The sequence below is a fragment of the Pan troglodytes genome, chromosome 12 (assembly GCF_028858775.2).
Source record: "Pan troglodytes isolate AG18354 chromosome 12, NHGRI_mPanTro3-v2.0_pri, whole genome shotgun sequence".
Classification (NCBI taxonomy): domain Eukaryota; kingdom Metazoa; phylum Chordata; class Mammalia; order Primates; family Hominidae; genus Pan; species Pan troglodytes.
In genome coordinates, this window is record NC_072410.2 from 80,748,935 (window position 1) to 80,820,447 (window position 71,513).

General features: G+C 45.1%; 1 protein-coding gene and 1 long non-coding RNA gene across 2 annotated transcripts in view; both read left to right on the plus strand.

Annotated features, from left to right (window-relative positions):
- The first annotated feature begins 12,792 nt into the window (after positions 1-12,792).
- LOC134807926 (putative uncharacterized protein LINC02898) lies at positions 12,793-32,554 on the plus strand. Its single transcript, XM_063789942.1, has 4 exons — positions 12,793-13,067; positions 14,571-14,891; positions 20,311-20,387; positions 29,292-32,554. Exons 1-4 carry the CDS (start codon positions 12,856-12,858, stop codon positions 29,300-29,302), a joined length of 621 nt encoding a protein of 206 aa, XP_063646012.1. The 5' UTR covers positions 12,793-12,855; the 3' UTR covers positions 29,303-32,554.
- A 4,470-nt stretch (positions 32,555-37,024) lies between these two features.
- The window catches only part of LOC107973442 (uncharacterized), a 1,262,479-nt gene continuing 1,227,990 nt past the window's right edge, over positions 37,025-71,513 (plus strand). Inside the window, exon 1 of the long non-coding RNA XR_010149143.1 lies at positions 37,025-37,961. This is a non-coding gene — a long non-coding RNA (uncharacterized LOC107973442). The remainder of the gene's footprint in view (positions 37,962-71,513) is intronic.

Genomic DNA, 71,513 nt, shown 5'->3' on the forward strand with positions numbered 1-71,513 from the left:
TAATGTCCTCTGCACTTGGGTTTGGAAAAATGTGGTCAGTGAATTTAATATAATTTTTGGCAAAGGGAAGATCACAGTTAACTTCTCTCCCCAGTCTCGCTAATGTGGGTTTTCTCCCTGAAAAGCAGAGGACGGAGAGTGGTTTCTCCCAGGGTGCCAGCAGGCCTGCTGCCCAGATTCTGTCATGGCCCCTCCGCTCTGCCACCTTGACACTGGCAGAGGGCTTTGGGGGCCACAGAGCATCCCACGGAGGGGGAATTGGAGAAGTAGCTAGACTTGTTCAGGATCCAGCAGGGCCTGGGTGGGGCTGAAATCCTAGTTCCTGCTGGCTCGGGCTCCTCCCTCCAGAATATTCTCTCCCCATTTCGTGCCTGCTTCTTGGATTGCCCCTTCCTGCTGTTCATTAGCAGAGCTCATGGGGAGAATGTTGGTGTCACTGGGCTGTCTGTCACAGGGCCGCTGAGATTGGACAAATGAATCAAGGTCTCCACAGCCCTCATGTCAGACCCTAAGCGCTTTGCCTCCCTCAATCCCACTGCATTTTTTAACCCTGGGGAGGCTCTGACTTGACTGCTGTGAACACTTTCCCCTCCATTCCTCCTGCACCAGCCATCGCCACAGACTGTGGCCTCTTCCTCTTCTCCAACATCCCAGGCCCTGAAGTTTCTCTCGCCAAATGCCGCAAGTCTCAATTGGCTTCTTGAGAAGCTCATAAATGCTTGGTGACATCAGGGTCCCCAAGTTGGGGAGCAAGAGTGCATCAGAGGCCAACATTTCTGAGGAGGAGAAGTCACAGGCTCTGGGATTGCCTAACAAAGGCTCCCTGTGTGAGCGTGGTCACAGTACCACTGTTGCCGCCACCACAGAACTGGAACCGAGATGGCCAGGGCTTCCCCAAAGTCTGTCTCTGGTTTTATGCAACCCAATAATGTTCCCCACTAAAGGCCTGAGCAGATCATCCTGCAGTGAGGGCCAGGAGGCCCTGCTGGTGCTCTTGCTGTGGCCCACTCTGGGGGGTCCCCCAGGCTGCTGGGAGAAAACACTTACCCCAGGGCCCCTCAGGGGTAAGGAGTGGACAGGAGGCAACAGAGAAGCAGCCGAGCCCAGGGTGGGTGGAAGCTGCACTCACCCAGCTCTGGGGCTCCAGCTGTGCCCCAGGCTCCAGCTCTCCTACCCGCCCCCCTTGGCGTCCGGCCCTTGGGGAAGCTGAGAGAAAGTCTCGCCTGTTCTGGATGCCGCAGGCAGGATCGGCCACAGTGATCTCCTTCATGTGTCACCGCTGGCTGTAAGCGCTGTGTTTGGTTTGGCAAAACAGCTATTTAAATAGCAGTGAAATGTGTCACTGGAAAAAAAATTAGCTCATGTTTCCTTTGCCATTTCTTCATGATTTCCATTAAAAGTGTAACCAAGGGTAATAAATTAACAAGATCTGTAAAAGCGACCATAGGAAACCATGGATCCAGAATTCCTATAAACTTCTAACCCATGGAGCTAAAAAGCAAGGCTACTTGGGGGAAGGGGAATTGGATCACCCATACTTCAGTTTTCTTTGTGTCTGATTCCTACTCCTTGCCCCTCCCAGCCCCCCGAAATATGAAAGGAAAGCCTCCACTTCTTTCAGGGGTTACTGTGGTTATCAGGGGTAAAATTCTTCACTTGGAAACCCCAAAACCTGGGGGCATTGCTTGGCACTTCCTGTTTCATAAGAAAGCAAGAAAAACCAAACAAAAATGCTACCTCCCTACCAAAATATAATCCTCTTTCTCCATGTTGTGTCTGACCCGGTCCTAACCAGAGTCCAGTTCTTGAATTCTCAACTCTCTGTGGCAATCAGCCCTTTTCCCAGGGTGCTTGATGCCAGATTGCAGCTCAGCGTTGCAGACAGGAACACTGAGGTCAAAGGAAAATATTTGCCTTTGACACAAAATCCAGTATCAATGGATGGATGAGGAGCTGCAATCCTCACCACTGCTGCCATCCCCACTCTCTCTCCTCTGTCTCCCATTTCTCTCTCTCTCCCCTTGTCTCCACAATACTTGTTGTGCTGGGCTGGCACACAGGATCACAGTAGGGACCTGAGAGTCTTTCTGCAGATAGTAGGGTAAAACAGCTGCCACCAAGGAAGGTGGCCCTGAGGAATGTGTTTGTTGTGACAGACAGTGGAGGAGCCAAGGGAGTGTAACTGTTCCTTGGCTCCCCATTGAGTGTGGGAGCAGTGCCTTACCCAAGGGTTGGGAGCATGGGGGATAGGACTGGAGGGCATGTTAGTGTTGCCCCCAAGACTGAGAAAGGGCAGACGGCCAGAAGAGCATGCCCAGTGTTACACGTGGGGCTAGAGGAGTGGGGGAGAGGACTGGAGGACTGTGTTTAACACAATGCCCAGAGGCTGGGGGAGTAAGGAACAGGACTAGGAGTGTGTTTAGCATTATACCTAGAGGCTGGGGAGGTAGGGGTCATGACTGAGTGTATTCAGTGTCACACACAGAGACTAGGGGATGGGCGAGAAGACTGGGGGAGTGTGTTCAGTGTCACACAGGACTGGGGGAGGGGGACAGGACTGGGAGTGTGTTGAGTGTTACACCCAGGGGCTAGGGAAGTGGGGGACAGGATTGGAGAGTGTGTCAGTGCACCTGGGGTTTGAGGAGTAGAGGAGAGACCTGGGGGAGTGTGAGTGTCACACACACAGGGCTTGGGGAGCAGAGGAGAGGATCAGGGTAAGTGTTCAGGGACTGCACTGGGGGAGTATGTTAGTGGACCACACAGAGTCAGGATAGAGGGTCTGGCAGGAGTGAAGGGAAGGCAAATGGAAACCAATTCATCTGTTTTTGCCTCTGGTTCTCTGTGGCTGTTATCACTCTGTTCTTCATGGTCCGTTGTCCCGCTGTCCTTCCTCAATTATCCCTTTCATGAACCTCTCAACCCACCTTTATTAGTTCAGTGTGATGCATCCATTTGTCTCCTGTTAGGTGGAAGATGGCCTGAGAAAGGGGAGGTTTGTGCTGTTTTTGAAACCCCCCGTCATCCAAGCCCCAGGACATCCTCTCTTTCTGGATCCCAACTCCTCTTGCACAGGAGACCCTGGGCTAAGATGGAGGTTTGTGCAGGCCATGTCTTGCTTTTTTTCCTAGAAGGCAGTGGTGTGGAATGTGGAGGCTCAGGAAACTCTTCATCACAATGAAATTAGAGAGGGATTTGAAATCAATGTCTTCCTCCACTGATTTCCATTGGCATCTCCTTCTTTTGCCCCCAGTTCCTGAACCTTTCATTCTGTCCTCACAAACACCATCCTCCATTGTCAGTTTTACCAGCCTCTTTTCCCTAGGAGTATCTGGCTTTCTTTGCTCATCTCTGTCTATGACACCCAAGGGACTAGCTCCTTGATAGGTCAAGGGTATGCAGCCCTCCCAAACTCCCTCTGGGAACTTGGACCCCAGAGGGAGCCCTTCCCTTTCAGCCCCAGGCTGAGGGCACTGCAAAGGCACCTGCTGTAATGAAAGAGAAACATCTGCTTGTTTTGTTTACATTTCATCCAGATGTTTGGGTGCCATATAGATGCAGCCTGTGGGTTGTCTGAATGCCGTGACTGGAAACTGAGCTTCCCTCTGCTTGGAGCAGGGAGGCAGAGAGGGAGGGACTTTGAACTGAGAAGGAAATGGGGCTGGACTCCAGACCCTGACTGGGGATGGGGTGGGGGAGGGGCAGGAAGGTGCGACAAGGAACGTGGGGAGGATTGCAGCCCAGCCGTGGCAACAAGTGGAAGGAGATTGCTCATAAACATTGGATCTGTTTACAAAGCCACCAGTGGAGGCAAGCACTTGCCAAGCCTTGATTTTGAAAAACTGCCCCTTCTAGTGTTTTCTAGCACTTCCCAGATACCAAGTGAGGGCCTACACTGTGCTCTGCAGGCCTCTCCTACACCCCTGACCCACTGCTCTCTGCACATCCTGGTTCATGGTTGGGAAGCAAAGAAAAGCAGCTCCAGGGCCTCTAGCCCAGAGCCCAATTAACAATGCCTGGCAGTGAGCATAAATCACCACACTCCCCCTTTTCCTGGGCTCAGGGCTGGAAAGTATCAGAACTGTGCAAATACTTGGGATGTTTCTCTTTATTAGTGATAAAATATTGGACGTCAGCGTGCGCCATTTCATGCCCTGCCTCCGACAGTTGGAGCAGTAATTGTGATGAATAGGGGCCTAGGGGCAGGGCTGCAGGCGTTTAAGAAGGCTCTGCGGATTGAAAATATTAGGATTGATTAAAGGTCAAATACTTTATAAATTTATCAGTGCTAGATACATTCTGCCCAGGTGGGGGCTACCCTTCCAGGCAGTTTAAAAAAGAACTCAGTATGGTTGAACGCTCTCCTGCCCCTTCCCTCCTGTCCCACCGTATTTAACCTACAAAACTGATTCAACAAGCAGACATTTTCCTGTAATTTGTGTGCCCTTTTGCATCTCCTGCCAGGAGACAAGTTCAGCACGGACATCTTTGGGAGGAGTCTGCCCATTTCTCACTGGAGAAAAAAGAAAAACTTCCCTGGGATTGAATCGGTGGAGATAGAAGCTGGTTGAGGCTTCCAGGCTGCTCTGAGATGAGCACAGAGCTTCCCAGGGACATTATCAGAAATAGCTGTTACCCACCCAGGGAGCACACAGGGCAAAATTCTGTCTTTCCCAAAAGGACTTTCTGATTTCCTGTTATTTGATAAAGAGATCTTTGTAACTCTTTGACTGCTAGCAAGCTCAGAGTAAAATTCTGTTTCATCACCACAGCAGACCTCTCCTGCCTCCTTATGATAAGGGTTGTCTACTGAACAAATGTTTATTGAAGCAGGAAGCATTCTAGTGCTGGGGATGAAGTAGGGAACAAAATAGATGAAAAGCCCTGCCCCATGGAGCTTATATTCAAGGGAGGAGAGAAAAAATAAAAACGTATAAATTGTATAGATATTACATAATAATCAATGCTAAGGAGAAAAATAAAGTAGAGGAGGATAGGAAGTAGGAGGGCAGTGAGAGGAGATTGACATTTCGGAAATGATCAAGGAGGGCCTGTCTGAGACCTGGAGGAGGTGAGGGAGTGAGCCAGACAGTTATTGGGAGGAAGAGTGTTTGTACACTTGTTTTAATTGTGCTAGCACCTAAGTATTTCAGTATTGGTTGTCCTCATCCTTTTCGGAATTTGGTGTGGTATAAATAAAAACATATGCAGAAAACGAATGAGGTAAAATAGAACCTGCTCAGTGAAAGAGATTTCCAACACCTTAGGCTAATGGTTTGCATCAGAATCACCTGGAGGGCTTGTTAAAACAAAAATTGCTGGGCTCTAACTCTAGAGTGTCTAATTCAGTGGGAGTCTGAGAATTTGCAATTCTAGCAAGTTCCTAGGTGATGCTGTTGCTTCGCTGCTGATCCAGGGACCAAAATTTGACAACCACTGCCCTAAACCAACAGCGCATGCTCACAGGTGAGGCTTCCTGGGAGAAGAAAACTTGGAGAACAGTTTGGGAAGAAGGGTAAAGAGTAATTCTTCAGTCTCATTCTTTAAAAACAAGAAACAGTGGATATTAAATCAGACTGTGGGCCAAACTACAGGTGGGTGAGCAATGGGCCAGTTGGTTGAAGTTGAAGCTGACATTTCCTCTTCCTCCCTCCAACATCCTGGGCTGGGACAGAGAAAAAAGAGCCAGCAGAGAAAGGAAGAACACCTGTACCTGGGCAGGTGTGTTGGCCAGCTTAAGACTTGGGAACTGGAAGACAGGGAGGCAGAAGTTAGAGAAGCGTTCCTCCCCCTAGACCAAGCCTCAGGAAGCTCTGCAGGTAAGGGACACACACACACACACACACACACACACACACACACACACACACACACACACATTTCTAAAGGCAGCTTTCCCCAAAGGCTCTCAATGTAACACTGCTACCAAGGGATACCCATCGCTGTCACCAAAAAATGATTCTTTTGTGAAACATGTTTAGATCACACTGAGTTAAACAAATTTCTTTAATGCAGGACTTCTCAGGCCCTCTAATATGCAAAGTGCACTGTGAATCTCCCCAGATGAGGATCTAGTATCCAGTGTTTCATAAACTTTTTGACTACACAATCATCTTTACTTTCTCATTTTACAAGACCAGTGTACAGTGGGATATGCTTTGGAAAACACTGCTCTTGGGATTAAGTGGTCTCCTTTAAATCACACTGATGGGCAAAATGATGAAACCCTCACGCAGCCAAGAACTCTGAAAGCATCTTCAGCAGACATGCAATCAGTCCTTTGTTTTCTTAAAGATTCTAGTTGCGTTAGAAGGGTTCCTAACTCTGCCCAGGGTTCAGCACCAGTCCTTAGGTCCGCATGAGTCTTGGAGGTAAAAGTGTGGACTCCTGAACCTTATGTATTCAACATGGACAGGACTAGAAGATGCCATCACTCCCGTGGATATCTGAGTCTTGTTCAAATATACTCCCGCTGCACAGAATGTGTAGAACTGTGTGTTGACTAGCTGGGCCTGCAGAATTGATTGAACAGGGCATGGGTACTTTACCGAATCTGAGCACCTGGCTCCAGTCTGTAAGCAGGGCCTGTAGCACTGAGAAGGGGAGGGGCATAGAGGCACAGCTGGGTCTGGAGAACAGCAGCCCTGATATTTACGACTATGATGGTCCTTCTCTAGAGGACCTGCTTTGGAACATAAATAAACTTAATAGGCTTCAAATAATTGTGACAACTGAGTTTAAACCCCAGACTGTGGTCTAGGGCAATGGATGTCTCTCCCCAGAAAGCATCATGCAGTCATCCTGATGCCAAAGAGACAATTTCAGTCTTGAGCATAGCGGCACCATTGACTTGTTGGTCTTTGGGCAAAGAGACTGGGGATGGGGAAGTGGCCTTGGGAGTGAACCAGAGGAAGGAGGTCCATTCTTGCAGAATGTTCCAGTGTCCCAGGCTGAGATATATTACTTACCTAGTCCAGCCTCCAACCTAATGGGATAGATTTCAGATCTGACTCCTTCTTTGTGGGGAAGGGTAAGCCCATCCCTTTCCCCCTTCCCAGCCATTTCTAGAAGCTGTTGCTGAGACATGTAGAATTATAGCTTTGGTTCAAGGCACAGGCATATTTTGAACACTTTCTGTGTGTAAGACAACATATCATCTTGTAGGAAAGAAAGACACATCTCTCGTACAGAGCAAACTGGGATAAAGGGCCATCATATAGAGTTATAAAGAAAACGAAGGAGATAACATGGATTAGTTTCTGCTGAATAGGGACGGGACTTTCCAGGGGAGGGAGAGACCTAAACAAAGGCATAGAGATGAGGGAGTACCAGGAATGTTCAGAGAACAGTGTGGTCGAGTGAGAGAGCAAGCAGAAAAAACGTGTTGGAGCCAGAACTCGAAGAGTCTTTTCTTTCTTCCTGCAGGATTCGGATTTCATCAAATAAGCACTAGGAAGCACAGTTTTATTTTATTTTTTTTAAAGTTAATACATGCATAAAGTCTTCAAACAACACAAATTGTATATTCACTGAAAAGTGTTTCTCCTTCTCATCCCTGAGCCCTAGTCACTCAGTTCCCTTTCCAGAAGCAGCTGTTATTACCAGTTTCTTGTGCGTTCTTTCAAAGGTATTCCATATCTTTGTAAACATATATGTAAATATATCTCCCTGTTACTTTTTAAACACCAATATTAGTATATTATATACACCGTCCTGTACCTTGCACATTATGCTTAACCATAAATCTTGGAGATTTTTAGGTGGAGTTCACTGCATTCTATAGTTGATGTAATAAGACTCTATTAATGGACATTTGGTGTTTCCAATCTTTTGCCCCTTCAAACAATGATGGAGTGAATACCTTTGTATGTACATCATTTTGTGCATGTATCTATAAATTCATAGAAGTGGAATTGCTTGATTAAAGGGTATTTGCATTATGATATAATAGACTTTACATGAAAAAATTTCATTCAGGGGATACTGGGACCAGGTCTGTTTTAGGAAGGTCCTTTTGGATGATGGGCAGGAGAAGAGACAAGTTTGGAGAGTGCTGTGATTAAACCAGGTGAGACCGATAAGGGGAAATAGAGTGAAGGGCAAGGATGGGAGAGACACAAGTAACTGATCAGATGTTACTAATAACATGGCAGAGGAGAAATCAAAGACAACTTGGATATGCAGAGCCCCACAATGGGGATAGACTAACCAAGAAATAGGAGGTGTAGCTTTTAACATTTTCTTGAAAAAAAAAAAAAAAAGCAACAACAACGGAAATGTGTCTGCATAGGTAGGAAAGCAGAAAGCGAAAATACCACCACCTCAGGACCTCTAGAGCAGAAAGGAGACTGGTACTCAAAAAAAGGGGACATCTCCTAATGTCCCCTGGGGATAAGTTGATCAGACCCAGTGTGGTTACAGACAAGCAAAAGGTTAAGAGCATGAACGTTAGAGTTTTTGAGTTTGGAAACAGCTTATGAGTTGCATTAATCAGTTTAGGTTTTCAGCTGGAACCAGCAATCATCACATTTCAGTGGCTAACACAATAGGTTATTGCTAGCTCATATCACCATCCAATGCAGGTTGATGAAGGGGCTCTGCTGAAAACAGTTGTTTAGAATCCTGTATTCTTCCATATTCAGGTTCTACCCTTTCTAGGCCCTCAGAATCCTCTCCATTCAGTCATTGAATAGGAAAAGAGAGAATCATGTATGGGCAGAAACTGGAAATGACGTATGTCACTTCTATCCACTTTCTATGGGTCAGAATTCAGTCAGATGGCTGCATCTAACTTCACAGGAGGGAAAGTGACATCTTGTTGTGTGCCCAGGAGGAAAAAAAGAAATGTCTGATGAACACCTAGCCAACTTCTGCTTCCAAAACTATGAGTCCTGGGCAAATTATTGAACATCTCAGAGGCTCAGTTTTCCCATCTGTAAAATGGGAATAATGATACTATTACCTCATAAGTAGGATTCTTGTGAGAATTAGTTTACGTATGTATGTCGTCCACTTAGCCTGCCATAAGTAGATGAATGACCATTGTAGCAAATATGTGTACATATTCGTAGCATGAGTTATTTGGTTGTGACCCTATGAGAGCAATTGTGGTGGTTTTCCCAGCCTTTCTCTGCCCACTCCAGGTCTATGCAGAGAGAGGAAAGTTCAGTCTGTTTATGACTGACCTACACCATTCTGGCCCCAAAGTAGATTTATTTTCCTGAAATAAATCATTTGGTTTGGCTGACTCCATGGATCAAATGCATGAGATTATTTCCAAATCTCACTATGCCTGGTCCATGTAGACAGAGCCATAACCTCTGCCAGACAGCTCTGCTCATAGCATATGCAGGCTGCAGAATGATTCTTGTTCACTCTTTCATGTTATTCCCACACTTCAGAAGTCTGGAGGGAAGCTGAATGTTTGCTGTTCTGGGATCATTTGAAGCCGGGCATGCAAAGAGTTCCGAGTCACTTTCAAGTCTGCCCGTAGGAAATCTTTCTTGGCAACCAGACAACTAGAATTAGTTATTAAAGGCATGTCAAATGAATAAAGACACCTCTGTGAGGAAAACCACAAGAGCAGTTACTTTTTCTAATATGAATAGGAGGCTAATATCAAATCACCTTTAATTTTCCACTCTTTCTTTGCTCTTTCGATAGTAGGTCAAATCTAATAATACAGATACAGTGGAAAACCATTTCTGTTTTCATCTATCACAGTACATATGCCCATTGCAGATGGGTGTCTTAAAAACCAGGGTCTGGAATTTAAATGAGTACCTGCACACTGACAAGGCTGTTTCCTCCAGGAATGTTCTGCTGGGTGCCAAGCTTGTGTTGCCCTTATGGGCTGTGAGAAGCTAATCCATGAGACAGAATAAAGCATGGTCTTGTCTCTATACCGTACACCCCACAGAACCCAGGACACAGCGTTTGCTGAAAGGCAAGGATGACCATGAAGACCTAGCCACCATGTTCCACAAGGACCAGGGGAGAAAAGCTGTGGGAAGGTATTTTGTAAACACAAGCCTGCTTTCCAGATATGAGTTCCCAAAGGCCTGGTGAACTCTCTTTTCCATGTGGCCTATATTTAGGCTCACTGTGGATAGATTTGTGGACAGGGGGAGCTGGTGACCAACAGGGAGTGCTGTTTAGCGGTTAGGAGACTCCAGAATCTGGAGCATTGCCTGGATTCAAACCCCGGTGCTGCTGTGTTTTGTTGTTATAATGGGCTAGCTGCTCTGTTTCTCTGGGCCTCAGTTGCCTCATCTATAGAATGGGGATAATAATATCTACCTCGTATGGTTGTTGTAAGGATTAAATGAAATAATTCTTATGAAGTACTTAGAACAAATGTGTGGCATCGAGTAAGCTCTCCATGAATGTTGACTATTTTCACTAGTGTTATCAGCAATAATATTAGAGTTACCAATGGGGAAAGGATCCCTGGGTGGATGGGTTGCACAAACTCAAACTATATGGACTTCATATAGAAGGGAATTTAGTTGTTTTAGGGAAACAAATTAGTTTCCCTCTCGGGTGTAGCCACCTTGAAAGCTCTTCTGTTGGGTAGACATGACTTCAGGCTTCATGGTAAGATGGGGAAACTGCCTCCACACAAAAGCCCTCCCAGGCAGGCAGTTTCATATTCTGGAAACAGAGTTTGTCATTGAAGATCAGAAATACAGAAACCATTTGTCATTATCAGTTCAGGCTGCTACAACAGAATACCATAAACTGGGTAGTTTAAACAACAAACACTTGTTTCTCACAGTTTTGGAAGCTGGGAAGTCCAAGATCAAGGCACCAGCAGATCTGGTATCTGGTGAGGGTCCTCTTCATGGAGAGAAGACAGATGGCTGTCTTTTCTCTGTGTCCTCACCTGACTCTAGTCTCTTTCTCTTCTTGTAAGGTCATTAATGCCATCATGGGAGCTCTATCCTCATGACCTCATTTAAACCAAATCACCTCCCAAATGCCCCAACTCCTAATATCATCCTATTCGGAATTAGGGTTTCAACATATGAATTTTGGGGGATAGAAACGTGCAGTCCATAATACCGTTTAACTGACCACGCTTACTCCAGTCTTCTAGAAATTAACCCCTCATCAGCTGAGCTCCTCAACAGGTGGGCTCCCTGGATAAGTCTTATGTTATGAGTTTTATGTGTCTAAGAAATTTGCATGCCTTTTTCTTTAATTTTTAAAGGCTGAGGGGTCATTTTCCAGCATTTTCCCCTGGACCTAAGTGTAGGCCAACCTTGTGGCTTACTTGGCCCTGATCCTCACCTTCAGGGTAACCCTTCCTTCTCCCTGGTAGCCTCAGGCCAGGGCGTGGCTCTCCTGCTTCCTTTCCATTGACACTGAAGGTGGATCTTCCATGGATTTTGGATCCACACCATGTGGCTGTTCTGAGGTTTCTGGGTTTGTTCTGGGAGAACAGAGATTGGTTGTGCCTCATAGTGCCTCAATTTACAGGTATAAATCAGGGGACAGGCAAGAGACTGACATACTCTCTGCAGGCAGTTAGCAAAGTAAGATAAGGTAAAGTAGCCAGGGAATTCAAGACAGAACTCTTAGCCTTTTTTGTCCTTGTGGTCTCCATCTTTGATAGTTTTAGACGCAATCACTGTTTAACTAACCAATCAGTATTGTGGCCTCAATTTTGTGCATTAGTTTCTTGATCAAAATGTGAATTAAATGAGAACAAGTTAAGACTTTTTTTTGCTTGTTGGTATTCTCTTCTTTTTTCAAAAAAGAGATCTATTTTAAGGTGGCTAATTTATCCATGTAGAACTCCAAATGAAAATGGCAATGGAAAACTTCACTTTGATACTGGGATAAGGCCATCTGTTTGAATGTTTGCCTTTGTGAATCAAAGCAAGCAGTTGATTGCATTTGATTGACTGGACTATTTTTTTTCTAACTACTTGTGCTCTAGAAACACAGCCTAAGGCCTTTGGCAGAGGATGGAGCCTGTGTGTGCATATGTGTGCACGTGTGTGCATGTGTGTGTAGAGAGTGGCATGTGAAGAAGCACTGGTGAAACAGAGAATAAAAAAGCAGAAGTGCCTGAGTACCTGCTCTGTGCCAAGTGCTTTCTTGCATTTAGCCCTTGTAACAAACCAAGGAGACAGATATTATTAGCATTGCATATGAGGAAACTGAGGTTAAGGAAGGCAAAATAGTTTGTTGAAGCTCCAGTACCAAGTAAGAGGAAGAACTGTGGCTCCAAATCAGTCTGTCTGACTCAGAAGGTTGAGCTCTTTTCATTTTGAGGAGGGAGGTTGGAGAGAGAGAGGAAGAGAGCCAGAGGAGGTAGGAATATGGAGAGAAAAAGAATACCCCAGGCACAGGGTCTAAAAAATCAATACATAATGAAGCCTGAGCCATGGTGCTAACTCTGCCCCTGACTGTACATCTGACTTGCAGACACTTTGTAAGTTGGCTCTCTCCTCCTCCCCACACCCCGTCCTTCCCATCCTCCCTTTCTCATTTTGCCTGGTGGAGGCCTGACCTGTCATGATGCTGCTGGAGTCCGGGTCTCCTCCATCTGTAACTGGGCTCTCACGGTGATGGTGGGGAGGCCAGGACCCTACTTAGGGGCCACTGCCCGGGCAGGAGGAAACTCCCTCAGCCTCTGTCCTGAGCTGGGTCACCTGTGGAAGGGTGCCCAGGGCCCAAAGGTGAAGGAGGGCTGGCGCGGCTTCTTTGCCCAGGGCTGACCACTCCCAGCATCTCAGGCCAGCAGCCACTCAGCACCATCTGCCTCATTTCCTGTGCTTCCTCCTAGTGAGTGGCAGCTTGGACTCTTGGCTGCAGGCAGTTCTCCTGAACCGGTCACCAGGGCTCAGGATGAGCTATCCAGATGCATCTGTGACAATGTGGCTTTCATCTTCATCACAGTTGACCCCGTGGGAGGAAAGCCCCCTTTCTCCCACTTCAGCCCACATCTCTCTTCCCAGAGCAGCAAACTGCCACCCAGGAGGGACTGCCGCTTCCCTGGTCGTGGGAACCTCTGCAGAACCTCCTCTCCTGAGCACTCCAGAGCGAAGAGCCAAGCCAGGGTAAGCCTGTGCATATAAGGCCTCAATTTTAGATTAGATTCCCAAATTTAATTTCCTATTCCTTAATTTAATTCTGCATTTTAGTTTTGTTTTTATTATTTACATGGGTTCCCTTTAATGATTCCAAATTGCTGCTGCCCTCTAGCAGAATTTTGTCTTATGTTAACTTCTTGAAAACTGATCAGCATTGGAGTTTATTCCACACTGGGTTTAGTTATTTTCTGAAACGAAGCACAATTAAATTAGAATAATGAACATGCTCTTTAGAGGATTAATTCATAATAAGCAGGCCATGTGCTACAGCTCACAGAAGAAAGGGCACAAGGATCGAAAGCTGTTTTTTTCTGCCTAAATATGAAAAGTACATTCTGCAGAGCAGAACAAATCAGCTAATGACATCCAGAGCGCTGGCCAGCCCCAGAGCAGCATGGAGCTGGCATCTTGAGTTAGCGCAATCCCCACCGATGCTGCTGCCTACCTTTCCTCCCCGAGAAGGCTGGCAGCGGGCAATTTGCCTGGCTCTTCTCTCCTCAGCACAGCTGATAGAAGCCACTGTGGACCTCCTAAATTCTACCCCCAGGAAGCCCCAAACTCCACAGCCTGTGGCTTCACAAGCTTCATCCTCAGAGCTTCCTGCAGCCCATTCACTCATTCATTCTTTCATCCAAGGAATGTTTTACTAGCTCCTGCTATATACCAGGCATCCATGGGATGGCCCACCCTCGGGATACATCAGTGAAGAAAACATACAAAGACCCCTACCCTTTTGGAAGTTATACTTGAGCAGGCAGAGACAGACAATAAATGGTAAAAATAATAAGTAAATTATGTATTATGTTAGAAGGTGATGAGTGCTAAAGAGGAAGGGGGGTTGAGAGTGGTGTGTGTGTGTGTGTGTGCGCGCGCGTGCCTGTGTGCTTTGCAGTTTTAAATAGGATGGGTCATGGTAGGCTTATGGGGAAGGTTTCAATTGAGCAAAGACTTGAAGGAAATGAGAAAGTGAGTCACTTTCAAGCAAGTCACCCAGGTCAAGCCTGTTCCAGAAGAAACAACTATAGCAAAAGCCCTAAGGTAGGAGTGTGGCTGGTGAGTTCGGGAAGGATGGGGCCAGTGGGGGCTGAATGGAGGGAGTGAGTGGGAGATGAGGGGGACCCCATCAAGTGGGGCCTTGGCTTTTTCTCCGAGAGAACTGAAAGTCAGGGCAGGGTTTTGAGCACAGGCAGGACGTGGTCTTTTACTAAAGGATCTCTGGCTGCTGGCTGAGAACAGACTTTACAGGGTCAGGTAGATGGAAGGATGGAAGATGGGAGACCTGTCAGAAGGCTCACAGCTTAGGCCTCTGAAACTCCAGCCCCAGGTTTTCCCATACCATGTTCTCTGGGCCTGCCAAAGTGCTGAGCTCAGGCCTCAGAACCAGGCACAGAGGCTTAGAGTCTCCTGCAGTCCCCTTTCTCCCAGAAGGACCAGTATATATATTTTTTATTTTTTTTATTTTTTAAACAGCCAGAGCTCACACATGGTGAGGATGTCCAGACCATTATTCCTCGACTGGCCCTGGAGACCCCTCTGCAGCCCCTCCCAATCTCTCCCACTGACCTACGGACCAGAAGGCTGGATTTTGCAATGGAAGGGAACTTGCAGGCAGCAGACAGCTCTGCACTGTCCCTTTGATTTTCCTCAGGCACCTCTGAGAGGGAGACACACTCTCAGCCAAGTACCCAACAAGGGACATGAGAAGGCTTCTGCTGTGCAGCTGCCAGAGAAACAGGGGACAGATCAAAGCAGGAGAGGACCAACATCTGCGGTAACCAAAGCAAGGACAAGGTACAAACACATTGAATGAATAAATAAGCAGATGAATGATTGATGGGTGGGGGGAATGAATGATTAATGCATAAATGAATGATTGATGAATAAACAAATGTATAGCCTGGAGCTGGCTCCTGCTCCCTGCTCTTTGGGTATCTTCTCTCCTGGGAACCGAAGATTAAAGATGCTCCCGTGACCTTCACCTCTGGAATTCCCTGCTGGAGTTGGGATTACACCTGCTTCTGAGCCCAGAGGTTGGGGAGGCTTTGGCTTAGGATCAGTGGCCCAAGGCTGCAGAGATGTGCTGGCGGAAGGAGGCTGGAAGCAATTGGGGCTGGTCTGGAAGACCCCTGGGCAGCTTGTAGGTTCTGAGTGCGGAGAGCTCCAAGGATCTGAGAGGAGAGAAGGGTGTGTTGGGAAGAGGGGAAAAGGAGTGGTTTAGTTTTTCCTCCCTGTTTCCACACTGGACATTCTGCAGATGCTGGGCCTTGGGTTGGTCTCATTCTAGGGCCTGTAAAGATACAGAAGTCTGTCTCAATGGAGCATTTGACTGTATTATCCCAAAAGGCAGGAAGATTTCGGTAATCAAAATTGTCAGAAGCTTCCCCAAAAGGGGCAGGCTGGTGAAGACTTCAGCTCAGGCCCAGGCACTGGCACCACCCAGACGCTTGATGTGCCCCCACTTCCAGAAGTTTGTCTTACAGTATGGCCAGATCCCCGTGCCTCTGGGGGAGAAGTACCCTACTGGGGGAGGGTTTGAGGAAGCAATGTTTAAAGACCCTGGGTCACATGGCTTCACTTCATTTTGGAGAAGCATCTTACCTGGGAATTCCCATAGAATCTAGTTTGGGGCCAAAAGACTGCTCCTAAAGAGTGCATGTATGCAGTCCACTTTATGTTCTAGACTTTGATAATCATAATCAAAATGGCTTCCATTTATTGAGTGCTTACCAAGTGTTCGATGTTGGGTTAAGAGTTTTGGCTGGGCAAAGTGGCTCATGCCTGTAATCCCAGCACTTTGGGAGGCAGAGGTGGGCAGATCACCTGAGGTCAGGAGTTCAAGACCAACCTGGCCAACATGGTGAAACCCCCGTCTCTGCTAAAAATACCAAAATTAGCCATACCTGCTGGTGGGCACCCGTAATCCCAGCTACTCAAGAGGCTAAGGTGGGAGAATCGCTTGAACTTCGGAGGCAGAGGTTTCAGCGAGCCAAGATCATGCCACTGCACTCCAGCCTGGTGACAGAGCAAGATGGATAAAAAGAGTTTTGCATTCTGACCGGCATGGTGGCTCACGCCTGTATTCTCAGTACTTTGGGAGGCCAAGACAGGCAGATCACCTGATGTCAGAAGTTCGAGATCAGCCTGGCCAACATAGTGAAACCCGTCTCTACTAAAAATACAAAAATTAGCCGGGCATCGTGGCAGGCACCTATAATCCTAGCTACTTGGGAAGCTGAAGCAGGAGAATCACTTGAACTCAGGAGGCAGAGGTTGCAGTGAGCCGAGATCGCGCCACTGCACTCCAGCCTCGGTGACAGAGCGAGACTCTGTCCAAAAAAAAAAAAAAAAAAAGTTTTGTATTTGCATATCATTCAATTGTCTTATGAACCCTGGGATGTCCCTCATTTTACAGATGAAACTGAGGCACAGAAAGGCTAAGTGACTTGCTTAGCCTTAGCATCATCCAAATGGATGATGGCCATTTGGAGTTGAAAACTGAAGGGACTTTTCCTGAGGTCCTACTCTAGCAACTGTGCTGAGCTTTCGCTCCTCTAGCACAGAGATTCTTAACGCTTTGGGGGCTGCAGACCCCTTCAAGCAAGTGATAAGAGGGTCCAGCCTCTTCCTCGAAAATGTACATTTTACATTTTGCACAAGTGCATTTTCCAGGCAATTTTGGGGGTCCACACAGGCATCCTGACCTCTGTTTTAGGTATTCACTTTCTGCAGTGACTGTTTTCCTTTCTCATAACCCCGAGGGCACAAGGCAACCCTCAGGGCCCCCAAAATCACCTCAGTAGGGAATGGAATCAGACAGGACAGGTTAATCAATGAAAGCTCACCTCATGCTCCTTCCATAATTGCATTCCTGCCTTTTCATCCTAACAGACAGCACTTAGGTTAATTACATTCCAATAAGGCTCCCAGGTCTGGGGCCTCTGGAGCCTGCCCTGGAACCTGTTGACATGCCATCTGCTTCCAGAGGGATTCTGGAGACCAAGGCAGCCTTTTAAAATTCTTCTCAGTTTTTTTTGCTATAAGAGAGACAAAGGACCCTGTAACAGATCTCATCCAAAATCCTACTTTCTTAACCCACCCACATCAGCCCTGAAGCTATGGAGGATTCTTTGGTCCCAGGATGTCTTTCTGAAGTCAAAACAGTAGCACCTGTTATTCCAAGTCCACGACCTTTGGAAATACCTGGCTTGGAGCGAGGTGGCCACAAATTGACAGTGCCAGCTGGGCAGAACCAGCTCAGGGCTGGAGAATTGAAAGGCTTAGGAGCTCCCTCAGGGGCTGGGTATTGTGCTGCCAGCTTCAGTCATTTATTCATAAGATTTATTGGAACCTCCCAAAAGGGTATCTACTCTTTGCAAAGAAAACCCATAATGCAAGGAAATATAAGATATACATTATAATATATATTAGGATTATATTATATTATATATTCCTAATATATGGGAATAATATATATTCCCATATATTATTATGTATAATATATTCAAAATATATATTCCATATAATTGATATATTGCACAGATATATATGTAATATTCCAGAAATATAACTTCCTCTAATGCAGGTCCATGCATTCTCCAGGCACAGTGAAGTTCACACAATTAACAGAAAAAGTGCAGGGTTCATGGTGATTTGAGTTTCACTGTTTCCCAAATAGAGATGGCTCCACTGCTTGCCCCCACCAAAGGAATGAGGTATAAAATGGAGAGGTCTGGTGTTTGTTATATGACTTACAGATGCCCCCTCCCCCACCACGGCCCTGGACACTTCTTTCCTGCAAAGAAAAGTTTCCTCTGGGACTCTTTATTCCCCTGGGTTTGAACCCCAAGAAGCCTTCCACAAGCCCAGCTCCCTTGGCCTGCATCCACAGGGCTGAGGGCCTGATTTTCTCATCCCTGCTGAGACCCCTGCTCAGAGGAAATGGCTTGTTTTGAGATGGAAACTTTCTTGCTGCATGAGGAAGAAGAGATGGAGTTTGGCCTACGATGCCATGAGTATTCTTGGGTGGTTAATCCCTGCTCCAACATTGTAATCCTTGTGGGTGATCTGTGGTTTAGCAGAAAGAGCATCGATTTTCAGGAAGGCAGGCCAGTGTTTGAATCCTCGCTCTGCCAGTCATGAGTTGTGTGCCACTGGGAAAGTCACTTCACCTCCTTGCATCACAGTTTTTTTCTCCTGTGTGTGGAGTGGGGAGGGAGGGAGATTTACTTTACAAGTTTCATATTGAAGAGAGAAGCATGCCATGGTGTCTGGCATTCTATAAGTGATTTTCTTTCTTTCTTTTCCTGAATGAAGGCACAAACTTCTAAAACACTTTGCAGATGTCAGAAGGTACTATTAGGTTTTTCTTTATCAGTGCACTTCAGCCTCGTCACCCTCCCACCCCATTCCAGTCTTCCTTCTCTTAACCTCTCCCCCTACCTACAGCAGGTAGTCTGAACTCCAAATCATAGCTCCAGGCTTTTCCCTGCAAATCTCACTAACAGGTTTAGCATCCCTCCTAGGCTTCATAGCAGCCGCCAGTGCAGCCTCAGAAATGGAGATGCCCACAGACAGGTCAATTTCTCCATCCCTGTCTCTTCTGGTTTAACAGCAGGGTCCTAACATCCAAGCCTGTTAGGGCTTCTTCACACTTACTATGGAGAGGGAGACTGCAGACTTTTCATGGCATGGGGTGGGTTATAAATGGGCATCAGCTTCCTGGGGCTGAGCAGGAATCAGTGGGTGGGAGTGTGATGCTGACTCCCCTCACTTCATTTGACCATGGCCATTGTGGGAATCACCACCATCATGCTCACCCTTGCTGCTAGCATCTAGCATCCAAGTCAGAGCTGTCTGAGCCTCAGGGAGCTAACCCCTAAGACACAGCAACCAAACCCTAAAGAGGACCCCAGACCCACCTTTTTTGGGTAGATTTTGCACACTTACAGGTGGGGTGTTTTAAATGGAATCTTGAAGGTGAGAGTGGGGCTGAGGCAGGGGGTTGGGGTGGTAAGGGGATAAGAGGAGGAGAGAAGGGGTCAAATAGGCCAGAGGAGATTAGGGATTTAATTAAACTGCCTGTTTGAGTAAGGGCTTTTAGGTGCAAAGCTGCTTTGCATGATAATGGCAGTTTATCTGAATTCCATTCTACTGAAGGAAGCTTCTTTTACACTTAATTACTGTGGCTCTTAAGCCTGGCTTTTCCTTAATGCCCCTCCCCAGGGTAAGGAGGGAAGCTTACCTCTTAGCTTCAGTCATGCTGGCCACTGTCACGGACAGACCCCTCGTCATCTATGCCTATAAGAGGCCTGTCTGTGAAGCAGGCAATATCTAAGTGACTGGATGGCCTTTAGGATCACCCAGCAAAATCAGGTCTGGCTTAAGGGGGTGACCCCTGAAGTCCTTTGATAGGGTTCCCCAGCCAGCAGGGGCAGCTGAGAATGGCTCTGGACTTAGGCTACTGAGACTTTTCCTGGGGTCTTCACTCCCAGAAACCCCAAACACCAAACAGGACCAACATTCCCCTGGTAGGTTCCTGCTGCTTGCTGAACAGCAGCTCTGGACAAGCACGGATGTGGTCGTTTAAGTGAGCTTGGTAGGGTCTGGACCAGAGGGACTGGCTGACTTCTCTGGGCAGCTTGCATCTTTGGTGGTGGAAGTGACTGCTTTTCAGGCAGAAGGACAGCGTTCAGTGTGCATCAGGACAAAAGGAGGAGTAGATGGAAAGCCTGGTAGGGGGAGCAGAGAGCCCTGATACAGAGAGGGGAAAGCCACGGGAGATGGAGACTCCAGCACACGAGCAGGGTAGGAAAGAGTTAAAGGGTTTGGGAACTCCTGTTTCCAATCACTTGTCAGCCAGCTTTGCTCTCAGCCTTATCAGCAGGGATAGGGCCACGCTGGGAGAGGCTCTGAGCGCTCTCGTTTCCAAGCTCTTCCCAGACTCCCAAGCTCTCAGTGTTCTCATTACCTTCTAAGGGCTCCTGGCTCAGTCTGGGGTGAGGGCCACGGGGAGGGGGCTGGAAACCCAAACACATTTAATGTAGTAGAGTGTGAGTTACTAAATACAGCCCGGGGTTGGTGGTGAGGCTGTCGAATCTCAGTAGTAAACCCTCAGAATCCAACTGTCCCTCGTCCTCTCCCCTAGTGCAGGTTGTGTCTTTGCTTTCATTCAACTAGAGCTAAAACTCTTTAATGTTCTTCCCTTTTACAGTTACCCTGAGTCAGAAACCTTCATTGTGTATTTGTGCAGTTACTTTTGGAACTCAAGTAAAGGAGTTTACATGTCAGGTAAAGATGTCTTGGTAAGACTTGACCCATGTTAGCCTTTTGGGAGACATAGTTTTAGTTCTGCCATCTCATGCGGTTGCTACCTACCCCTTTCAACCATTAGGTAATTTAGTACACCTGCTTTCTATATCTTCATTCAAGTTATGGGTTTAAACGATGTTGCCTGGGAGAGGGCTGAGGGCAGAACTATTGGTCATGCCAATATAGATTGTCCTCTAGACCTTGACATCAACCCATGTTTAATATTTTTGGGGTGTGGATACTGTTATTAAACCAACTACTAATTCCTTATATTGTGCGTCTCTAATTTATAATCCACCAAGGATCCAGAAGGCTGCTATGAGAAAAGGTATTAGTTGGTGCAAAAGTAATTGTTTATTTTCAATGAAAATAATGGCAAAAACCGCAATTACTTTTACACTAACCTAATAAAAGTTAAAAGCACCTTTCTATAATCCAATACACTTGGTCCCATGAATCTCCCTAATTTGCCATTCTTGTGACTCTGCTAAAGAAGAAAGTAAAGTTTACATGGTATTTTGCAGTAGATAAGAGATGTGAATTCAAGTATAAGCATCATAACCACATTTTTGTAAGGAGCAAGAGTTGCCTGCCAAGAAGAACAGTGGTATGCATGATGGGGATGCCAGAAAGCTGGGTCTTTAAAAGAGAACTGACCGGCCAGGCGCAGTGGCTCATCCCTGTAATCCCAGCACTTTGGGAGGCCAAGGTGGGCGGATCACAAGGTCAAGAGATCGAGACCATCCTGGCCAACATGGTGAAACCCCATCTCTACTAAAAATACAAAAATTAGCTGGGTGTGGTGGGCACGTGCCTGTAGTTCCAGCTACTTGGGAGGCTGAGACAAGAGAATCGCTTGAACCCAGGAGGCAGAGGTTGCAGTGAGCCGAGATCACACCACTGTCCTCCAGCCTGGTGACAGAGTGAGACTCCGTCTCAAAAAAAAAAAAAAAAAAAAAAAAAAAAAGAAAAAAAAAAAAAGAAAAAAAAAAGAAAAAAAGAACTGACCTAGGAAAGAAATGGGGAACGAATGGGGATTTAAGTTAATCAAGAGAAGAGATTGGGACAGTAGTTTGTAGGAAAGGTGCTAACTATTTGGCGGGCACAGGGTTCTGTCCTGTGACTGCAAGAATAAACCTTGGGCAAGAACCAAGAGTATCCCCTTATGTACAAGCCACAAGGCCTCAGCTCTTCCAGGTCTGGAAACTCCAGAAGTTCTGAACACAGGCTGTTTGGTGCCTCCGTGCCCCTGCTCATGTTGCTCCATCTGGAATCCTTTTCCTTGCTGCCCACCTGGTGAACATCTGCTCATCCTTCCTTTTCATTGCAAGTCTCATATCCTCTAACAAGTCTTCCCTGTCTCCTCCTCCCCTCCAGTTCCAGACTTCCCAGGTACAGCTCACTACTCCCACTGTGACCTTTTTTTCCCTGTACAGACTTCTGCATTTGCACCAAAATCATTTTATTACATAGAGGTTAAGGTCACAGAGCTTGAAGTTCAGAAGACTTAGCTATTTAGCTGTGACTTTGCCTCTTACTATAACCTTTCTAAATCTCAGTGTCCTCATTTGTAAAGTTGGGATAATAATAAATACCCACTAGGACTGGCATGAAGAGTCAATAGAAAATGAATGCAAAGCACTGTATTAGTTATCTATTGCTGCATGGCAAATTACCCTCAAATCTAGTGGCTTAAACCAACAATAAACACTGTTTCCTGTCTGTGGGTCAGGAATTTGGGAGCCGCTTAGCTGGGTGGTTCTGCCTTGAGGTTTCTCATGAGGATGCAGTTGCAATGTTAGATGGGACTACAGTCATCTGAAGGCTTGTCTGTGGCTGGAGGCACTGTTTCCAAGATGACTCAGTGATATGGCTATGGGCAGAAGGTTTCAATTCCTCGCTGGCTATTGGTGGGCAGCCTCAGTTCCTCTCCATGTGGACCTTCCCACAGGATAGGGCTTCCTAAGTGTCTTTATCACATAGCATCTGGAGTCCCCTAGAGTGAATGATCCAAGAGAGAGCAAGGTGGAAGCTGCATTATCATTTATGTCCTGGCCTCAGAGGTCATGTACTGTTATTTCCATAGATCCTATTATTTATACCAGCCCTAGTCAATGTGGAAGGGTGCTACACAAGCATGTGAATTTCAGGAGAAGATCATTATGGCCTATTTTAGAGGCTGTCTACTACAACTACTTAGCTCAATGTTTATCAAAAGCATATCATATGCAGGGTGCAGTGGTGTGTGCCTGTAGTCCCAGCTACCCAAGAGGCTGACGCAGGAGTGTTGCTTGAGCCAAGCAGTTTGAGGCTATAGTGAGCTATGATCATGGTCATTGCTCTCCAGCTTGGGTAACATAGTGAGATGTTGTCACTAAAAGAAAAAGCATTTCATAAGGGCTTAATAAACAGTAGCTGCTATTATTAATCCATACATTTGTATTCCCTGCTAGAAAATAAACCCTTTGAGGGCATAGATCATGTCTTGGGCCTGTTTGTACCTCAAATCTCTAGAGTAGTGTCAAGCATACTGGTAGTTTTATACTAAATGCTGATGGAGAATATATGAATGAAGGCTTAGAGAGGCTAGTCTCGTGGCAGGCTCAGAGTGAATGGGGAGAGAATTCACACCCAGATGTTAAATAGGATTCTGTAATTCAGGTGCATATCTGGAATTACCAAAGTGTGTAGAATCAGGATCTGAGAGTTCCTCATATTTTCATGCTTGAGTACCAAGGGTGTTTGATACCAAAACAGTAGGCAGGGCAAGGGTAGCTCTTATGACTCTCTTTGGAAAACAAGCCGTGAGCAGAAATTTGGCAGGGAGCAATGGTCCCATGATCTAAAGAGTGACCCCATGGATGTTTAATTCTCTGGGCCAAGGCAGACTTGGGAAGCTCTTGATATTTTTGTCATACTCAAACTCTTATCTTGATGTCACCTCTGTCCTTCTACCGGGCAGAACAATTTCCCTTTCTAAGAGACTCTGATGTACATTTCTTAGAGTTAATTAAGAAGTGAACAGAGAGTTTCACGTCAGAGGCCCGCCCGGCTACTGCCGCCCTTTATGCAGGAGAGGGTCTGAGTCTGTGAGGTAACTGATACTCTAGTTGAGATTGAGTTTCCAGACGTCTAGCTCACATTGGAAGCCTTGCCCTGCTCCTGGGCTCAAAAGTTCACTGATTGTCCTTTTTCCACAGACAGAGCCCTCTGTCCTTACCAATGCTGTGCTTTTTTTGCCCCAGTTTCCAACAAGAAGCCACTCCTATGAGGCTGCAGCTCCAGGAGCCTCAGAGACAAAGACCAGTGGAAGAGCAGGTGTCTTCTCAGAGATTTTCCCATGTAGATCACATTCCCACTTGCCGGAGGTTCCATTTTTTCCCAGTTCCTTGAAATCCCAAACAAGTGACTTTACTTGTCTTTTTCTCCCTTTCTTAAAGCTAAGACAATGCAGGGGAAAATCTTTTTCTATCAGGGTGGAAGGAGCTTTGCACTGAATAATATTTTGCCTGTGGATAATAAAAAAGACATGCATATCTACAATGTGCATGTCTCATGCACATTGTAGATGGGACAGAACCATAGGAGACATATGATATTTGAATTGCCTCTAAACCAAACAAGAAGCAGGCATGGTGGTCTGCACCTGCAATCCCAACTGCTTGAATGGCTGAGGTGGGAGGATCGCTTGACCTCAGGATTCAAGGCTGCAGTGAGCTATGATTGCGCCACTGTACTCCAGTCTGGGTGACAGAGTGAGACCCCATCTTGAAAAAATGAAAGGAGAAATAAACCAAACCAGGTCACCACAAGGAAATGTGAAAGGAAATTTAAAATGCTTATTGATTGAAATAAAAAAAATACGACAACTGAGTCTGAAGGAAACAGTGATATGTCAGGGATCGTAGTAATTCAAGGCAACTGGACTCTGGAATGACCCTCATCTTGAAAGAGCTTTTTAAATTGTGTTTATTTCACTTTCCATTAGGATTTAACCAGAAAGAGAACATTTGTAATAAAGGCAGCATTGGGAAATGTGGCCAGTGGGGAGTTGGGGGCTTGTGTGTATGAGGAATTCTTTGGGGCATAGGACTAAGGCAATAGAGCTGGACCAATACAACTCTCTTGTTTTTCAAATTCCACCTCTATTAGCTATGGAAAGAATTGTGTCATTCTTGGTAGAAAAGCTAGCCAAAGTGTTCCCCTGGAGATGAAAACACAGAATAAGAATTTTAAGAAACCATTTTTTGGGGGAGTCAAAAGAATGTTAATGAGACAATTGATTAAGTTATACAAAGAAGTTAAAAATAAAATAAATACTATGTCCAGTTGAAATATTTCACATGCTCCCCTAAAAACCCAGCCCAAAACATAACATTGAGCTTTCAGAGGGGAAGCAGGGAGTGGGACACAGAAAGAAACCAATAAGGGAACAGCATGGAAACCACACTGAGGAAACAGAACTTTTAACCAATGATTATTAGAAAAACAACAGCAATCATTGATTAAACAAATTATGGTTCTAGGAAAAGGGGCACAAAACAGTCAGCCTTGGGAAGACTGCCATGTTGGGTAAGCTCTGAGTTTTAGGCATGACAGCTCTCATTTCCTGTGCAATTAAGAACATTGTTCTTTGGGTCATCTCAGTCAGTTGACAATCACTTTTTGAGCGCACACTATATGCCAAGCTCTGTGTTAGATGTTGCGGCTATAACACCTACGTATCTTTATAGAGACGTAAAGCATGCTCCCTGCCTTACACAAATGCCCATGGTATGGTGAATGTGATAAGGCATAATAATAGCTAAAATTTACTGAGCACTCCCTATGTTTTAAACACTTTACAAGCACTATAATCCACTATGAGAACAGAACTATATGGTTTTGGTCACATTTGTATCTCCATTGCTTGGCACATAGGTATTCAATAAATATATTTTTAAAATCCTTACAGCAACTCTATGAGTAGGTATCATTATTACTCCCATTTTACAGATGAGAAGACTGAGGTGCAAAGAGATTAAGCACTTGTTTGGTGTCATAGTTAGGAAGCCATGGGACAAGGATTTGAACCCAGGAAACACTGCAAAACACTACACAATGCTGCCCCTTGATAAGTACATGAGTAATCAAAATGCAAGACAGAAGGTAGAAAGCACTCCAAGGGAGATTCAAACAAACTGCCTTAGAAGTTCTAGACTCTGGCAAGGAAAGGGGACAGTGAGAAGGGGAGGATCCTTGGAAGAGATGGCATTTGAGTTGGGTCTTAAAATGTGGGTGAGATTTTCTCAAGGGGGTACAAGGGGAAGCATCTTTAAGATGAAGGAAAGTCAGGAACCAGCACTCAGAACTGGATAAGTGAAAGGTATATTTGAAGACTTTTATACTTCCAGTTTGCTGGGGAAGCAGCCCTCCTCCATGGCAGCAGCAGGAGATTATCTGGAGTGGGCCGGAAGTGGTAAGGAGCAGGGCTTCTTGTGCTGTCACCGCACAAGGGTTGCCTGGTGATTCAGCAGGTCCATGGCGTGGACCCTGGTGATGCCAAGGCAGCTGGTCTTGGACCACACTTGGAGCAGCTGGGTTCTAGAGGGCTTTGCTTTTCTGGCTCAAGGGTGTAGACTTTATTTGGTAAGCATAGGGCTGCACAGATGGATTTTAAAGCAGGAAAATAAGGCTTTAGAAAGATGGCTTGGTGGTAGTGGTATAAGATGCCCTGGAGAAAGTTGGGCTTTGGTTTCTTTTTTTTTTTTTTTTGAGACGGAGTCTCGCTCTGTTGCCCAGGCTGGAGTGCAGTGGCGTGATCTCGGCTCACTACAAGCTCTGCCTACCAGGTTCACGCCATTCTCTTGCCTCAGCCTCCCGAGTAGCTGGGACTACAGGCTCCTGCCACTGTCACTGGCTAATCTTTTGTATTTTTAGTAGAGACGGGGTTTCACCATGGACTTGATCTCCTGACCTCGTGATCTGCCCGCCTCGGCCTCCCAAAGTGCTGGGATTACAGGCGTGAGCCACCGCACCGGGCCGGTTTCTTTAGCTCCTAACTTACAACTCTCAAAGCTCAGAATACTGATTCAGTCAGGGTCCACACAGGAAAACAGAAACCAAAGAGATGATTAACAGAGATCATTTAGCCCTTGAATTTGGATTGTCATTTATTCACCAGAGCTGCCTAGAAACTGTTCTTTCTCTCTCCTCCAAGACCAGCCAGAAGCAAAATTTGTCCTTAGTCTCTAGTGGTTAGAAAAAGAGAGGACATATTGCCTTGACTTTGGGCTATCCTGATGGGTCTGTTCAGGTTCAAACTGGCCCATCACCCAGCTCACTCTGGATCACTTTTTCACGATTGGCAGATCTGCTTGGGGAATGAAAAATGCTGCTAATATCAGCCTGAAAAAAGTATCATCAGGAAATTAAATCTGTGGCTTAAAAGTCCCACACTGCTTTCTGGCTCTGGTCTGTCTCCCAACTGGGATCTCTCCCTTGGCCCAGAGGCCTCCTTCCGGCCTCCTCCCCCTCCTCTGGTTCTCCCACCCGCTGTCTTCCCTCCCACAGCCTCCCCTCCTCCCCCTCTTCTCTTTCTTATCCTATAGGACCTCCGGCCTGCCTTTTTTCTTCTCTCTGGGCTCCTCCCTGGTGACTTCAAGCTTCCCTTCCTGTCTCCAGGCTTCTAGCTTTTCCCCAGCTCCACGGAAGCATCTGTCTGTCTCTCTTTCACTTCCCATCAGGGAGTCCTAAATGCTGAATAGGCCCTTCAGACCAGGCCCTGAAGGGGACTTGGCTGGGGCAGTGGGGGGGTGGGGGGTGCTGGGGACCTGCTGAGGCCATACAGAAGCCCATTGATAGGCAGCTCTTCCACACAGACAACCCAGTCCAGTCTCCATGGCTCCAGCAGAGAGAGGCGTCCCTTGAGGTGGTGGCCAACATCCCGGCCACCATGAATGACCTCAGTGTCTTCAGTGGGCAGGGGGACCTTCATTCTGTAGCCTCCAAATCCTTCAGGCCAATCAGTTCCACCATGGGTGTTAATATATTCATCTTGAAAATAATTTGTCAGTACATCTCCATCAGTGGTGCTGATTTCATTAATTGGAAGAATTAGCTCTTTGTGGCCAATAGAAGTATATGGAGCCAAACACACGGAATACTTTTCCCCAGTGACCCAGAGACCCTTGGACGAACTCCTGGGTGCCATGAAAATGGATCGTTTTGCAGAAAGAATACCATTGGATGTTTATTTAACATCAGTCTCCATCCCCCCAAAAAGACCTTCAAAATGCTCTCACATCTGGCTGCTTTTCTTCTCTCACTTTTTTGTGCAGAGCCAGGGCAGGGAGGAAACTTCATCAGTCTGAAAACATCCAGCAGCAAAGTGTAAATTAAATGTGCAGAGAGGCCAGGGGAAGGGGAGTCTTACATTCTGGGGGTGGAGTAAGACTATGTCCTCACCCCCACTCCATACTGGCAGAGCTGGTTTTTTACCCTGTGTCTCCCATTAGGAGCTGTGTGACCTTGGGCCAGACACTTAACCCTTCTGAGCCTCAGTTTCCTTCTGGTAAAATAGGGAAATAAGCACATACAGGGCTGTTGGAGGGCAAAAGGGAATAATGTATGTAGACTGTATGGCACATAGACACTTGATTGATGGTAGCTACTATTGTGGTTGCTGGGATCAAAACCAGAAGAGAATCCCAGCTCTTCCCATGCCTCAGAGACTCACCATTGCTGGCCCCATTCAGGGAGACAGATGGGCAAAAGTAAGTCCTATGGGAGGAGACAGATGGACAAAAAAGAGTGATCAAGGGGATCGGATGGAATGACAGGTCAATGGGGTAACAGGCAGATGGAACATCCCATGGGGAAGGCGGATTTATGACAACCCAAAAGAGACCTTGAAAGATGGTGTCCCATAGGAAGGACAGATGGATGAGGGTCCAACAGGGGAGACAGAGAGATGACAGACCAAACAGGAAGGCAGATGGATGGCAGTTTTATATGGGGGGTGGGCAACCCTGTGATTGGGGGAGAACAGATGGACAACATGCTGACGATGAAGCCCGGGCTTCCTGTTTAGTCTCTATTCCTCAGGCCTGGACATCCCTGAATTCATAAGAACTTTAGGGCTCTGTGAGGATGAGAGAGAGAGAGAGAGAGAGAGAGAGAGAGAGAGAGAACTTCACACGGCCTGAGAAGATGTGAAACATCAGGGTCAGTCTGGCCTCTGTTCCTCCCTCCTCCCACAGCCCCTCCCTGGGTGGCCCCACAGATAAAGGCTTAGCCATGATGATGATGAGGAAGAGGAGGAGGGACCAAACTGCTTTTGGAAAGAAAGGGAAAATAAAAACTAGCTAAAAGTTTTATTTATTTAAAATAAAGGCTCAGTTATGCTTGACTGTAAACACGCAGGCCCATCCCTCCCTCCCTGGCTCTTCTTGTGGCAGAGGGCTTGGACCACACAGTGAGCTGGGGGCAGGAGGCAGAGAGAAGGCCAGTGTAGGCCGGGGGAAGGGGTGGGACTAGGGTGCCCCAGGTGTGGGGAGGGGAGAGAGGCTGTGGAATTCAGTGACCTGCTGAGCACAGCTGGGTTGGGCTGGCTAGACCCTCTGGCCCTGGCTCCTGGTCCTTCAGCACACACCATCAATAGTCCATACGGCTTCAGCCCCACTTGCAGCACAACATGGGGAGGCCACAACATGGGGATGCCAGGGACATGCACACACACACACACACACGCACAGGTGTGCAGGCCTTTCTCTCAACTCTGTCTCCATCTCTTTGTCAGAGATAGCACAGTGGAGTCCTCGGGGAGGTGGGCCCAACTCCAGCTGAGTCATATCTTCTATTTGAACTAGAAATCCTACCTGCCTTTTGTCCTCTTTCTTGCAGGTTCCACCTGAATTCCTTCCATGCTTTTCAGCGACTGAACCATTTGGGTGGCCTGGAAGAGCCTGTGAGCTCCCTGGAGAAAGGAGACAGTGTGGATGGAGAAGAATCTGGAGTAGAGACGAGTCTGGGGCCCCTGCCTTTCAAGTCTTTTGTGTGAGGGCTGCGTTGGTGGCCCCACTAGCCAGGGAAGGGCTATGGTATGCGGGGTCAGGCGGGAATAGGCAGGAAATGTTTGTGATAAGAGGCTTTGCCTCTTGCAAGCTCCTCTGGTTTCCAGACCCAGCTGCAGGATAAGGGCCCAGGAGCTGAGCAGGGAGCCTCAGAGGAGGCTGCTGCAAGAGCCAGCTCTTGGGATTTCAGCAGGCAGAGTTGCAATCAGAGGCCCCTGGGGTCCCTGAAGACCATGCCTGGGGATAGAAACGACCCTGGGAACCCAGCCAGGGCTGCCTTCCTTTGGGATCAGGAATTTTCAATCATACTTCAGAGGGCCAAATCAATCCCTTAAGAAAAATAAAACAAAACAAACCCCGGCCTTGTTAATCCAAGTTGCTGAGAGGGTGGGAACTACAGACTTGACCCCCCAGGGGATTTCATGCGCTGGATTGGTCCCAGTTGGAGCCATTCATTAATGTTAACCAGTAGAAATGGAAAATGGAAGGGTGCACTGACAAAAGACCAGGGTGGAAGCTTTGAGAAGGAATCTATCCCAAAGGGATCATCTGCTGGGGATAAATAGAGTCATCGAACAGTGTGTCATGCAGGCATTTGCAAAGCTTGGTGCTCCTTAGATTTCCAGTGTCTCCTCTTTGCCCAAGGCCCAGTGACTCCACCATCTGTGGTTGACTTGGCCAGCTCACAAAGGAGCAAGATGTGCTTCACAGGAAAACCCCATGAGCGGGGATGAGGCTGCAGGCCACTTGCTATTGTACCAGCTCCCCTTCTTAAGGATTAGCGGCTTCTATCTATCCCTGGAGGCTGCACTGTAAATGCCTGTGTAATGCTAATTTGTGGTTGGCAGGAAATTGATTGGGAAGGAGCAGGACAATGGCAAGAGGAGGCTGAGCTCCCTCCTCCTCCTGGTGTAATGGTGTGCTTGCATGCTGTGTGTGTGTGTGTGTGTGTGTGTGTACGTGTGTGTCTTCTGGGAGAAATGTAGCAACAAGCCCACAGAAGAGATGATTATTCAAAGAGAGGAAGAAGATTTACTCACCGATGCCCAGAATCTGAAAGGCATGTCTGGAGTGGAGAGATGGAAGTCTATGAAGCACAAATCCAGGGAGATTTTTTGATGGGAGTAAGTGACAACCCATCACTCTTAACATATTCTATTCATTAGAACCAAGTCCCTAAGTCCAGCCCACGCTTAGAGGAAGGGATTACATGGGAGGCAAGAATCACTGAGAACCATTTCGGAAACTGCCTACACTTAGAAAAACACTTCAAGAGCTCCCGGCCAAGGGCCTGGCACGTAGCAAGTGCTCAAGGAATTGTTACTTGGACCAGTGACTCTTCTAGGATGTGAGCTAGGTTTTCCCATAGTGGCCTGGGTCTCTGCTGTCCCATCTTTATTCCTGTTGGCACTGCTGGGTTTTCAGCAAAGGCTTTTTCCTCTGACACTGGGAGGTTTGTGACTAGGCTCTCTGGGTGTGGGCCAGCAGACAGGATAGACGCTAACTTACACTCTTGCTGTCTTCCGAACAGCCTCTTCATGACCATGTGTGGTCTTACTTTGTGGTCAGTGTACAGATATTTTAATTTCCTGCTCACCTGCTCAGAGGAGGATCTGATTTCTTCTTGCATTTATTTTTCTCTCCGGCAGCCTGTGGACAGGTATTTCTGTCTGACCATCTGGTAGCCATTCACCTTTATGGTGGCTTGAGAAAGGAATCAATTTCACTTGTTTCTTTAGTAATATCTGCCTCTTTTGACAGCAAGTTACCTTTATCACCTCTTAAAATTCTTACTATGTTGGACCTTCTGTTACCTTGGGGGCTCTTTCAATCCCCTAACTTTGTGCAACTGCATCTCCCTCTTTGGTTTAGCTTCTCAGGCCTTTCTTTTTGCACCACGGTTTAATACATTCCATATATACTTCTAAGTCTGCTGGTACCTCTCCCCACCCACTGCCTGCTGAGAGTGACGGATTCTTCCTGGCTGGACCAAGTCTAAAGTAATCAGAAAACAACTGAAAGAGGAAAGCTGACCCCTGCCCTCATCCTGCCCCTCTGCAGACTTCTTGAGGCCTTTTGTCTAATTGTGGTGGGTAATGTGGGCAGGGTAAAAAATGGGGAAGATAGAGCAAATTTTCTGGGCAAGAATGAAGGGAGAGGTGAGTGGAGCGTCTTCATCTTGCTCTGGTTTTGTATCATGGGTGTCTCCAGGGCCTACTGTCTCCTCTGAGACTCCTAGAAAGTGAGGAGCCATGGATTGGTATCCTACTAACAGATGGAACATCAGAGGCCTGTGGTAAGGAGTATAATAAGCTCAGCTTGCCATGCTCTGTTTTGTTTTTGTTGGAAGAAGTGTTGAAAAAAGGAGTGGTTATACACTGGCCTATCTAGCTATAGAATACAAACACTTAGGGTGAGCAGCAGGGAATGCCTTTTCTGAAAATGATGCTGCATGGAATGGATGATTAATTCCCTGGTTAAAATGAAGCCAGACTATCTTTCAGAGTCTTAAGCCTCCTCCCAATACCCTCCACATACTAGTTTCTAATTGGTTAATGAATATGGTCACTATTTCTAGGGCCTGTTGCTCCAGTGTAGTGGTCAAGAGTGTACACTCCTATTTACAATAGCAAAGACATGGAACCAACCCAAATGCCCATCAATGATAGACTGGATGAAGAAAATATTGTACATATATACCATGGAATACTATGCAGCCCTAAGAAGGAATGAGATCGTGTCCTTTGCAGGGACATGGATGAAGCTGGAAGCCATCATCCTCAGCAAACTAACACAGGAACAGAAAACCAAATACCACATGTTCTCACTCATAAGTGGAAGCTGAACAGTGAGAACACATGGACACAGGGAGGGGAACATCACACACCAAGGCCTGTCTGGTGTGGGGAGGGGAGGGAGAGCATCAGGACAAATAGCTAATGCATGTGGGGCTTAAACCTAGATGACGGGTTGACAGGTGCAGCAATCCACTATGGCACACATATACCTATGTAACAAACCATACCTTCTGCACATGTATCCCAGAACTTAAAGTAAAATAAAAATTAAAAAAAATTACACTGGAAAAAAAAAGAGTGTGTACTCTGGTTAGATAGGGTTTGGTTTAGGTCCCAGCTCCTTCACTTACTAGCTATTCTTAGCTATGCTCTCAAAATTGTCACTTTTCTCATCTGTAAAATGGGTATATGAGGGTTTCCGTTTTCATAAGATTATTATAAGAGTTACACAAAGTAATAAATAAGAGATAATAAATAAATAAATGCATAGAGCGTCTAGTGTGTAGTAAACCCTCAAAGTCTATTATGTCTTCTTATCTCTGCCCCCTAAAACTTTCCAGCAGCCAAAGTCTCAAATTTTGGAGCTTACCATCTCTGCTGCACAACTTACTTGACAGGGACTATTTCTTTCTTCCCCCTCCCTTGAATGTTGAGCTGCCACAGTAATTGCATCGGATTACCCTCACCCCAATCTCCCTCCTAGACATTCTGTCCCTGGGACCTTGGCCCTGCTCTGTGCACCCGTGCTCCATGCTTTTCTCTGGAGTGTGAGCCAGTCTCCAAGTCCAGTTAGCATATCTCTGTGGAGTGTCCTCTGGGGGCCGAGGGACAGTCCGGCTGGGAGGTCTTACTCCTTATCATGGATGACCTCGTTGTGAACCTTCTTGAGGCAGTGGGGAGAAATGTAAAACATTCAGACAAGTTGTTATTTGTCATCCCTCTCGCCCACCCCTAAAAAGTTAACAGCATTTAACTCCCTCTCTAAAACACAGAGTTTAGTCAAAACCCTTTTTGTCTATAGACATAGAGAGAACGTTTAATTTGGCTCTGGAAGCTGTGCTGAAGAAACCACTCAGGAGGCCAGAGGGGATGTCTGTGGTGGGTCAGATCTCTCAGTGTGAGAGGGGGTTAGACGCGGAGACAGGGAGGAGTCAGTGTGGTCTGAGGCTCCACGGTGATCCAAGGCTGTGTCCACAGTGGCTCTGAGATGGAAGCTTCCTTGGTTTCTGCAGGACACCCTGGCAAAGCAGTGTCCCAAGAACAGTGTGTCATCTTTTTCATTTGGAAACTGAGACAGTGGTCTCCTATTGTAACAGGACTCCCCCACTCTGTCCTCTCTGAGCCCCATCTCAGGAGATTTTCGGCATGGATATCAAGGCAAAAATGGGTCGTTTTTTCAGAGAAGATGAATCATCTGCATACTCTCTTCAGAGGGAATTGGCTTTCGAAACCCAAATCTCTCATGTGATGTAAATAGTGAAACTGAAGGCCAGGATGTCAGGGTGTTAGGGAGGTTGGCTATGCTAGGAAAGCAGGAGTGCTGAGTCAGTGGACGGAGGCAGATTTTGATGAGTGTTGCGAATTACTGGTTTGGCATGGAACATGAAATGGCTTTGTACCAACTCATTGGTGGGGAAAAAAGGGGCTGGCACCAGCAGAGACCCTAACTGGCTTAGGTAGAGTGATGGTGTCTGTGAGCTTCTTCTCAGAGATCACAGAGCTTCCCAAGGAGGGTGGAACTGATAACTTCCCTAAAGCAAGGAAGAGGGTCATTCTCCTGTCTCAGTTACTACTGTTCTGCCCGTCGGAGTGGATAAAGCATATTTCTTAGAGAGGACCACAGAAGCGAGGGGTTTGGGGAGGAAGGTGATCTTGAGGACGGTAGGAGAAGTGGAGTGAAGACATTTTTTCTTTCTGATTCTTCCAGAAGAGGACTAAATTGGTTGGTGGATGATAGTTGTCCTTTGTAGGGAGGCTGGATGTAGAAGGTGCTGCAAGCTCTGCAAGCTGATTAGTTAATGTGGAAGCTGAAACCTACCTTGGGAAGCTGACCATTGACCATTGTCTTGCTTTTACCTGGGTTGCTTCCGTGTTTCTCTTTAGGTTTTTAACAAAGGATTAAGGCTGAACAGATCTCTGCAGTTACAATTATTCATACTAGAAGATCCTGCTAACCTCTTTGTTATTTGAGCAGCTGGATGAGATTCCTGATTTCCATAATCTGTACCTGGAGGTTTATACAGGAGAGGATCACTGGGGCAGACTTGAACCATGGTGCCCACAAGTGGGGAGGGTGCTCCAGCGGCCATGGAAAGAACTTCCTTCTGCAGTTGGAGACAGCCTTCTGTGTGGGTGAGAAGAGACATAATCCCTTTTATCCTGGCTTTGGTTTGCTTGATTACCTCTTTAGCAGTGCAATTCGTGACTGCAACAGGTGTCAGACTTTGTAAAGGCAGAGGCTGAGAGCTGGCCAAGACACTTTGTCATTCCTGACCTGTATGGCTGGAACTTCTATACTATGAAGTCTTATTCCCAATTGCAGTCGCTTGTTCTAGGGATGGGAGAATAAGACATTGTGTTGATTTCTGACAAAGTCCATGAACCAGTCAGAAAGGGCGGTCTCTTCTTCCAAATCCAGAAAAGAAGCTACGATGAAAGAATTGTGGTGGGTGGAATGGGTGTGAGCGATGGTGGTTTGTCACTGTCTTGGAAAATCGTCTTATGCTTTTACAAATCACAGGAAGTGAAAGAGAAGAAACAGCTGGATTCTTTTCATCACCCTGGCACATATTTTATCCTGAAATAACACACTACACTTTGAGAGAGTGTAGAAAGTGGGCAGTGCAATAGAATGGGAGCTGGGACACTGAGATTGTAGTCTGCTGCTGACCAGTTGTGGAACTCTGGCGAGTTGGCTCTCTGGGTAGATCCAGTTTGTCCTCTGTTGGAGGGAGCAGGGAGAGCAGGGGTGGACAGGAATTAGGTGGTCTCTAGTCTATGACTCACTGGCTGCAGCATGACCACCTCTCCGTCACGCAGCCAAGGATGGGGATTGCTCTCAGCTGCTGTGTCCTCTCCCCTCCCTCCCTCCCTCCCCAGCGGGTTATCATGCTGACTCGACTAACACAAACCCCCATCTGGATGCAGTCCAAACGCCAGATGTGCCCCCGATTAGTGTCGGTCTGGGGAATGTTTCCATGACTGAGAGGTCAGTGTCGGCTGGAAGTGCCCAGAGTGGGCGTCTGCTCCCCACCCCATGTCAGCTGCAAGGGCTGAAACTTCCATTATCTCACTGGCCAAGGAACGGAGCTGGGTGGGGTGGGAGGCAGCAGGGGTGGGGTGTTGGCCAAGTTCAGGAGGTCCTTGTTTTACTTGCCTTCTCTCTTCACTGTCAGGCTGAAGGACAGAGTGTGATTTTCCACTTGGAAGAGACTCCAGGGCTCTGCAGAGAGGGAAGCCCTGCTGGTGTGTAACCGAAAACACTTAGCTCTCCTTTAGATCTGCAATGTGCTCATGTCTCTTCTGATTTTCTTAGGGGGGCTGTCACCTCCACTATGGAAAGAAAAATGAATGATAATATTGCGATGGGCTGGGCTGCCATGTTTTGCTCTATTTACAGGTCATTTTAAGTATCGCTTCTACACTTCAGATGGGCTTTCATGTTTAATTTCATGCGTGTAGGGCCATGCAAGGCTTTCCTCTAGGTAGCAATGAAAATTAAATACAATTGAGTTTGATGTGTACCTTATTGATTCCAGACCCATTTCAGTAGACTGTGACACTTCAGCGACCTGCAAATTCTACACATTAGAGTTCATATTTTATACAAACTTCGTACACCTAAGATGTGGACTTAACATTTCTACCAACAACATCCAACTTCCAACAAAAGATGCAGGCCCATCAGAAGATGAAAGCTACTAATGAAGATGCATTAAAGATGATATTTATGGCCACCCCTTAGGGAAAAAAAAGATTCATAAATAATTTCATGGAAATTACACCCAAAATAGAGTCATAATTTCCTCAATTTCACGTTTTCCTTTTGGTTCTCTGCAGGCCACTTCTTGTTTCATGCGTCACCACAACTCCATTTTAAAGGGATGAGGTAGGAGAGGGGAGAGGTTGTATGTTAAGTGGCCTGGGAACGGCTAAGTAATGAAAACGGCTCGGCACCTGTGATTGATAGTGTTCTGTCAAAGCACGGAACTTCTCTTCTTTGCTTGTGACTGACTGGCAGGTGACGTGTGCTTCTCTGTGGCCCACGGCTCCTCTGGCAGAGGTGGCCTTACGTGGCTCCTCTGGCAGAGGCAGCCTTAGAGAAGGCCACTTGAGCAGGGGGAACAGTTGGTAATCAGAGGTAAAGTTGAGGAAGGCCAAGTGGGCAGGCCTGACCAGAAACGCTTTCAGGGTATTGTGGCAATCATCTCTCTTCTGCAGCCGAGCTGGAAATTAGAGGCTTTCTTCAGCCCGGAGTGGGAGAAAGGGAATTTTTACTAGAGGGCATGGCCTTCTGAGGCAGGGGAAGAAAGTGTCTTCTGCCAGCTGGGGCAGGGAACGGAGGAGGTGAGTCAGAAAGGCTTGTGGAGAGTGGTATTCCCCACTGGGGGTCACAGGGCCACTTGTAAAATGACGCCTAGATGTTGGTCTACAGCCAAGGTTCTCAACCTTGGCTGCGTATGAGAATCACCTGGGGAGCTTTTACAATCCTGATGTCCAGGCCCCACCTCAGCCAGATTACATCAGAATCTCTGGGGTGGGACCCAGACTGAGGTAGTTGTTAAGGCTCCCCGGGTAATTCCACTGTATATCCCGTCTTGAGACCCATTGATCTAGGACCTTACTAATCAAAGCGTTGTATGAAGACCAGCAGCATCGTATCACCTCGGACTTGTGAGACTTGTTAGACACGTAGAATCTCAGGCCCCACCCCGGCATCTCCAGTTTAAAAATCCCCAGGAGATTTGGACTCTATTAAAGTGTGCGTAGCTGGGGTTTTCAAACTTGACTGCACATTAAAATCATCTGGAGAGCTTTTAAAAATCCCAATGCTCAGGCCACACCTCATACCAATTAAATCCAAATTTCTGAGGGTGGGAGGCAAGCAATTTTTTAACAGGTTTTCAGGTGATTCCAACGTGCATGAGTTCTCAGCCGTGGATACATATTAGAATCACCTGGGGAGCTTTTAAATCTCCCGATGCCCAAACCGTACTCTCATAAATTCTGATTTAATTGGTCTAGGATAGGCGGCAAAACGATTCCTAGGTGATTGTAATATGCAGCTAGTGGAGCCTCCCTTCCAGAATGTTGGTTCAGCTTCACTGAAGGTACAACCAGCTTAAAAACCCTCACTGCAAGTCAGTGGATCCAGTAACAGTTGGAGAAAAAGAATGAGCAGGCCATGGCTAGACTTAGTTTCCAGGGCTTTGATATTTGATCTCCTTACATGTGATAACTACGATTCTTTTTTTTTTTATGAATTCAGATATTTATATGCTCCTCTAGTTTTCTAATAAAGTTCCTTTTGAAAAATTCAACCTCAATGCAGCTGAGTTAAGAGATAAAAGCACTGGCCTACACCTGGGGCCACAGGATCTCAGAGCAGCTAAGGGGTCAGGTGGGATGGAGGCAAGAGAGGTTATGGTGGAGAACTTGGGTGCGCCGGGACCGAGAGGAAGACCCTGACGGATAAGCAAAAGGTGAGCTGATTGCAATTTTCTTGTTCTTTTTACTCTGTGATACTGTCATCATTTCTAACATGACTGTGGAGTCAAGTAGTTGTAGAATTGCTGGATTTAGCAAATAAAAACCCATGGCACCCAGTTAGATTCAAATTTCAGATAAATAATTTTTAGCATAAGTATGACTCATGCAATATTTGAGACGTACTTATTCTAGAAAATTATTTGTTTATCTGAAATTCAGTTTTATCCTGGTATCCTGTATTTTATCTGACAACCCTCTTCCATACACAACCCTAAATTCTCAGTGTTAAAAAATCTGCCCTGTGAGTGGGGCTTTCTCCAGGCCTTGAGCTGGCTCTTGCCGTCTTGGGGTGACGTTATGTCTATGGGTGATTGTTAGAGTCCTGTTCCCAGGTAGAACAGGGAACAGGATTCTAACAGGATTTTTTTTTTTTTGAAATGGAGTCTCGCTCTGTCGCCCAGGCTGGAGTGTACTGTTGTGATCTTGGCTCACTGCAACTTCTGCCCCCTGAGTTCAAGCGATTCTCTTGCCTAAGCCTCCCAAGTAGCTAGGATTACAGGCGCCTGCCACCGCGCCTGACTAATTTTTTGTATTTTTAGTAGAGATGGGGTTTTGCCATGTTGGCCAGGCTGGTCTTGAACTCCTGACCTCAGGTGATCTGCCTGCCTTGGCTTCCCAAAGTGCTGGGATTATAGGTGTGAGCCACCGTGCCCGGCTGAGAACAGGATTCTAATAGCTACCCATGGACTTCACCTGTGTTCTACAGGTGTTGCTCAGGGTCCCCAAACTAGCCCCAGTGTGTGTGCGTGTGTGTGACTCCGTGCCTATGGACAATGTCCTTGAACTTCACTCTGCCGGGCTCACCTGCAGTCCTTGGTGGTGAGGTGGTTTCTGGGAGTTCCTCTAGAATACCCTCCTCTCTTGTTGTTGCTTGCCGAGTTTAGGCTGTATATGCCCAAGAGAAAGGAGGCTGGGCACTACCCTGGGATGGGTAGTTTTTTCAGAGAAGATGAATCATCTGCATACTTTCTTCAGAGGGAATTGGGCTGGAGGCAACGTGTTGAGCTGCTGGTGAATCAGACAAATGTAGAGAAAAGGGGGTGGAAAGGAAAGCACGGTTCACAAGTTGCAACCATTGCATCTCCCTGAAGCGGCTGTTCAGTGTCTGAGCCCGGCTTTCAGCAGAGGCTGCTCCATTGAAATACATTCAGAGTCAAAAGTGCAGTTTCCCGTTCTGTTCAACTCAGAACAGCTCATTCCCTGCTGGCTTGTGAAAGGAAAATATCTTGGGCCCCCAAAATCACTGAGGAAAACTCCAGCTGGAAACTGCTTAGGGCAAACCTGCCTCCCATTCTATTCAAAGTCACTCCTCTGCTCACTGAGATAGATGCATATCTGATTTGCCTACTTTGGAAAGGCTAATCAGAAACTCAAAAGAATGTAACCATTTGTGTATCACCTATCTGTGACCTGGAAGAGTCTTCCAGCCTTTGCTTCAAGTTGTCCCACCTTTCCAGACCAAACCAATGTACTTCTTACATATGTTGATTGCTGTCTCATGTCTCCCTAAAATGTATAAAACCCGGCTGTGCCCTGATCACCTTGGGCACATGTCGTCAGGACTTCTGAGGCTGTGTCACAGGCGCGTCCTCAACCTTGGCAAAATAAACTTTCTAAATTAACTGAGACCTGTCTCAGATTTTCTGGGTTCACAGGCTTCAGAGTGTGAAGGGGCTTGGAGAAAGGGAGGCAGAGAGTGGGGAAGAGCCAGCTGCCAGCAAGAGATGCACAGCTACAGCCAGAGAGAAGTGCAAGATGAGAGAAGGAGGGAGGGAGAGGTCACCACTGCTGGTTACTTAGCTGGGGATGTGCAGCCAGACACAGGATGATCAGGAAGGGTACCCTTGGCTTGTCCCTCCAGCCTGTCCTTCTAAAGGTCTAAGCTGGTACTTGTCTGTCCTGAAGCAGTATGTGAACCAATTAGCCTTAAGCTCAGGAGGGCACGTGAAGGCTGGAAAATGGGCTGGGCCAGGTTCTGGAGCCATGGCCAGTTTTCTCTGGATGTTCTAGAGGGTGAGTGACCCCTTCGTGAGGCTCCTCTGCTGGTCAGGCCCCGCAGGCATGGTGAGGCTTGGGAGAGCTGGCAGGCCTCCCAGGGGAGCTCTCACTTCGAATATCTACTGTTGGAAGTCCTCCCCACTTCCTCCTGACACTACCGTCTTCCCAGAATAATACAGTGCTGCCGTTTAAATGAAGGTCACAGACTTGGTTTTTGTGTTCCTTCTGGGATTCTAGCTCGGGAAATCCAGGGTCTTCTGTCTCCTTCTCTGTTTTCTGTCTTGCCGTGCCTCCTTCCTGATGGTCTTTCCAGAACATCTTCTCCCACAGGCAGCCTAGATGCGATGTGGGAGGGCTCTCCAGAGAACGTCGGTATCTGGTGGTTAATTAAAATGATAAATGGGCCTTTTGCTTCTCTGGCCACTTCATTTAGGTCAGGAAGAGTGAGAGGCTCTGTGGAAGATTGGGAGAGAAGCCAGGTGAAGGGAGGGGCAGCTGCAGGACAGGACAGGCCTCCTCGACTCTTATTTGCAGGGTCCCCTAGTCCAAGAGGGTTGGTTCTCATGCAGATTTTGCTTAGGGCTGGGGCATCTGAGTGAGAGGTGGGTCTCCAGGTGAGGCATCCTGACTGGTAATGGGTCTGGGCCTTGCTGACTCTTTGGGGTTTAGCTTGTAGGTTCTCAGCCAGGGCCCAGACCTCCATGCCTTTTCTCCAGGACCACAATGCTCTTTTCCAGAAGGCTGGGCGGCCTAACTGGTGAAAAAGAGCTGACTTGGGCCTCCAGGCCAGCAATTCACTCTGGAACCTAATCCAGAGTCACAGCCTATTGGCAAAGTCAATGTGCTGTGGACTGTCATACAGACAATGTGTTAGGCCCTGTGAGTCATGGAAGATGGGCTTTGGTGACCCCGGGGTCAGGCTCACTTCCTTATCCCAGCTCTAGGAAAGAACAGCTTGTCCTGTGGGATTCCTCCAGGCCAGCACATATACCGCAGTTGGGGCTGGGCTGGCATGAGCCCCTTTGGCCAGATCTTGGCTGGCTCTCATATGTTTACCTCTAACCAGGCCCAAGCTTGGCCTGAGGGCCCTGAGTCTCTGCCTGATGGAGACATTCATGTGGACAGAGCCAGCACCCAGGAGAGACTGATAGGTGAATCCTGACAGGATTGTGATGTATGCATTACTTCCTGTGAAGCTGAGGGGTCTGAATACCCAACTAGTGTGTGTTTAGGGGGTTGAGAAGTGGGAGCTCAGAGCTGGGGGTGTGGCTGGAATGACTGGGAAAGGAGAGAGGGTCCAGTTCTCGTTAAGTCCCTGCTCTTCATCATCATTTCCTGGCTCCTTTCCTCTTCCCTGGCATTTCTCAAGTTCTGGGGCAAGATCTAAATTGGGCACTTGGATGAGACTTTCCCAGGGAGCTGCCAGCCTTCCAGGTCCAGGGTGGTCACAGGACCCGCTGGCTCCACATCTCCTCCTCTCAGTTTGGCCCTCGCCCTAATCCCTGCTGGTGTCTGATGCCAGTAACTTGCTGCCTGCTGAAGTCCTTTCTCATTGTGCCAGTTCCAGGCGCTATCTGGAGCTGCCGAGGTGGATCTGCGTGTGTGTGTGTGTCTGTGTGTGTGTCTCTACATGTCCTCCTTGGACATTTTACTAAATGTTTATTGGCCCCAAGTGAGGCACAAATTGCACAGTCATTTCCAAACCTGAACTTAGTGGTTGGAGAAAGTGCCGAGCACAATTTATTAAATGTGTGCCATCCTCTCCACTGTTCAGAGCCTAGTGTGTGCTGCCTTTCCTTTGAGAAGTCTTCTCTTGGGACCTCAGCCCTGTTGTCCCCTGCCCTCTCTAGGCTCCTATGGTCCAGAGAGTGTGCTTGCACAGCCCAGCTAGAGCTCTTGTCCCTTTGTGTCATTTTTGAACAGTGATATGGTTTGGCTCTGTCCCCACCCAAATCTCATCTTGAATTGTAGCTCCCATTATCCCCACATGTTATGGGAGGGACCCGGTGGGAGGTAATTAAATAATGGGGGTGGTTACCCCCATGCTGTTCTCAGGATAATGAGTTCTCACGAGATCTGATGGTTTTATAAGGGGGTTTTCCCCCTTTGCTTCGCACTTCTCCTTCCTGCCGCTGTGTGAAGGAGGACATGTTTGCTTCCTCTTCTGCCATGTTTGTAAGTTTCCTGAGGCCTCCCAGCCCGGTGGAACTGTGACTCAATTAGACTTCTTCCTTTATAAATTACCCAGTCTTGGGCAGTTCTTTATAACAGGATGAGAACAGACTAATACAGTTAGTCTCTTACCTTCCAGAGTGCAAGAACCAAGTCTTGTGAGTTGGCCTGACCCAGGTTCAAACTGCTTCTCACTTACAAGCTGATGACTTTGAGCTAGTTAATTTCTTTGAGACTCAGTTTCCTCATCTGTACAAGGGGGATAATAATGCTTTCCTCTCCAGATCATTGTGAGGATTTACGAGCTTATGCAAACTAAGCCCGTGGCACAGTGCCTAGCGTAGGGCAGGCACTTAATAAATCTGAGTTCCTGTTCTCTGCTCTTCTCTCCTCATGGTTGTTGGAACAGAGCTGGGCTTGTGGTCGGCACCCAGAAAAGTAGTGGTGACTGATTAATGATTATGGAGCCTGCAATTATTGGGATGAAGTCCCTAAACAGGGAAACAGCTCTAAGCAAACCCATTAATTAGGGGCCTGTTTGCAGTTCTTTTGTGCTGGCTTGTCATGTGTTAGTTCAAGGAGGGCTTTGTACCCTCAGCCTCTATCCACCCAGAGGTCATTCTGGGAAAATAATGACCAAGGAGAGGCTCAGGCCTGAGGTGTGCAATTGCCACCTACTTGTGACCTTCATGCCCATCCTCCCCTCCCCACTCCACTACTGGTGCAATAAACAAGTTAACAGGTGACAAAAACAGCCCTCATAAAGAAGGCCACTGGCTTTAGGATAGCATTAAGCCTGAGCTAATGGACTTTTTGCTAGGAACCAGGGACTTCCTGAGGCATAGGAGGACTCCTGACTTGGAGCGACCTCTCAGGCCAGGAGAGGCCAACCCAGGCTAGCTACTTTTTATTTTTTACTTCCAAGTATATTTAAAAAAAGAAGAATTGCCAAAATAGAGTGTTACATTACAAAATCGTGTTATAACTTACATGTTTATATTTATCAAGTTAACAAGTTTAAACCTCAAATGCAATATGAATGTTATTTCACAATAATTTCAAGGCTTTAAAAAATATTGTTGTGTACTGCAAGCAGGTGGTAAGATAAACTAATGGGATATAAGTCTAAAGGACCCTTCTGTCCTGGGTTACCCCTCACCCCACTCTATGGGGATGGTCCCACGGGGCAGCTTACAGCCCAGGGCTCTGGCCTCTGCCAGCCTCAGTGGTCGGTGGTCATCTCAGAGTTGGGTGGGGGCCCTGGTGACAGAGACCTGGAGATGATTCATCTCATGGGGAAATTTAGACCCATTCACAAGCCATAATATGCCTGTAAACAAGAGGTGGGTCTGGCTTTCTTCAAACGTTGTATGGCTCTTGGCTGGTGAGCATTTATGCTGAGCCCAGCTCCAGTGGCCTGCATGCAGTGGGTGCTGAGTAAATACTCAAGTCACCAGCTGCAGGCACAGTCTACAGTTCTTATTCACTTATTTGATGACTACTGCTTTCCCTATTAGATGGAATTATGCCTGACTTTTCCCTTCTGTATCCTAAGCATATAATAAGTGTTCCATGTATATATTGAAAGAAATGAAATCAAATTTTCTCTAAGAAGCACCCTGAATCAACCCTTTTCTCCTGGGCTTCTCTTCTCCATTTCAGAGCATAACATTGTGTTGTGATTATATTTATTCCCTTGACTTTGTCCTGCACAGGCTCTGAGCATCTATTTGGTATCCCAAGTACCCAGCATAGTGACTTGCACAAAGCAGGCATTGATCAAAATATCTGCAACTTAACTGAATGAGTGTGAGTTTGGCATGTCCAGGCCAATGGAGACAACCTCCCTTCTAACCCCAGGCCCAGCATGCTTGGAAGCTGTGTTTCTTGATGAGTATTTTCCTGTTTTCTAAATCTCTGTCCCTAGAAGCCCATGTTCTCCTCTTCCAGTGTTGGGGCACATCTGGTTATTGGTACACGTTGCTTAGTTAGAAACTCTTAAAACAGCATGAAATTGTTAGCACGTTGCTCAGGCCTGCCAAGCTGTTCTTGAGACTTGAGCTTTGGTAGGTTTGGTTTTCTGTTTGTTTTCTGTTTCCATGCAGTTTAGAAAATTGGTCTGTGACAACCTTGGAGGAAATAAGCCTGCCTTGAACTCCACCAAGGGGGAGCAAGCCTGAGATGGCGGGTGGCGGAGGAGGGAGATAAGCTCAGCGGGGAGAGGCTCTGAGATTCCCTGCCTGCATTCCTTTCCTTGTATTCTGGATTGGTCTCTCAGGCTAATTTGATGTGTGGGGAGAAGGGGTGCCCAAAGGAGGAGGGGTGGAACTGGGGAGAGGCTTGTCTCTGCATGGCTCCTCTCAGGAAGACCGGCAAGACCAGTACAGCACCTTTCGGTTCTAGAGGACAGAGACATGCTCTCTCCAAATAAATGTCTGGGGATGGAGACTGTGAAGGAAGATGTCCCTTCCTCATGCATGTGATTCCTCTGTTATCTTTTGGGTATGGGCAGTGCCAGAAGTGTCCCATGTGGCTCCAACACACCATCTCTTCTCCCTACTTTTGGCAGCACTTGTCTCTTGGCAGATTTTTCTTTCTGGAAATAATTTCATATGGGGAAAAGGCTGGGCTGACCTATTTCACTTTGGGTGGTAGTTGCTATCCTTGAGGGTAGGCAGAGCCAGCTACCGCTGCTTCTGGATGGTGAGACAGGGCATGAGGAAGGGTGGGTTGAAGAGGTCTCTAGAACCCCCAGGCAGAACTTGGTTTGACTCCTGGCAGTGGAGATGGGACTCAGGAATTGTTCTTTGGTCGAAATGTCAACAGCAGCATCACCTCTAACCCTTCCCCAGGCACCATGCCTTGTCTTTGGTGCTGCCTGTTCCATCTTTGATGGCTATTTAAAAATCTTTTCTTTCACCCTTTTCCACAAAAGGGCTGCCTCCATTTCAGCCTTGAATTTCTCCTCAGAGAGTGGTTCTCAGCTGTGCTGCTGGGTTCTGTGTCTTTATGAGTGAGTCTGAGATTTCTACCTTGCCACCCAACCCCCTGCATCTAATGAATCTCAAAGCACACCCTTGAGAACCCCAAGGATGGGCATTCTGCCTCCTTATCGCCCTGGGGCACTGAGGTAATTACATCACTAGGTGTGTCAATTCTCTAAGGGAACCCTTGTTTATTTGGTATCTACAATGTGCCAGACACTGAGCACATGATTTAGATGGAATGACTTGCTGAAATCATGGAGGCAGTAAGTGATATCCACATGCATGTCTGTCTGATAGCCAAGCCCTTCCTCATTCCTCGTACCAGGGGTTCATGAACTCAGAGGATTAGAGTGCTTTGATTCTCAGTCTTTGTCATCTTGCCTGCAGCCCAGTACTTCTAGGCTCGCTTTCTTGGTGGTTCATACCCCAACTCTAAGCCTGTAAGAATAATTGGCGTCAAGGTAAAGTTCCCTTTGTCACCAGCCCTTGGTATTAGTTCACTATATTAAAATAGGTCTTTAATTTAAAAAGCAGAGGAGGGAGAGAACTAAACATTGAAAGAGTTTATACATTTCTAATTGTGAATGTTTGGAAAGGCTTAAAGGCATATGATGGCTCCCATTTCAACACAGACACTTCTCAGGAATTCCTGCCAACGTTGTTCCCCATCAGTCCTTAGTCCCTTCTCTGCCTCCTTCTCACCTGGAAACGGTTTGAGGCAAGTGTCCCTCTCATACACATAATCTAGATTGGGATTCTTAACTTGGGATTTATGGATGGGTTTCTGGAGCCTGTGAATTTCTAGAAATTGAAAAATGTAGTTGGATTGTTGCGTGTGCTTTTTTCTGGGGAATGGGTTAACAGATTTTATCACATTCACAAAGAAGCTGGTGACTCGAAAGCACTAGAGGTGAACATGGAACTTCCATGTGAGAAACTTCCTTTAGAGGTAAGTGCTAGGATAAGTTTTGCCTCCTCTAAAGGGACCAGTGTGCTTTTTACTTCTTCTAATGGTGTTCTAATGATACCATTAGAACATTTCTTTTTTTTTCCCATTTTCATTTTATTGGAATTATTTCTACCTGAATCAATTCAGCTTTGTGTAAATGTTATAGGAAGAGAAGATTCATTGAGCAGTTACGTTTTATTACAGAAAAAAAAAAAAAAAGAATTGACTTTCATACCAATTATCGTATTGGCCATAGGACGTTTTCTAGGGGGCTATGATGTAGAGTGACAGAAGGAAAGATGAAACCCGAAGGGCATCTTTACTAGGTGTGAGCTCGAATGTCTTTCTGGGACAAATGTCCATGAGGTCAAGTGATGAGGTCCAAACAACCTGCTTCACTGTCTCTGGCAGGAAAAGATCTTGGGGCAGGAGGAAGCAAGCCCCTTATAGAGTAAAAAGAAGTTGCCATCATTTTGTGGGCTGTTGTGCTGTCGCAGGATATAGTTAATAGGAAAATGCAGACATCAGTGAATTAGAAAACCCCCTTCAGCAGTCCCCCTCTTCTCATGGCCCAAGTGAGGATCAAATGTGACTCATCGTGAAGTGATCCTTGTCTGTCAAGTCCTACAGGCTTCCCTCCATCACTGAGTGACTCAGGACATGAGCTCTCATTGCCATGCAGAGTGGCTCTTGGCTTGGGTGGCAGGGGCCCTGGGAGCAGTTCCCTAGCTCTAGAAACATCTGTGCCACTTGACCTCATGGGCCCCTGTATTTATTTGAATAACTACTGGAGGATAATGTTGATTTAAAAAAAAAAAAAAAAAAAGATGATGTGGTATACTGGAAAGAACATCGGATTTGGGGTCAGTCAACCGTGGTTCAAATCCCAAAGTCTTCCCACCTTTAGTAAAAGACATATTTAACACTTGGGGGTAGCTGGGCATGGTGGCACAAGCCTGTAGTCCCAGCTACTCAGGAAGCTGAGGTGGGAGAATTCCTTGGGCCCAAGAGTTCGAGGCCAGCCTGGGCAACCCAGTGAGACTTCATCTGTTAAAAAAAGACAAAAACAAAAAACACTGTGGGAGAGGGAGGAGATGTTTGCTGGGCCCCTGAGTTAGGTCCATTTCCTCTCTGTTTCCCATCCCTTCTAGAAACTTGTTTATTTTCCCTTGTTGCATCTGTGGCAAGATATAGGTCTCGTGGAAAGGGGACAGTGAGATCATTGGCCTGTTTTGTCCTAATCTAGGCCTGAGGCCTGTCTGTCCTGGGTTCATACTTGGTCGAGCCCAGCTCACCGAGATAAGAGTGTGGGGACAAAGGCCCAGCTAGAATAAAGTTTTTCTTTGCCTAGCACTGGTGATTTTTAGGGAACCTCCTTAGAAGACAGGTAATGTTTGATCACTTGTCTTTTTCTCTATCTTGCTAATGCAGTTGTGATGGCTGGTACTCTAGCATCCATCTTAGAACAGGAGGATGAGGTACATACATTAGACAGAGTGATGAGCTGGATCCAGAGGATTGAGAAACTGCCATATAGCCCTAGATCATCAGCTTCTAGCATTATTTTAATTCAGAAAGAAAGAAACTTCTGTCTTATTTAAGTCGCTGTTAGGCTTTTCTGTCACATGGGATCCAACCCTAATTAATCCAGTGGTCACACTTTTGGGTTCTAAAGTCAAATTACCTAGGTTGCAGTTTCAACTCTGTCATTCTATGGGCTTCAATTTGGGAAAATTTCATAACCCCTATAAATCTCCAGTTTTTTTTTTTCTGTGAAATGGGGGTTATCATTGTGTTTATAGGCATGGTATAATGAATGGTACATGTTCAGCACTCACTAAGTATTTACTGTTATGTTGTTGTTACTGTTATTGTTGTCATCATCCTGGGGCATTTTATAACCTTGGAGAACTTTTTGAGGGTAGCTATAAGGAGGGTAGGAGTCATGTGTTTAGGATCCTGGGGGTCTATCCCTCAATCTTTTTCCATAAGAGAAACAACTCATACGTTCAGAGAAGGCACTTTCTCTCCCTTCCACATCTAAAGTGCAGCTAATGATATTTGTGCCTTGTTGGGAAAATTAAATGAGAAAATATATGCGAAGCAGCCCATACAATGCACAAAGCATACATTCCACAAATGTTAGTTCTTATCTCTTCATCTTTTGATACTTCTTTTCACATTGTGGAGATAAATGTGGGGACCCCCTTGCCTTGCATTTTACACTGTACTCCTAGGCTGGGTAAATTGCAAGTTAACTCTGGCAGCTTGGTGGCTGCAGGTGAACGCAGCTGGTGAAGGGCCACTGGCCTACCCTGGGCAGAGTTGTGCAACCCAACGTTGAAGACTTGGGCCTGCAGGCTCCATGGCCTTGAGTGGCAGGGGGTGTCTCAGTGACAAGGGTAGAGGGCAGAGGTTTGGGGGGTGGAGGGAAGTTGGGCAAGGTCTAACAGTGGTGTTGGGGGCCTTAGAGGAGATGGGGTGGGGATGAGGGCTGTCCTCTGCCCTCTTCAAGAGATAACTGCCTTTTTCTTGTGTGGCAGGTCCAACTTTGCAATTTACCAGGTGAGTGGCCACAGGAAAAGTAGTAATCGCTGTGAAGACAATAATACTTATCTTAAAGAGCTGTTTTTGAGGCTCATATCAGACGAGATACTTTATAGAAAGGATGTATGGCACATAGCATAGGCCCCTTTCTCCAACACCATCCTCCATCTATACCAACAAATCCTTGCCTCTAATGAGTTTGCCACACTGGCGTGTGCTCTTGGGGGCCCCTGAATGCCACCTGCAGGTGTCTGAGGCAAGTGCCTTCAAGGAGCCTTGTGAGACTGGATGGTTTCATGTAGGGTGAGCACAGGCTGTTGTAGAAAGTTCTATCCACATGGTTAGAGCTCTGTATAAAAGCAACCGGATGCAAAGACCGAGGCATGGTAGGCATGGGGCCTGGGAGTCCTCTATCAGCAGGCTGCTCTTCAAGCCTGTCCTCTCCCTGTGACATCTAGATGCTTCCCACTGGCCATCGTCCTTCCAGCACAGCAGGGGAGATGGAGCAGAGGCCAGCTCTCTACTCCCTCCTCCACCACCTCTTTACCAAACACAAAATCCTTTTGGATTGGTATCCCTTTCCTTTAAAAACTTTTTAATTGAAAAAGAAATTTAACTTATAGAAAGATACAGAAAAAACAGTAGTATCTCACTGCTAGGTGTAAAGAAATGTTAACATTTTGCTTTGATTGTCTGCCTTAGATTATGTTTTCCAATGAAACCACTATTAATAATGCTGAAATCTTCATTGAACTGCTTTCCAAGCCTGACTGGAGGCAACCTCTGTCATGATTTTGACGTGTATCCCTTCAGTCCATGATTTTTACATTCACCCTATGACTATGTATCCATGTCGAGATTTTGTATTTCTTCCCTTGACTCTTCCACTGTGGAAGTTATACATGGTATTTCTATTGTTTTTGTAGTTTCTCTAGCATTTTTAATAGCCATACTTCATATTTTTCGAACAAATTTTAAATTAATTGATATTTCTATTCTCTTCCTAAACGAGATATAGAATTTAGAATGCTTTGACTTTTGCTTCTATCTTTCATGTTACCACAGTCTAATATTTAGTTCTACCATGGTTTTACCCACTGTTTATCATTATTTTCTAGAATCTGTACCTGTTTAGATTTAACAAAGTATTTATACTTTTCTTTGTACACAATTGCATCTTGCATTCCTGTCTCTATCTTCTTTTTTCTGAAGTAATCCTTTAGTTGTTATTTCAGTGAAGATCTGTGTTTAGTTAACTCTTAATCTTTTTCTGAAATGATCTTTCCTTTGTCTGCGGTCTCAGCTGTGGGCCAGCTGAAGATAGAACAACAGATTGACTTCTTCCTTCGCTAGCACTTTTAAGATATTATTCCATCATCTTTTAGCAGCTCTTGATGCCAATAAAAAGGCTACTTCAATCTGATATTTCTTTGAAGATAACCTGTCTTTACTCTCTAGTATCTTTAAAACTATTATTATTTTTTATTTATTTTGTTTTGTCTTTTGTTTATTTATTTTTTTGAGATGGAGTTTTGCACTTGTTGCCCAGGCTGGAGTGCAGTAACACGATCTCGACTCACTGCAACCTCCGCCTCCTGGGTTAAAGCAGTTCTCCTGCCTCAGCCTCCCGGGTTAAAGTGATTCTCCTGCCTCTGTCTCCTGGGTTAAAGTGATTCTCCTCCCTCAGCCTCTGGAGTAGCTGGGATTACAGGCATCCGCCACTACGCCTGGCTAATTTTTTGTATTTTTAGTAGTGATGGGGTTTCATCATGTTGGCTAGGCTGGTCTCGAACTCCTGCTGACTTCAGGTGATCCACCTGCCTTGGCCTCCCAAAGTGCAAAGATTACAGGTGTGAGCCACCATGCCTAGCCTAAAACTATTATCTTTTTCCTTGATGTTTTGTGGTTTCACATTCATGTGTCTAAATGTGTGTTTGTTTTTACTTATTCCATATGCTTTTTCAACTCAAGGCCCATCAGCTTTTCTCAAATCTGGAAAATTCTTAGCCATCTTCTCTTCAAATATTTCCTCTCACCCTTATTCTCCTTTGTCTCTCTGTAACACTTATTGACAGATACAGCGCTATTAAAACATGTTCTTTGCCAGAAGCGGTGGCTCACGCCTGTAATCCCAGCACTTTGGGAAGCCGAGGCGGGTGGATAGCCTGAGGTCAGGAGTTCGAGACCAGCCTGGCCAACATGGTGAAACCCCCATCTCTACTAATAATACAAAAATTAACTGGGTGTGGTGACAGGCACCTGTAATCCCAGCTACTCGAGGCTGTGGCAGGAGAATCGCTTGAACCCGGGAGGTGGAGGTTGTAGTGAGCTGAGAGTGTGCCACTGCCCTCCAGCCTGGGGGACAAGAGTGAGACTTCATCTCAAAAAAAATAGTTCATGTTTTTCAATTTCTCATTAAAAAAGTCTTTACTATCTTTTTGCTGTGTTCTAGATGATTTTCTCAGATCTGTTTTTCAAGTCACCATTTTTCTCCACTTCTGTATCATTAGGCTATTTAAACAGCCTGTTGAGGATTTTAAAAAATTGGATAATCATGTTTTTTATTTTTACAACTTGATTTTACTTCTTTTGCAAACCAGCTTTTCTTATAATGTTCTGTGCTTGCAATATAGATTATGGTCTTCTAATTTTAGAACATTTTAGACATACTGATTTTAAGTTCCTTTTCAGAATTCTCAATTATTGGCAATTCCTTAGGAATGAATTCTCCCATTTGTAACATTTGCTGACATTAGCAGTATCATGTCCTTATGTGCTTTGTAACTTCTGTCTCATCCTCAGTGGGAATTATCTTATGTGGAGTCCTGTATATTCTCCAGGACATGAGGCCTCCCTCTGCTGTAGATTCTGCATTATAAAAGTCTCTTTTCTAGACCATCTTAAAAAAGAGTTGGGATCTCATTATGATGCCCAGGCTAGCCTCAAACTCCTGGGCTTAAGTGATCCTCCTGTCTCAGTCTCCCAAGTAGCTGGGACTACAGGTGCATATTACTGTGCCGTAGACCAATTTTTCTTTAGATTTAGGCTGTGGGCTTCTATTCCTGGTAAAAAGCATGAGAATTTGGGTTTTATACTAGCATATGCAAACTAGGTCCTCTAATTTATTTCATTAACTCTCTTTTTCTCCCCCCTACCCACACCTTGGGGTGCTTCTCTGCTATAACTTTGAGTATGGAAAGAGTTTTTCTAATGGCATCATTCTTTCCAAAATTTCTGCGTAGATCCAGTTCTCTGTGATGAATAGGAACTGTGGCTTTGACTTGTGTTTCTATATGATATTAAAGCCCCTCTAAAGCAGTGCTTCTTAAACTTCAATGTGCATGTGAATCACCTGGGGAACTTATTAAAATGAAGGTTCTGATTCATTAAGTCTGGGATGGGGCCTGAGATTCTGCCTTTTTAACAAACTCCCAGGAGATCCCAATACTGCCGATGCAGGGACTGTGCTTGGAGTAGCAGAGTCCTCAAGCATATCTCTGGCCAGGTACTCCTGGGCTTCCATTGGCTCTACCTTCCACTCTGTTCTACATGTTACCTTTGTTTTTGACAACTGAAAGGTTTCCTTTTTTGAGGGTCCCTTCAACCTGAGACTCTGAATCCTAGATTCTTTCCAGTTCTAGTAAAACCCCAGTTACCTGGTATTTTAGGATGAAGTATGGCTGTGTGAGATACAGAAAAGCCCCAAATGACAGAGGCTTAAACAAGGTGTCACATAAAAGCATTCATAGTTAGGAACTCTAGGGCTGTGTGGTTTGTCCACAATGGCCAAGGACCTAGGCTTCTTGCATTTTGCTGCTCTGTCATCCATGGTGAGCTACCTCATGGTTTAATGTGACTACAAGAGCTCCAGCCATCATATTCACCTTCCAACCAGCAGAAAGGACAGATTAAGAAAGGCAAACCTTAGAGGACACTTGCTGGAAGTTACAAATACCAGCCCCACTTCATTTCATTGCTAAAACTTAGTCACATGTTCACTCCTGATTGCAAAAGAGTCTGGGAAATGCAATATTTATTCTGGGTAGTCAGATGCTGAAAACTAGGGCTGCTTTTGCTAAGAAAGAGGGGAATTGGTAAGCAATAGTCTCTGCCATAACCAGAATGCAGTTTTCTAGAAACTTAAGGCATCTGCCTTAGCCATGGATCCAGAAGAGGATGGGTTGGTGGGAGCGGGAACAGATAGCCTCTTCATCTGCAAAGTGGCAGCCATGGAGCTCTAGCAACCAGCAACCAAGAAACACAGAGGACCACAAAAAAAAAGATAAATGCTCTGAGAGGACAGTATCCCCTCTGTACTAGTCCGTTTTCACACTGCTGTAAAGAACGTCCCTGAGACTGGGTAATTTATAAAGGAAAGAGGTTTAATTGACTCATAGTTCCACATGGCTTGGGAGGCCTCAGGAATCTTACAATCATGGCAGAAGGGCAAGCAGACAATTTCTTCACAAGGTGGCAGGAGAGAGAAGAGCAGGGGAAACCGCCACTTATAAAACCATCAGATCTCGTGAGAACTCACAAGAACAGCATGGAGAAAACTGCCCCCATGATCCAGTCACCTCCCACCAGGTCCCTCCCTTGACATGTGAGAATTACAATTCGAGGTGAGATTTGGGTGAGGACACAGGGCCAAACCATGTCACCTCTGAGTAGTTTATTCCTTGAACAGAAGGAAAGCAGAATCGTGACTATATAGTGATAACTACAAAACCCTAGTGTTTTTCTTCAAGGTCTTGAGAAATTTTCCAGAAATAACCAGGCAAATTTCTCAAGACCAGGCAACAAAAGAGAAAAGAGAATTGGAGAGCCCCAAAGAGTGAGAGCGGTGGAAAGAGGGCTGGCAGCAGACGTTCTGTGAGATGAGAGCAAAAGCAGTCTGGGTGAGTAGCAAAGCTGCCGAAGACAGCTTTTCTGATATTTTTCGGATATTTCTCCTGGGGTATGTGCCCAGGACAGGGTAGAGGTGAGTGGAGGAGAATGGGGGTGGGAGCAAGAGAGTAGACCCACCAGTCACAGTGTCACATTTCAGGACCTCTAAGACCTCAGTACCAGGTTGAAGGGGAACTGGCCAGGACAAGTCAGGGGTCTCAGGGTTGGGGAGAGAAGGCCAATTTTGGCATAGAGATACTTACGTCAGCTTCAATGGTTAGGGCCCAACACAAAGATAGTGGTTTGTTGTGAACATCCCTAGTCTCCAAGTAAACGTTACACTTAGTAATATTACATAATGCATATTAGCAACTCAGAGAAGTCCTATAGTAAATAACCAAACAATGACTGGTTTTTCCCTAGAGATTTAAAATTATTTTTGATTATGGAATGCCCCTTTCATGGGACACCAATTAACTACCTTTTATCCCAGTGTTCCTCAGAGCACCCTCTAGAAAACCATGCCACAGATAGGTAAGCCAGTTGCCCAGAATAAACGCTACTATTTTTAGTACTAAATTCAGATGGAATTACCCCTGAGGGTACTGAAAACACTGTGATAGCACTGTGATATGGCCCCACATATAATGATGCTTTTCGTGGGACTGTTTCTTGTGATGACATTTTAAAAAATGCTGATTGCCTCACACCAAAAACAGTTCAGCAACAGTAATTCTTCTGGGGCCGATATGATGTACTCCAGATATCCGTGTTTCCCTTGCTCTGGTGGGATCCAGGGACGGTGTTAGAAAATCTGGAAGAACAGATGAACTGCTTGTCCTTCAAGTGGTCTTCTCTGAAATAGTGTTATTTTTAAGCAGGGCTTTTACATAAATATTTAGTAGTGGGGCATACAACTGTACTCTCTAGATGAACTCGAAGGATGGTGTTCTTTGTTGCCATTTGAATACCACATCAATCAGTTGTGCCTATGACAATCAAGCTGGGGTGAGGTTGATACGCCTTTTGGAGCTGAGCCCTCCATCACTGTCCACCAGCAAGACAAGGATTCTCTTCTGAAGTTGCTTTGGTCCACTCCAGTGTGTAAATGAATGAGCAAATCAGGCCCCCAAAGTCTACCTCATTTAACATGGCTGAAGTAGTGCCCATGCCTCAGAATATTTAAGATTGGCATAATTAGACCCTTGCCACAGCCAAATAAATTCTTGGCAAAGCACCCAAGAAGGCCTGGCTTTGGGCAGTGCTACTGTCAGGACCCCGTCCAAGACAAACTCCATGTTAGCGCCAAGTAACTGAATGAAGTAACTTGTATTGGGTCATTATTTATAAATCAGTTAAAATGTGGAGCCTATCAGAGAGAACATATTTAGTTTTAGGACAGATCTATGGGCTTTCCTTCTGAAAATAATTGGCTAACATGGCAAATTTATTTTCAGATCAGTTCTAATTTAAGATAATAAGACGTCATCTCTCTATACAAGAATGTCTGTCTTTTTGCTTTGCAGGGGAGGTCGGGATTGGCATCCAGGATGTCCAAAACATCATTAGGAGACAACCTAGAAAGAAATGATTCCAGAACACATCCCTGTAATATGTGTCTGGACATATTTTATAGTTAGAAGCCAAATGCTGCTGACATGAATGATCATTGCTATTTTTCAGAACTGGTTCTGGCCAGACATTAATGGTCCAAGTTCTAAGTAGCGGCCTGAGTCAGGGTTCACTTCAGGTCAACAACTGTTGCACATCATCCAATATGCTCTTAGAGTTGAGTGTAATAGTAGTCCGAGGTGGGATAGCTGCATCTGAAGCTTGCATGCTCCTTGACGGGTAAGAATTTGACACTCTGCTGCAAAATGGATTTGATTTGGTAACAGTGCAAACCCAGGGTGGGGAAAGAACCCTTTATTAATGGCCTCCAGCAGTTGCATTCTGTCTTTCATCATGGAAGTAAAAACAATTTTCTATGTATGTGTGTATGTGAGAAATAGATCCTCCCTAAAAGCCAATTCCTGGTGCTAGTGAAAGAATTAAAGAAGAGATATTTTGGATAAATTAGAGTGAAATATTACTCATATGTATGTACATATAGCAATTTAGTATATGATAAATGTGGCATTGCCAATAAGTGGAGGAAAGGATAGGTTATTCCATAAATGAGATTGGGACTACTGGAAATTTAGAAAAAATGGTTGGCTTCCTATTTTCCCATATATAAAAATGCATTCCAGATGGAATAAAGTGCTAAATTTAAAAAACAACTTCAAAAGATCTGAAGAAAATATAGATGAATATTGCATTAATCTTGGAAGTAGCAAAGGAAACCACAAAAGAAATATTTGTTATTTTTGACTACAGAAAAATAAAGACTTCTGTACAAAAAAAAAATACCACAAACAAAATTACAAGGCAAATGAGTATCTGGAAGAGAGCATTTGTAACATATATAACAGACAAAGGAATAATAACTACAAAATGAGTTTCTAGAAATGGACAGTTAAGACAACCAACCAGATTAAAACAGCAGACACAGAATAGCAATGGGCAAGTCATAGTAGAAACAGATAACTAGTGATTGGTGAACTGAAAGTTAACAATGAGATGTTTTCCTAATAACATATTGGTAAGAATTTAGGAAGGTTTAAAATATCCCATGAGGTGGGGACAATTCTTGGTAAAGAGTAAACTGACCCTGCCTCCAGGATGGCCACGCGGCAGAAGCTATAAAAAATGTCAATGTGCGAATCATCTAAAGCTAGGTATTAACTTAGAAATGTTGGTTTTAGTGAAGCACTCGTACAGGTGCCCAGGAGGCATGGGGAAGGATATATTTTGCAATGTTATATGAGAGGAAATGCAGAAACACCTGAAATACTCATCCATGGGGATAGATTTAAATAGGCATGGTTTGTCTCTCTGCACTTGAAAGAATGGGGGATACCCTGGCATAGAGATATCTGTGAGATATAAGAGGAAGTGCAAAGTGTAAGTTGCAGTAGCATACGCCTGGCATGACACCATGTAATACAGGTCTACAGGCACAGAACTGCAAAGACAAAGGTCTGTAAGAAACAGGTCACATTAACTGTATGTGTGTCCTTTCTTGGTAGGGAAGTATGGTGGTCTGGGGAAGATAATGGTCAATGGGAACTTTCTTCTACCTAGTTCTATGTTGTTTAACTTAACACACACGCACACATATACAAGAATGGATTCGTGTATTGCTTGTATGTTGTTTAACTTAAAACACACAAGAATGTGTTCATGTATTACTTTTTTTTGAGATGGGGTCTGGCTCTATTGCCCAGGCTGCAGTGCGGTGATGTGATTACAGTTTACTGCTCCCTTAGCCTCCTGGGCTCAAGTGATCCTCCCACCTCAGCCTCCTGAGTAGCTGGAACTATAGGCGCACACCACCACACCTGGCTAATTTTTTGGTATTTTTTGTAGATGTGGGGTTTTGCCATGCTGCCGAGGCTGGTCTTCAACTCCTGAGCTTGAGCAATCCTCCCGCCTTGGCCTCCCAAAGTGCTGGGATTACAAGTGTGAGCCACTGTGTCCGGCCTATGTATTACTTACATATTTAAAAAACAAAATCACACACACATGCAGAAAATGGAATGTGGCATTTTGCAGTGGCTTGGACTTTAGAAGTGAGTGATTCTGTCATTGTGTCATATATTCACTTATTCATTCATTTAATAAATATTTTTGAATGCCTACTATGTGCCCAGCACAAAAACTAGAGAAAGAATAGAGAGAAAGATCTGTAAAATTATTTCACTGCAGGCTCTGCTTAGTAATTGTATTAGTCACCTGTGGTTGCCATAATAAACTATGATAGACTGGATGGCTAACAACAGAAATCTATGTTCTCACTGTGTAGGAGGCTGGAAGACTGAGGTCAGGGTGCTGGCCTGGTCTGGTGACCACATTCTCACTGTGTGCTCACATGGGAGGGAGGGAGGGAGGGATCCCCTATAAGGGTACTAATCCCATCACAAAAGCCCCACCCCCGTTTAACCCTAATTACCTCCCAAAGGCCCCATCTCCAAATACCATCTCATTGGGGTTCAACATATAAATTTTGAGGGAACACAAACATTCAGTCCATCATAATATATTTCATGGGATGTTAAAAAAGAAAGTGGACAGAGACACCAAGGTAGAATAGATGTGAAATTACAAAGTTAGATCACCCCTTGCAGAATGTACAAAGGAAAGTGAACTCGACACTGCTGTATCCACCTTGAGAAAATAAAATGTTTGAGGCACTGAAAAGGGAGAATGGATTTTCTAATCCATTAGATTTCTCTGCTGAGAGCTGTTACAGAGCTGTGACTCCCTCCCCACAGGGTCTGTGTGTGGTAAAAGACACGAGGCAGACGGGTCAACTCCCTCCTCCCTTCTCACCACAGGCTTCCAGCCTAAAGCAAAGTGCAGCTGTGGGTAGGGAGAAGGGCATGTTGTTCAATCAAGTAGGAAAGTTTAATTATTGCACAGAATGGCCATTCAGGTCACCACATTGGGACTGTTGTTTTTCACTTCAAGTGACTTAGCGTGTCAACCACACAAGACTGAACCAAAAAGTTCCATCTTTCTCTACTGCTGAATAAAACCCCCTGCAGGATCTTCTGGACCTGCAGGAGGTTTTATTCAGCAGTAGAGAAAGACTACCCATGTGGAATCAGGTTTAAAGGGATAATGGAAGATGAAAATAAAATTGTGCTTTGATTACATCATAAGTCATGCGTGGTCAATATACCGGTTACATATAATTGCTCATCAAGGAAGAGGCAAAAGTGTAGAGTCAGGGGAAAGGGGGATGGTGTGTGGTGCCAGGCTACACAGTGGACACCTGTGGCTTTTCCTGTAAATGTGATCCTTGAGCAAGCCAGGAGTCTGTCCAGGTTTAGCTGTATTCGTGAATTTGGAGGTTCACCAAGACCCCCTGATGTACTCCTTGCAGATGCCAAAGGTTTACCATGGTACACTTTGGAAGGTTTTCCATTAAAAATATCCCATTAAAATGATGTCTTGGCACCTAAAGGATTAGCTTCCATTTATCCAGAAAATGAAGCCGTCTGGTTGGAATTTATTGCTATAGTGTTTTGAGTTTCTGCTAAACCATCGTAGTTCCTGGGGATGCACGTATGCCTCTCTGAAGGTGTGGAGAGGGAATGTAGAAGACCTGCTTGCAAAGGGGAAAACCTCTCCTGGCAATTGCCTTCCTTCTTCCTCTTTCAAAATTCAGTGCAAACATCACCTTGTGAAGCTGTCTCCATTTCTAAAGCCAAGTTGATTACTTCTTTCTAGATGAACCATCTATATACTTGCTAAAGTATTTGTATTGTGTGCTTTATATTTATTTGCCTATCTGCCTATTCCACAAGACCTTCAGCTACCTGAAGGTAAGAAATCCTGTATTTTATCAGTTTTAAGATACTTATTTTCCCTCCACATGTTTACATTTCTGAAATTACTATAGCTTTTGATGGCCTGTCATCATAGTTCAATTGGCAGTATATTTCTCAGGGTTCCATAATTTTTGTTTTAGTGGTACATAAAATAATGATATGTCTCACAATTGATGGTGACTTAAAGTCAGAGAAATGTGGCTTATCTAATTCATCATCATAACCACAAACACTGCTACCTAACTTAGAATGTAGTAGGTGCCCAATAAATACATGAAACTAACAGATTTTGTGGTGGTGGATTTCAGCAGTAGGGGTCACTGATCTGGATAACTGGCAATGGAGAGCAATATAGTAGGCAGTGGACTTCTGGAACTGCAAGCAACTTCCAGAATGTTGAAGGGGATGTACCACTTAGGCTAAACCTGGCTGCTGTAATGACTAGATCCATTACTACATTAGTGGCTCAAATGCAAAAGAAGTTTATTTCCTTTTTGATGGAAATTTGATGGAAATTTTGCTGTCGTGTCCTTATCCTGCAGCACCTCTCATCACCCTCCCCATGCAGGCAGAAGGGTAAAGAGAGTATGGAGAAGGCAGGGCCACTTTTAAAGTCTTGGTCTGGAAATGACTCATAGAACTTCTGCTCACATTCCACTGGTGAGCGACAGTCACAGGCCACATATAGTTGCAAGGGAGCGTCGGGGGCTGGTAATGTAATTCTTAGCTGGGCTTCTCTTTCCTAGTTAGAAGGTGGGAGCATATATTTTGGTGAGCAGTTATCTCTTTCAACTGCAGGGAACCCCTGGACTGTTGCCTGCAGGTAAAGTTGTCTGCCTTTTATTGCAAGTTTAACTTTGACTCCAACTGTGTTAGTCAATCATTTCTTGGAAAACCAACCCTGACCAGCTTTAGTAAAACCAGAAACATCCTGGTTAGGTGAAGCTGGACCTAGGACCTCAAATAATATAATTAATCCCTCCCCCACTTCCGCTCCTTTTCTCCCTCCCCCTTTCCCTCCCCTTTGTTTTTACTATGCTAGTTTTAATCCACGAACAGGAACGCTCCACAAGGTGGGAAAGAGAAGATGCCTTACTGGAGGCTTTCAGCCCATGATCACAGAAGGAAAGGGAAAGCAGTTTCTTGCAGATCCATTAATCTCCCTGAAAAGGGCTCCTTGTGGCCCTAACCAGGTCATGAGCACTCTTGGGCCGAAGGCTGTGTCAGGGGTGGGGTAGGATGGTGCTCTGAATGGAGAGCTTGACGGCACCACCAGAATTGCCTGGAACCAATGGGGAAGTGATGAAGAACAGTCAAAAAAAGTGAGAGCCGTTCCCTGTTCCCAGCCACCACTCAGCTTCATCTGCCGCCATTCTCCATCTCATGTCCTGCTCCACTGTCACTGAGCTTGATGCCTTTCCCCAAATACCCGAGACCCCATCATTATTCCATGCTGCACCCTTTTTCAGGACCGGCCTCCTCCATGCGTCTTCCCTGTTCACCCACCAGGACCAGCTCTCAGTCATTTCCTTGGGAAGATTTTCTTGACACCCCACCCCTGCCAGCCTAGCTATCACCATCAAACAGGATTTTTACCCAAAGGGACTGAACTTTGAGGCCACAACTGAGGCCCAAACAGAAGTGGGCTCTGTGGTTCTGCCCCACTGGCTGCACCTACATCTGGGTGTGCAACTGGGCTGGCCTTGGAGCAGCCTGCAATGTGTTGTGTTGTGTTGTGTTGTGTTGACTGAGTCCCTGGAGGTGTAACATACCGTCTTGTCCAAAACAAACACTAGTGCCAGGGAAATCCTCATCCGTATCAAACAGGGACTGCATGGGGGAGAGGTCTGCAAGGAGTTGGCTGCCCACAAAGCTCCAATTAGCCCCCAAATTATCTCCTGAGTCACGTGTGTGAGGATTTCTAACCAAAATTTGCTGGAAAATGGATTCTCAATGCTTCTGTCTATTTACCTAATACTTAACCCAAGGATAACAACACACATACAAATTTAAAATAAAACACATGTTGGGTTTTTTTTTTAAATAAAAATTTGAAACAGATGGTCTCTTTTAAGACAAATATTTATTCCCCTGACATTTTTTCACTTACATGTTTATACTTTTAAATCTAGGCTTTATGCAGAGACCTTAGAGATGTCACGATAATAAAATCCATGTTGTTCGTAATTGTCTATTTCCTAGAATGCAATGCTGGAAGCAACCTCAAGAAGCTATCTCTGGCATCCCCCTCCTCCAGGCAGGCCAACGTGCGACCAGCTGAGACCAACTGGTGTTTATTTTGTTTATCTTGGAAGCTTTTGAGGAAGGAAGCTGTAAACTCTTTCTTACTGTGCTTACCGGCTCTCCATTGAGTTGCCGATCCCTGGGCTGGGTGAAGAGTTCTTGCAGAGGGGAGAGTTCAGAGCAAAGCTGCTTAGGGTGTTTTCTGCCCTGGTGTCTTCTTTGTTATGCTCTTGTCTATCCCAGTTCAACATTGGCAGTGCAGCCCCTCTGACTTTGCCATCACATGCTTATCTTGGGTTCCACTGTACCTGTTCCGATTCCTTTGTACATACCTCTGATAGGACCAGCTCCTGTCTTGGCCAGAGCTGTGAATTTTTTTTTTCTCCTAAGGTAGGTGAGTGTCCAAAGGAAGAATCAATAGATGTTATGAAATGTTAGAAAAAAAATGGACAGTTTTCAGAAGTCATTGACAAAGAGGAGCCAGTCCTTTGCCTTAAATATGTGATTTGAGAGGCTTTTTTTGGGAGAAATGAATGGACTTTTCTGCATTCTTGTATCAGCTAGCTTTTGCTGTATAATAAACTACTCCCAAAATGTACTGACTTAACAGAATATGGTCTTACTATTCTGGAGATAGGCTAGGTATATTGTCTGGTACAGACTGTCCTGGCTGGGGATGGACAGTCTAGAGTGGCCTCACACTCCCGTCTGGTGGTTGGCTCTATGTCAGCTGGAGCAACGGAGAACACTTGGCCACATGTTCTCATTGTTCAGGCTAGCCTGGGCTTGTTCACAGGGCAGTAGTTGCAAGCTTCCCAAGAGTATCAAAAAAGAGCAAGCCTCAATGTGCAAGTGCTTTTCAAGTCTCTGTTTAGGTAATGTTTGCCATTGTTCCATCAGCCAAAGCGAGTCACAAGGCCAGCCCCGAGTCAGGGTAGGAGAATGTATCAAAAGTCTTGGATAGAGGGAGGTCATCTTTGCAAGCTTACTACATTTCTTCTTGAGGACAGAGAAAGGAGGCATCCCTTCTTGAGTCCTATCAAATCCAGATGGCCTGATAACTTTCTCAGAGAAGGAAAATCTTGCATTTCCTCATCCCAAACTTTATCCCAGCTGAGTATCAGATTCAATAAGGTTTTTCCATGCCAGTTGTCCCTGCAACCTCCCTGAGGACAAGGACTTGCGTTATCTCTGACTCTCAGCATAATGCTGGGCAACTAGCAAATGATCAAGAAATAGTTTCAAATGAATGAATGATGAATGAATGAAAGCTTGTCTTCCTAATACAGAAGTCATTCTAACTTGATTTGAGTTTACCTTAACCCTCTTTATTTGCTTAATAATTAAAGACATATCAAATAACTGGACTCAAACCATCCCAGAAGTAGTTTAAAAACAGATCAGATCAAGTCCCTCTGTGGTGTAAATGTCTTCAAAGACTTTGTTATGTTTATAATAAAACCCAGCTCCTTGCTATGGCTTAGAAAGTCAACATGATCTGGTCTTTGTATTATCTGCCTTATCATTATTTCTTCTTATACCCTCTTACCTACTAAGGTCAGTCATGATAGCCTTCTTTCAGTTCTTAGAATACATAAATACGTATCATAGGAAATGGAGGTTTTTCCTTCTTTCACTTGCAGGAGCACTTTCACTTGGATTTTTTTTTTTTTTCTTTGAGACAGGGTCTCTCTCTGTTACCCAGGCTGGAGTGCAGTGGCACAATCACAGCTTCCTGCAGCCTTGACCTCCAAGGGCTCAAGTGATCCTCCCACCTCAGCCTTCCAAGTAGCTGGGACTACAGGCACGCACCACCACAGCCAGCTAATTCTTAAATTTTTAGTAGAGATGGGGTCTTGCTATGTTGCCCAGGCTGATCTCAAACTCCTGAGACAATGTTTTATCTATACTCCCAAGGCTTTCTGCAGAGACCTTAGTGTTGGGATTATAGGTGTGAACAACCGTGCCTGGCCCACTTGGAACTTTTCTACTTGAAATACCACTCACCCTCCCACCCTAGTCTCTATAAGCCTGGTTCTTTCTTTTCATTTAGACTTCAGCTTAAATGTCACTGTTATCCTTCGAAGAGGCCAACCATCCTGATCATCTACACTAAGCCATTTTCTATCACTAAACCAGTTCAATCCTCGGCTTAACTCTCGATACTATCTAATATTGCCTTGTTTTTTGTCTATAGTCTTCTGCCTCTTATTTCCCACTAGAATGTTAGTTCCGGGACAGTACCTTGTCCTGGTCTTCCAGCATCTAGAACATTGCTTAATACACAGTGTATGCTCAAGAAATATTGGAGGCGATGGAAGACTTACCTGATCTTTCAGATCTTAATCTTTCTCCTTGATCTAATTGGCAAACAAAAAGGAAAACTTTAGGGGTAATTTAATCTGGTTCCTTCTCTATAACAATTCCCTAAAACATAAGGCAATTACTGCCTGATATGGACATGCATGAAGAAACTGCTAGAGAATCTCTGTTTGCATTGGTTGCTTGAAAAAATTCAGGAACAACAAGTTAAGATTACATAGCAATGAGTTATTTTCATGATTCCTTTTTTGGCAATAGTTTTACAGTGTGACCTTTCCTTAAAAATATTTTAAAAGTTAAAAAAATCTAACCAAGTACTACTGAAGAGCTTATAATGCAAAGCAACAGTCGCCTTCCCTTCCAATCCCACCCCTCCACCTCCTGTTCTGCTACTAAGAGACATCTGCTTTTATCTGTTTCTGTTTTTAGTTCTAAAACATATCTAAATAATGTGTGTATACCATTCTTCCTTCTTTTATCCAGTTCAGGCATTATCTGCTGATTTTGGCTCTGATGGATGAGGAGCTAGCTCTCTAGATCTCTTTTATGTTGCAGGCTTTCCTCAGTGTCTGGGGTCCTGGGTTGTTGAGAATGAGGGACTGGGAAATATATTTGGGAGCTCTGTGTTTATGGGTGGTCACTGGAAGGCTTTGGTGAGAGGAAGATGGGGGCTGGGGCTGAGGGGCTGGCCGTCTTGCTGTGGGCTTCTGAAATCCAGGATATTGGGGCTTTCTTTCCTCTGGTGTACCACCAATAACCCTTGTTGTCCCTGTTCTCCCAGACGATGAAATTTCCTTGGAGGAGACTTCTTCCCTTCTTCCCCTCCCCTCTGTCCTTTTCTCTCTTTGCGGCTCCCTTCTCTCGCCTTAGGATTCAGAGCCCGGTTGCAAACCATTCTGACAGCTGAGGTCATGGATATGGTTAGAGTGCCCTTACCATGCTGTATACATATTTTGAATTAATCTCCCACTTATTCTCACTTTCATCACCCACCTTGTCTATTGTCTTTGAGTCAGACCCTCTCCAGGGTAGGGCCAGGTGGGGCAGCTACAGCTCCTTCTAGGAAGCTTCTAAGACATCAGGATTTCTATCCTGCCAGCTACTTTGCTTTGTCAGCTAATTCTCTTTTATTGGCGTTAAGATTTCTAGAAATGGGTTGAAACTTTTCTTCTGCTGAGGGACTCCTTCCATTTTCTTCCCTATTAAGGATTTATACCTTTTAAAAATGTATTTTGGTAAAGTCTCAAATACATTTTCCAAATGTATTTGGAAAAGAAAGTGAATGCATCTGCTCTTTTGCCATGGGACAGTCTTGACTTTTCTTTCACTTAAAAATGTACTGTTATGCTATTTAATTTGGATCTTTATCATTTTTTAATTATTTAATCTGTTTAATTTTTTTTCAAGACAAGGTCTCACTCTGTTGCCCAGGCTGGAGTGCTGTGGCACAATCTTGGCTTACAGCAACCTCCACCTCTCGGGCTCAAGCGATCTTCCCACCTCAGCCTCTTGAGTAGCTGGGAGTGCAGGCGCACGTCACCATGCCCAGCTAAATTTTGTATTTTTTTTTGGTGGAGATGGGGTTTTGTCATGTTGCCCAAGCTGCTCTTGAACTCCTGGGCTCAAGAGATCCATCTGCCTCAGCTTCCCAAAGTGCGGGGATTACAGATGTGAGCCACCATGCCTGGTCTGTCATTTTTTAGAAAAGATAATTCTACAGAGTTTTGCCCTGGTAAGCTCATGACATCCTTTGTTCAGCTGCGATAAGATACATTTTTCTTCATCTCTTCATTCTGCAGTCCTGGAGCCCCAGCCTAAGCAGTTAGTCTGAAGGTTTTCCGTCTCCCTTTGCAAATTATTGCTTATTTCCACATGCTGACCTGCCCACTTGAAGCCATCAGCAAGTTCTCTGAGAGCCTTTGATCACAGCAGCAAACTGGGTTTCTTTCATCAAACCAGAGGCTCCCGAATGGTGAGGTCTACCTCCCTGTCAAACTAGGGATCCCCATGGATGTAAATGACTTCCTAATTACACAAATGGGACTGCCTCCCCAAATGGGATTGCTTCCCTCATCAGATTGGAGGCCCCCTATCTATACCTCTATTTCTTTTAGGACCAGGAGGATTTCTAGACATATGTGATGAGCACAAATAATGGTGAGCAGGGGGTTGGCGATGGGGGTAGTCAGGAGATACAAGCTCAAGGAAAATACAGTGATATCTGGGCTGGTTGGGCTGCAGTTGGCTGTTGGTCTAAACCTCAATGAGGTGCTCTCTCTAACCATATTTAAGAATTCCTGACTTAGATTAGATTTTATCTTTCTGGAATAGCTCTGTTTTCCCTTCAAGGAGGTCCATATAGGCGAATGAACCAGTCAGAGACCCCTCTCATCAAACAGAATAAACCTGTCACTCTCTGAGCAACAAGGACTAAGGGTCCAGAAAAATGGAAGTGCTAGAGGAGGTTGGGCTCAAGAAGGGCCCACATGTTTGAACCATTTTCAGTTCCCTCAGAGGATTACCAAACTCCAACTTGAACCAATGGCAGCCTTTACTGGAAGGTGTAAGTGGGAAGAAACTCAGCTACTGGGCACAAGACTTTATGAGCAATAACATGGCTACAGGAAAGAAAAAGATGGAGCCAGGCTAGGTATCAAGACTAATGATTTAAAAATGGGAAATAACATACATAGGCAATAATAGCAAACAAGCTAAGATAGTTATATTACAAGTGCATTACAGAATAACATGTTACCACTAACATTTCTACTCCTAGAACACTTAAAACTAGAAATCTATGAAACTTTCTGTATAGTATTATCCCATGTTTAATTAAACATTTACATATTCTAGGCCAGGCGTGGTGGCTCATTCCTGTAATACCAACACTTTGGGAGGCCGAAGTGGGCGGATCATCTGAGGTCAGGAGTTCCAGACTAGCCTGGCCAACATGGTGAAACCTTGTCTCTACTAAAAATACAAAAAAATTAGCTGGGTGTGTTGGCGTGTGCCTGTAATCTCAGCTACTCAGGAAGTTGAGGCAGGAGAATCGCTTGAACCCTGGAGGCAGAGGTTGCAGTGAGCTGAGATTGCACCACTGCACTTCAGCCTGGGTGATAAGAGTAAGACTGTCTCAAAAAAAATTATATATTCTATAAATGAATTTTTTGGATAAACACTCTCATATGGTAAGACAGTCTTCTCTTTCTATTCTAGATTTTCTGTTTTCATCATTGAGCAACTGAGCATGTGTTATTTTTCAATGAGAATTTTTTTCCTAGAAAATAACATACATGTAGAGTGTACACCAGAGGTTGTAAACTCAGATTCTTACAGAATTCAGAATGGCAACAAAAATGAGTAAAGTGGACTGGGTTTAAGAAAAATCAACAGCCAGAAATGTAATCAAACTTTCATTTTTACTTGACTAGGGCATAAGTACGTAATATAATATAAACATGTGTGATATTGGAGATTATATATTAAGTTTGAAATTGAAAAATGTAACATTACAAAAAGAAATATGTAATTATTAATTTTTTTCTTTCATACCTCATTACTTCTTTGCTTTACAACCAGAAATGTGACACTTTTTCTTTTACCCCAACATGTCAATGTTGAGTCTTGCATTTCATGTTGTGATGTGCTATATAGAATTCAACCTTGAATCTTTTAACTGAGAGCAATCGTTTTATTTAGTTTCATAATGGAAAACAGCTGTTCATGGCTGAGCATTGATAGAATATTTGTACGATGGTTTTTATATTTAGGGTAACCACTCCTGAGATATTTGTAGAATTCTGGCATTCTAATGTTGCAAAATTTAGTTTTAGGGAATGAATTGTGGTTCAAAAAATTCCATTTATATTACAATACTGAGAAAGGTGAGTTCAAAAAATTGCATTTGTGGCACAATATTGAGAAAGATCATTTTCATAAAACTAGCAACTTTTTTGGAATCTCATCCTGTCTTCAGCTCCAGAATTTTTAGAGAGCAGTTGAAGAGACCTCTTTCATTTTTGAAAACTAATTTCAGCATAGGAAAATAAGCCAGATGATTCTTTGCCAAATGAGTTTCCCTAAGATATAATCTCACTAAGAATGAGAAAACTGAATAGCCATTTGCATATTTGTGATAATTCTTAAAGAGATACCCAAAAGGGTTAGATGGCTTGTGATATTTACTGAAAAGGCATATACTTTGATCCAATCTTTGCTGGTGAGCTGGGGTATTTTTGTTGGATGATATGAACAAGTTAATAACTTTTCAGCTGTTCCTCCCCTCCCACCCATGAAAGACCCCGACATTACGCACTAACTACCCTTTATTTATTAGAACAGACGAATGTTATGACTAGTGCATATCCACTTTATCAGGCAAAGCACTGAACTCTTTATGCTTTTAGCCATGGGAGTAAGTCCCATTCACTAGGCCCATGATATGTGTTCTATTTTAACTTTTTAGCACAAGGCAATTCCTGGTGAATTATTTAGTTTCCATAATTGTGCAAAATTGGCCACCTTAGATTTAAGATTCATAACAAGGTCAGTGTTAATGCTGATCATTTCAGGAGCTCTGTTTTGTAGCCAGGCTTACTAATTTTGACCTGTCTGCTTTAAATTTTTCAAGGCTTCTCAACACACAAAGCTAAGTAATTTCCTGAAATTGTGCCTGTGATGGACACCATGACCAAAAGTTCTCCAATCACATTGAAGTCTCTTTGGAACCATAAATAAATATAGCTGACTGGGTGGTATTATTTTAACTGGGCTCTCATAAGCTTCACTAGGAAATGCCACAAATGATTTAACTTTTTCACACAACCTGTCCTGTAAGTTCTCAGCCATGTCGTCATCTTGTTGAGCAACCAGCGTTTCTGTTTAGTCTTCCATTTGCAAATACTTGTTTTTGTTCAAGGTATGAATTTCTCTATCCTCAGTAGATTCTCTTTTGTAAACTCACCATTCATAAAAGGTTTCAATGCATGAGCAATATTTTCTCCTTCTCCATAACTTCATTTCACAGTTGTGTCATTTGTTTTATTTGCTTTGAAAAATAAAACATGTTAAAACATCAGTACTTTCTTTTAGATCATTAAGTTTTCCTACCAGCCTCACAGCTTTTTTGTTTGAATTCTTTTGATACTGACACATTTCATTTGCATGTCAAACTTGGAAGAATGATTTTAACTTCTCCAAAAATAAAAAGCTATTTTCCGTTTTTTTTTTTTTTTTTTTTTTTTTTGCAAACATGCAAACACATAGCTCTCTTTGATGCTCTTTTGTGTCTGTCCTTTTGCTTGAGTTATGGATATATATGTATGAATATCCATATAAAAGTTACTTTCTTCCCAACTCTGTTATAAGAAAATCATAGTCTAGGACGATGATGAGTGACTACTGACCCTCGGCCTCAGTGATAGGAAGAGAATGGGGAGTAGTGAGGGGTATGGTGGTATGGAAAACTACTCAGCTCCAGAGGACTTATTCCTTGCTGGAATGTGATTTCATTATAGACCTTCTAAATTCTTAAAACTTAAAGAAGGTGTAACATACAAATGGAAAAGTGGATCTATTTTAAGTATATGGCTTGATAAATTTTCCATGAATATATCATAGATTGAGGAACAGAACAGCATCAGGACCCATAAGGCCCCTCACACTCCTTTCCAATTGAGACCTTTCAGTTTTTTTAAGAAAAAAGTATTTGGATTCATATGTGAACTCTCAATTTCTAACTTTTGTCAAGTAATTGAAAACATTAAAAAAATCCCTTGGGCCAAACAAAACACATCTCTGGCCAGAGTCAGCTCAGAAGACTACAGCCTGAAACCTCTGGTTTCCATGCTTTTCTTACTGTCTGGCAGCGCACACTTCTCTTCTCCTCCATCTAGAGGGATAGGCAACCATGTTTCTATGTCATGATACCAGCCATGGTTGACCGGGGTCTTTCTCTGGGACTCTGGAAATGGGACACTGGAATTCTCTTTATCCTGGTGACGGTGCCAAAAGTGGCTCCAGGCCTAGAGCAGACCCTATTCCACCATCCATTGAGGAGCAGAGAAAGCTGATGCCCACAGCGAGAAGGAAGCAGAAGTGCAGAGTGAGAGAGTGGGAGAAACTGCTTGGTTCCCCAATGTTTTTCCAGTTTTCGAGTTCTTGGTTCTAGCCCCTCCTGAGGCCAGTATAGATAAGGGCTGAGGAGCTAATTAGGCTGGTAGGCTTCTTCAAGAATTCCAGAGGAACAGTCAGGTGGGTGGATCAGAGTAAATGATGCTGGTGACAGCCAAGGACTGGCAGCCAAGTGGGCGGGGTCTCCATGTGAGACACTTCTTCACACAGAGTCACATCCTAGGCCAGTGGGCTGGGATCAGGGGTAGAAGGCCCAGCAGGCAAGTAAAAGATGTATATTCCCTCAGGTGAGCTTGTAACTGAGTTCTAGATTAAGAAATGTTGGAGACTGAATGATTATTTCCAATTCTCCACTCCCTCCCTGCAATAGAATTATATACCCATGCCCTTTGCCATATGGCTTTGCATACACCCTACTAGAGGAGGTAGAGCCTATATTCCCATGCTATCAGCTGTGGGCTTGGCCAGTTACCTTGCTTTGGCTAATGGAAATATGGATGGACGTGACAACGAGACAGTTCTGAATTGAGGCCTTGAGAGTCATGGGAAGCTTCCACTAGCCCCTTTGTGTGCTGCTTCCATATGTAATGAGAAGAGCCTATCCCAGGTAGCTGCTGGTTCCAGGAGAGAGATATGGAACTGATCTGTACCCAGCTCACCACCTGAATCACAGCCCTTCTATCCAACCCACAGATTGTGAGTGAGGAAAATAAATGTTTGTTTTTGTAAGCCACTAAGATTATGGGATGGTTTATTACATAGTATTATCACAGCAATGTCTGACTTATGCAGAGAAGAACTGGGTCCTAGGCAAAATTAGGGACAGAAGAGCCTGATTGTATCACAATGGGCCCAGGAGAGGGGAGAGGAGAGCTCAGGCTCAGAGGCAACGTGGTGCAGGAATGTGGGTTCTTAGAGGTCATTCCTGAGGGCACCAGATCCATGTATGATTGGAAAAGGGAAATGAGAGTGGTCTGGGGGAAATACCTGTCACCTCATTGATCATCTGGCTTGAAGGAAAATCAGGAGGAACACAGGAGCCAAGTAGTTGTAACTGAGCTGGTGACATTATTCCAAGCCGTTGTATCTGCTCAAACTTTACATACTCTCCAGCTTGGTTAGCATTGACTCAGGAGCTGTGAGCATTGGTGGATCTAGTTGTGAGGATCCTGGGAGGGTAGCAGCAGGAAAAGTAAGGTAAAAGAGGGCACCAGCACCACAGCTCTCAAATGCTCACAAGTGTGAGTGCATGTGTGTGGTTATCTGACGGCTCTTTTATAAATCTGATGGTTGCTTTCTACCCACCTGCTTGCTGTTTTTGTTGACATCTCAACCTCGAGTGGGTTTGAGGCTGGGAGGCTGAAACATATTCTGACCACATTCACCCACTTTCTGAGAACTTGCAGGCTCAGATGAAGCCTGTGAAACCACAGACCTATATAGGACAACTAGATGAACACGGCACAATGGGGTGGCCAGTGATATATGTTGCCACAGCAGAGGATCCTGGGCAGTCGTAGCACAGACAGGGTGTTTCTGATTTTCCTTCTTGAAATTCCTCTTCCCAGGGGCTTCCAAGCGCAGGAAGCTCTTGTCATCTCCTAATCAAGGCAGATGAAGATGGGAGTTCTGTAGGGAGGCGTTTCCACTTAATCAAGGCCAGTCATACCCAGGCTCTAGGATTAGACAGATCTGCAGATCTGTGCAGTTACTTGGGCAGCCTGTTTTCTGTCTCTGCTACCTTGTTATCTGGCTCTTCTCTGAATTCCTGTAGCTTTTCCAGGACTTAAACAATGAGATTAACAGCTA

Excerpts from the sequence above, each read along its gene's own strand:
- LOC134807926 (XM_063789942.1), top strand. The coding sequence starts at position 12,856 with ATGAGCTATCCAGATGCATCTGTGACAATGTGGCTTTCATCTTCATCA. Across the intron at positions 13,068-14,570 it reads GAGCGAAGAGCCAAGCCAGG|CCAGAGCTCACACATGGTGA; the intron begins GTAAGCCTGTGC and ends TTTTTTAAACAG. Across the intron at positions 14,892-20,310 it reads GTAACCAAAGCAAGGACAAG|TTACCCTGAGTCAGAAACCT; the intron begins GTACAAACACAT and ends TCCCTTTTACAG.